The sequence below is a fragment of the Motacilla alba genome, chromosome 2 (genome assembly GCF_015832195.1).
Source record: "Motacilla alba alba isolate MOTALB_02 chromosome 2, Motacilla_alba_V1.0_pri, whole genome shotgun sequence".
Taxonomy (NCBI): domain Eukaryota; kingdom Metazoa; phylum Chordata; class Aves; order Passeriformes; family Motacillidae; genus Motacilla; species Motacilla alba.
This window is the reverse complement of record NC_052017.1, coordinates 24,998,609-25,070,697: the sequence shown is the minus strand read 5'-3', so window position 1 is coordinate 25,070,697 and position 72,089 is coordinate 24,998,609. Positions and strand designations below refer to the sequence as shown.

The following is a 72,089-nucleotide window of genomic DNA, read 5'->3' as shown; positions in this document are numbered from 1 at the left end:
TAGCGTGTATTTCCACTGGGAACCAGGTTCTGAGAAGGATACAGGTTGTTCTCTCCAATTTGTAAGTCAGAGGAGAGCAAATCTCAGCAGACCATTACTTAAAATTTCTCTTTCTTTTGACTCTCTATAGAAATCAGAATAGAAACAGTTTATTATCTTTTTGAGTTTCTCCCTGCAAGCACTGCCTCTTCTGCAAGTTCTGAGGAATTTTCCCTAGAGCAAAACTCCCTCAGCACACATCACATTCCTCAGTTCTGGAATGCCTTCTCCTGACCTGTTCTGTGGGTTGTATTTTGTGAGAACAAAGCCAAAGCAGTCAGGAGTCAGCCTGCTGGCATTTTAGAAAAATCAATGCCACCTGTCAACAGAGCTGTCTTGGACTGACAGCAGGAATATCAGCGAGAACAGATCACAGCTTCACCAAGTCTAAAGTGCTGCTTCTTCAGACTGCAGGGAAGAACTCTCCTGTTTTATCATACAGCACTTCTAATTACTCATACCTTCCTTTACAGCTCTATGGCACACCAATTTATTAGACAATTACATTTATTATGAGATCAGATGTGATGAACCTATATCATCCTTCAAAGAATTTGGGTTTTCTGCATTTTTGCTGCGTGAGTAATGTGAAACTGAAACAACAAGGTGATATTAAATAATAGATACATCATATTTAGGCTGCATGAATAATTTATTTTGATGTCTTGTAAGAGGCAGCCTCCTCCCTATCGCTATAATGCATGCCTAGATTGAAGAAACAGTTTGTTCAACCTCAAACTGATTTTTTTTCAATTTTAAAGTGGAATTTTCAAAATTAGTTTAGATATCTTAGGAAGAAAAAAAAAATCAACTGGCCTTATTTTCAATGATGAAATAAATATTCTGACTTTTATAGCACTTCTGCTCATATTTTAATGTACAATTTGATATGAATTCAGAAACACATTTAAAATTTTAATAGGTCTGAAATTGAAATTTTTACTGACTTGTGAAGAAAACATTTTTCCAAAACACTGCTCTCACTTCAACATTACTGTTTGCCCCTTTGTGAGCTGCAGCATACCTGATATAAAAGTCCTGGCCAAACCAGTGTTTTATCTTATGGTACAACTTAAATTTGTTCCAAACAGTGCCAAAGGCTGTGTGTCCCACCACAGAGTGCTCCCTGTAAGAGGTTTCTGCCAGGTGAAACCATTACCTTTTATAGTAAAAGGAAATGCATTGTTGACCTCATAATCTGCACCAATTTTTATTATTAACTATAGGGGAGTGTTATACAGTCCATGGCAAAATATACTACCAGCATAGAGATGGTGTCTTCCTATATGAAAGATGCATTTTTTTGTTAATCAAAAAGTTCTAAAACAGATAACAGCAAGGTTGTAGAGGGATAATGCCACTTACAAGAATCCCAGCTGAGACATTAGCCAAAGAAGATTTTTCTTTTCTAGTGATTGCTTCCTTAAGCATAAACAGCTTCCTTTTTTTTCTTTTTAACATAATTCAAAACACTTTGATTTTGCCTACCTTTTCCTACTTTTAGTTCTTTCTTTCGAGGTGACACAACATGAGAAATACCAGCTGAATTTGCAGTTTAACCTATCTGAATTTCCATTTTTGGTTAATAGAGTGCTCAATCAAAACAAACTTAAACAATCATCCTCTTCTGTCAGAAAGGATTGTTTGCAGCCTCTTTCCTATTTATTTTTATTTTCTTTGTAAACTGAAACATGGAGGATTATTTAGCCATATCTCCTTGATAATGCTCACGTAGGAGGGGCTGATGTAGTAGCCTGCTCAGAACACTTTGAGCCAGGCTTTCTGCTCTGCTTTCTGAAATATCCCTAGAAGATGCTTTGGAACAAGTATTTAGATCAATTCTATAGGAAGTACCCCAACACAGCTCTACCATTCCAGGTGTGCAGCAAATCACACAGAGAACACCAACTAAGGATGCCAATGTAACTTAAAGCCATTTGGACACATCATGATGAAACTTTTAGTTACCTGAGCACAACACTCTTTCTGCAAACTCTTCTGCCATCAGCTCTGCTGTGCAACTGCACTTTGTGGAAAAGCCATCCATGCTCCCTGGCTTGCAGCCTGAATCCCTCCCAGCACAGTGCTCCACTGGAACCTTGGTGCTCTGTCTCAGAAAGAATGCAAGGACTCAACTGAAGGACAATGAAATAGAAGGGTCAACTTGTGCATCTGCCCAAATCTTTTTGTTGAGGTTCTCTCCATAATACCTGAATGTCTTGTGGACAAAATCTGGATTTTATAATAGTGAAGATCCTAGAGTGGGAAAGATGGTGATATTCAAAGCTCTATTGATATATATATAGATATATAGAGATATATAGAGATATGTATGTATATGTGTTGAAAGCATTTGTGCAGTGCGTGGGTTTCTAAGTGCTTCTAAAAGCTGATACTCCTCTGTCAGTTTTTGTTTCACAAAAGCCCTTTAAAGTCATTTAATAAGTAATTAAAATATGTTTTAGAGGAGGAGTTTGCTTTTGATCAAGCTGACACAAGCAGCACTCCCCCATGGCAGGCATTTCACCCTCTCACTTTTATTACTATCTGTCTCTACTGCTGAGTAGAGCAGATGGAGTTCAAGATTCCAGTTCACAAAAACAATAAAGCTGTCTGAGTAAGAAAGAGGTAAAGAAGAAGGAATCAGGACTATGGGACTAAACCACACCTGCTGTAGTTGAACTAATATTGAGGAAAGCTGAACATATTCTTTGGTTCTTTCCTGTTGTGAATATTACAGCTCTCATTTTGCATCGGCTTGTCTTTCTTTAGTTTCTCATTGCAGAATGCTTGTGCAAGCAAAGCCTACAGGGTTTGGTACTTTGCTGGAAAAAAAAAAGACAAAATGATGAGAGATGAAAAATACCTGCGTAAATGTGCTAGTTCCCTGATAGGGGCAGTGTTATGGTTGAAATAATTTCTATTCATCTAGTGCCTTGGTCTTTGATCACGTATATAACTTTCATATGCATGGACTGAAATTGCCTTAGCAGGGAAAAAGAGATACTGTAATATGTCATATCTATGTTCTTCTTATTCTGTACAGATGCAGCTTTGCCAGCCCACCAAATGGAGTCCTTCAAAATGCCTGTCTTCTAGATAGATGGAACTGTTAGACTATCACGACTCTAAAATTGCTGGGTTATTAGATTCAAATAATGTTGCCAGTGCTCAGAGATCATATTCAAACAGAGGAAAACAGCATATGGATGCCAATGCCCTGCCTTTCTGAGGCTTTTACTGTAAGGAAGTCATCTCATTTGTTTACCTATGAAGATTTAATCAATATTAGATCTGAAAAACAAGATGAATATTAATAATAGGCAAGGAACAGAATAACATCCATGCAGCAGCTACTTTGGGAAGCTCGCTGCTGTGAGAAGACCTCATTTTGCCTTCCTAATCCTAATTACCAGAAGTGCTTTTGCTCACAGCCAGGCTTATAAGCCAAAGCCATAGTGATGTGATGTGGGCTAAAGCCGGGGTGCCCCACGACATCCCAGCCTCTCCTAGTCTGCCCTGGCTTGTAATGCCAAAACCCAAGTAGCTGTGTGGGCTTGCACAGCCTCAGAGATCTGTGTAATGCTGAAGATACTCCTAAGAGGATCCTTTAAAGAGAAATTACATTAATAATCCAAGTCCCATCCCCTGAGAGCCTGGCCAAGCACACTGGACAGGATGCACCACTGAGTAGCAAGACAAAAAAATTCTCCTTTGGGCTCATGAACTGGGGCAACCTCCCTGCGTCCCACAAGGAGGGAGAAGAGTGTCCTACCATGGCTTTTCTGTCCATGGGTCTGCAGGCTCCTGCCTCCATAGGTCTGCAGGTCCTGGCAAAGAGTCTGCTCCAGCATTGGATACCTGGATATCTGCTCCAACATGGGTCTCCATGGGCTGCAGGGGTGCAGTTGCCTCACTGTGGTCTTTACTGCAGGATGCAGGGAAATCTCAGCTCCAGCACCTGGAGCACCTCCTCGGCTTCCTTCTCCACTGACCTTGGTGTCAACAGGGCTGTTCCTCTCACATGCTATCACTCCGCTCTTCTCTGACCACAATTGCATCTGTGCAGTAACTTTTTTCTTTCTGAAATATGTCAACACTAGGCATTACTACCATCGCTGATGGGCTTGGCTTTGGTCAGCAGCAAGTCCATCCTGAAGCTTCCAGGGATTGGCTCTGTTGGACACGGGGGAAGCTTCTGGGAAGTTCTCACAGAAGCCAGCCCTGTAGCCCCCTCACTACAAGAGCCTTGCCACACAAACCCAATTCACTTAGATTCAGAGCTCCTAAAGTTCCAGAAGCATCATCTCAGTTGCAGCAGAATAGTGGCTATCTGCAGCTAGTGGCTGGAAGAGCTTTAGAAATGCAGCACCTTTTTTGAATTCATAATTTTCGGAAATGTGGGCTGGGGTGGGGGGCAATAAAACTAAAAGAGAGAAAATTCAATGAAACAAGTAAGCAGTTTGGTGATCCATAGTAGAAGGCATTGACATATTGGAGAAAGCCACAGAATCACAGAACATGCTGAGTTGGAAGAGCCCCATGCATTGAATCCAACTCCTGGCCCTGCACAGGACACAGCAGGAATCACACCATGTGCCTGAGAGTTATGGCCACCCAAAATCAGGGTCCTGGGACACACACACAAACACTGAGAGATTTGAGTCTGCTTTAAAAGGAAATTCTAAATAGAGATTTTGCTGCTTTCTTCAGCTGTTTAAAGGGAAATCATACAGAAGATGAATTCATGCTGCTCTCAGACCTACACAGTGAAAAAGGAAACAAGCTCAAACTGAAGAAAGGGAAAGGCCAACTTCATTCAAGACAAAAGGTTTCAACACAACAGTGGCCAAGAGCAGGAACAGGCGTGCAGAAGCTGTGGAATCTTAATCCTTGGAAGCACCCGAGGACATACTGAACATCCTCACTCTTGATCTTGCTAGAACCAGGGTCTTAGAGAGCATGGCATCCCATCCAACCTACATGATTCTGTGATTCTAAAAAAAATGATAAAAGGTTTGCTTTTTGCCTAATCTATCTCCATACCCAGCAAAATACCTATAAAATATAAAAACAACATTAGGTAAATCAATCTTCCCAGTTTCTCTACTGCTTATTCAACAACAATAGATCTGTTAAATGCTATTTTTCTCTGGAAGACCGTGAATCAGTGTCCTTGAAAATAACCTATCCATTTTGTCAACAAACCTTAGTCCATGTGGTTTATGCTAGATACACTCATTTTATTAAATTAAAGTTTGGACATGCTATCTATCCAGCAACAGAGAAAAACATTGCTAAAGACAATTGGTCCAGTCTGATCTCTCTCTGCTGTGTAAGGGCAGGAACTTCACTGAAGTCAAATGAATTTATGTTGGCATAATAGTGGTTCCTGGGGGAGTAGAATGGATCTTGGCTGCCCAAGGCCATTTGACAATAGAAGAGAGCAGTTCAGCAAAAGCTAATGGGTTTATAGTGCTTATTCTTATAGTCCCTGGGAAGGCAGAATACTTCTGCAATTAAAAATTTCATGCCTAGCTACATTGGGTCAACAGCACAAAATCACCTCTGGCAGAAGAAAGACCTGTTCACCAGGTACTGATGGGAATTGCTGTCATATATGGGCAAAGCATTCAGTGTGCTTGGTGTAGGGTTATGGCCGCAAACAAAGGCTCAGGAAACAATCTAGAATTCATCTTTATTTTTTTTTGTTTGTTTCTATGTCTCTAGTAGTGTGAATCAGCTCTACTACTACCTGAGCCGATGGAAATGGCAAAACACCACCTGCAACTACCACATTGATCTTTGAGGAGGCCAGACAGAATGAAAACTGGGGGGGCTTGTTCCCTTTTGTGGATGAAGTTTAATAAAGAATCTGCTTGCAGTCTACTGACGAATGGCTTTGCTTAATGTGAAGAGAAGGATTGCTTGTGTTTTGTTCTGGGGAACAGCAAGAGGAGGTAAGAACACCAGCCTGTGACATTCTTCTGGATTGGTTTGTGTTTTCTGCAAACATAAAGTCCGATCTTAGTCTGTGCACTAGTTATAGTCATTATAAATCTAATCAGCTCTAGAATAAATGAGAGGGCAGACAATTTAAGGAGATGAAAAGAAAATTCTGGTAAACAAGAGCTGAAGCAGTTCTCTTCCAAGGTGATACAGACAAAAAAGTTTAAAACGAGAGCACTGGTAGTATGCATACAACCTCAAGAAAGCAGCAGAAAATGTTTTTATTGTAGCAAATAAAAGAACTTTACCATTTATTAAGATTTCACCTCAAGTTTAAAGCCTTCTATCAGTTTATGTTCCAGCAATGCACTGCTTTAAAACTTCTGTAAGTCTTCATAAGGAAGACATGAATAATGACTTCAGAAAATACAGATGCAAATAGCCAATCTGAAGATATGTAAAAGCTTATTTGGAAGAGGGAAGAGAGCTACAGAAGATTGCCTCCATGAAAATTAGCCTTAGAAAAAATTTTGCATTTCTTAAACTAAATCAGCTGAAGTTTTGTGTGCCTTTAAGAAAATAATCTAAGCTGAGTATTTTTATATGCTTTTTCAAGCATATTGGGACTAATTTAAGTTACAGAAGGTCCTTTCTGGTTGAGCAACAGCTTTCAGTCTGAATATCACTTTTGGTACAATAGACTTTAATACAATTCGAGGTGGGTTTTTGTTATGTCCAAAAATAGCTCAAGTCATTACTGGGTGCTGCACATAGAATCATTTCAGTATATAGAAAATACACATAAATACACATAAATGTATTATTATGCTTATTAAATATGTTTTTTCTACTTCTGGTGGAAGTTCTGGAACTTTCTTTCTTTGTTTAAACTGAGTTTTCTGCTCTTGCCTCAGACCACACCTGATATTTTTTCTGAGTCTGTGCTCCTTCAACTTCCAGTCTTTGAGAAGAAATGAATCACCCCCATGTGTGAGAGAGAGGCAAATGGAGGGCAGCAGGCCCATGTAATTCTGCCTCATTTTTGCCCCATATCCCACAAGAGGCTGGTTTCAGGGCAAAAGCAAGGGTGGGAGGGGTTTTAGATCCCTTTCTGTATTCCAGATGTTAGTCTGTTGAGTGGGTACAGACAGGGGACATGACCTGTATTCCTTTGCCAATGGCACATCCCTCCCTCACAACAGCATCCCAAGGCAACTGGAGCTGGCAGGACGAGTGGCAGGGACACTGCCTTTGCTGCTGGTGGTCTGTTTGTTGCTATGCTCTTCAGATGAAATCACCTGCTGTCCCCTTAAATTTTGGCTTTATCTACATGTGACCAGTAGCTAAGTTATTGAAGTTCTAGCTAACCCTGCTCAAAACAATCCAGCTAAAAGTAAAAGATGAATGGCAGCATTTGCATAGAACACCTCAGATCTTTTTAACAATAAGATACGTTTTAGAAAAACAATAGCACCTTTGAAGTAATTCTTGAGTGCTATAACAATGCACAGGAAAGTGCAAGAGCAATTAAAGCAGGGATCGATTTGAGACTGAGTAATGCAATGTGTGCTGCTGACAGTGCCAGAGAGCCAGGGAGAACTCAGAAATTGTCACGTTTTCTGTCTCCATAAAAAAGGAACCAAGACAGCCTTTATTTCCAATAATACAAGGAAATTTATTGACATCAAGAGCTAATATGGGATTAGTGACCAACATGTGACCAATTATCCACCAAAGCCCCTCTCTATACCAATTGATGTAGCAAGTGGGAACCTGCCTTTGAGGTTATCCAGAGCCCTCCAGAGCCCTCCATTGTAACAGTCTGGTGTTAGCCATCAGAATCTTAGCTGGCCATTTCATCTAAAAGGTCACCAGGTTTTTACAGGCAGAAGGAGGGCAGAAATTGTAATGAAAACTATATGGTCATTCCTGACAACTGGTTTGCCCTTCTGAAAATTGACACAACTTTTCCCATGGGATTTGACTAACTGTACGTGGCAAGGATATTCCTTCTCTCACCCCAAAAATTATCTGCTGGGGTTCAGCAAAGCTGAGCAGCTTCAGTCAACAGCAGTTATGCCATATGAAGTGTGACATTGCAATTTAAAATTAGATATGGTGCATAGCCAAATGGGAGCCAATTGCAGCTGTATGGCATTGTCTACCTGGGTGTCACAGGGGGCACCTGAGGACACTGAGCAGCCGCAGCAGCCAAGGCAGCAGCTTTGCTTTCCTGCATCCTAACCTGTTGTCCCTGACTCCCAGCACCTGTCCTGACAGACAGCCTAGAGGAAGCTGATCTCCATTCTGGGGCACAGCAGGAAAAGGCACAGCCAGCTGCAGTGGGAAAGCCCTGCAGCTGCATCCATGGGATGCAGTGCTCTGTTGTGCACCCCCTGACTCCCAGCACAGCCCAGTCACTTGAGCTCATGGTTATCAGTGTCTGGGTTGGAGCTCAGGCTTGGAGATCAAAGTTTCCTCCATCAACTATCCTCAATTTTCTAAAAAGCAAAGATGGCCTCTGAGCTTGCACCAGTCCAGAAAAAGTTTCTGCTTCGTAGTATTTTTTTTTCTTCCCAAGTTTTCTTCCCAAGTCCTGGGATTTGAGAGGAGCTGGTGTTTTCTATTCTGATGTATTGTATTAGCCTGCTCTGTGAGTGCCATTATAATTAGAAACAAACCTATACAACTGATAAAATAAGACACTAATTGTTGTATTTATTCCCCTGAGAAGGCACACTCTGGCACTATTAATTGTACTTAGTCACAATCTGTTCATCATCTAACTGTTTTCCACAGAGCTGAAGAGAACCAAATATTTACCCACATGAATTTATAAATATCTGCTCATGAATCATAGCTGGTCTACAACAATTTATTTTTAAAGGCAAGAAAAAAAGTGCAGAAAATGAGGCATACGAGACTGAACAGACTTTGGGTGTCAGGGCTCTCTGGGGACCAGGAGCTATGGAGCCTCTCTGGAAGCCCAGGGCTCATCCACCACCCTGTCCAGGACTGGGACAGCTCCATCCCTGGGCATCACTGTGGGTGCTGCAGCCATGGGGGAAGGGGCTCGTGCCCCACCGTGTGGCCACTGCAGCAGCTGTGGGAGCCTCTCAGCCTGTGGGTCCAAGAAATTCTCTGAGGATGCAATCCTGGCCTCAGCTGGCATCTCTTCCCGACCTTGCTTTGGCTTGTCTGTACTCTCAGGGTGATATTTCTACTACATTTAAGTTTAAGGCAGATTAATCTTTTAACTGCTGTAGCGACAGCTTCTCTAAACCCAGCGTGAATTAAACACATGAGCTGGCACTGCACTCATCAACCAGTAGGACTAATTGACTTTCCCAGCATGTCATAGAAGAAATGTACCAAAAATACTTCTCTGATAATATACCAGGTATTTTCAAACTCTAAAGGCAGAGTCTTCAAGTCCCCCAGAGAATTACCTTTGCTGCGGAGGTGGGAGGTGGGCTGTTGGCTCACATTAACTCTTGTTTTTTTCCAGATACTTGCCCCTTTACAATGTACATTTGTTGTGATCACAGAAATGGTGAAGTATTTGATCATCTTGTAGGGAGAAAAATGACAAGCTTTTCTTTAAGTGGCAAGGGACATTTTCCTTTTGACACATAAGTAAAATATGTAAAAACAATATGTGCTTGGTCAAGCACTGTTTTTCAAAGGATTGTAAGAGTCAATTTCATATGAAGAATTACAGGGAGTTTTATAACTTTCATGTTGAAAATAATGCAAACTCTCTTTCTACCTGAACAGCAGTCAAATTTAAAGACAGAAAATTGGTACAATAGGTAACTGTAGTACAAACTGAGTCTTATCAAAGCACACACAGGACCTGTGGTTCCACTGCACATTTCATAGGAGAATATCAATGACCTCTGTGATCTTAAAGTTGGTAATTTGAGCTCTCCCTTTTCCCCTTGGAAGTTATGCAGCTGTGAAAGCGCTAGAATATATAGCATGGATAGATATGTAAATAGTCCTCTGCAGGAAACAGAAGAATATTTTTCCCTTTTGTTCTGGGATTTGATAGCCAAAATTACAGATCCAAACATGCCTAGGAATATTCTTTCTATAAGTCAAAGTGAAATTTATCTTGTTAAATTACTTAAAATACAAAATGCTAGAAAGTTGAATTTGCATATTTGAGAAGTTCAGTGGATGAAGTACCTTGCTTGGGAAGCTTGAAAATATGAAAGATTGTAGTTTTAAGGCTGATGAAACTCTGATATTCATTGAATTACCATCTTTGAAGGCACTTTGTGGAAGTTTAGTTAGCTTCATGCTTTTTTTTTGTGAAAAAGAAACACAGAACTTACAGAACTTTTGTAATAAACATCAGATTCTTCAGCAGAATGCTTATAAACTGTTCTATAACAGAACAGAAAACACTTAGAGTGCAAAATTCAGGAACAAATTAAAAGAGATGGAGAAAACTGTGCCAAACCCTGGTTCCACCATAGTCCAAAGCAAACCTGACTCATCCATTTCAGCCCAGTCCTGCTCATCAGAACACTACATCAGAAATGTCAAACCTGACTGAGTAATGCACACTGTAAAGAGTTTTGTGTACCTTTTAAAACAGTGGGTGGATCTGTCCTTTAGCTCTTTTAAATTTCCTTTTTCCCTCATTGTTAAACCCTACATAATAGTCTTTGATGCTGGGAAAGGATGAAGTTATTTCCACAAAGCTACAAACACCCCCAGTTCACAACCTGCACGATTCTCCTCTGCAAACCAGCAGCATTTAGCCTGTGTTCTGCTTCGGCACTTGTCTTTTTCACAAAACTGCCCCTCTACTCTGCTCTTCTGAGAGCCCACCTGGAGTACTGCATCCAGATCTGGGGCTGCCCGAATGAGAAAGACATGGACCTGTTGGAAGGAGTCCAGGGGAGGCCACCAAGTTGATCATGGGGCTGGAGCACCTCTCCTGTGAAGGAGACTCAGAGAGCTGGAGCTGTTCAGCCTGGAGAAGAGAAGGCTTTAGGGAGTCTTCCAGTCCTTAAAGAGGTCTTGTAAGAAAGCTGGAGAGGGACTTTTACAAGGGCATGTAGTGATGGGACAAGAGGGAATGGCTTCAAACTGAAAGAGAGATGGTTTACACTAGATATAAAGAAGGAATTCCTCGGTGGCAGATGAGGTCCCTCAATATCAGACTTTGCTATGAGCAAGTTCCACTGTGTACATTTATCTTTCAGCTTTATTTCATGGTATTGATTTTGGAGTAACTGTACCCATTTTCTCCAGACTCAGGTATACCACAGTATCTCTCACCTCACTGCCTCTGCATCAGCCTGAATGCTCAGTAGACTTCCCCCTTTCACCCACCTATATCCCCAGCTACAAAATGCAGTGTGGCAAGCCTGCTTCCTTGGTATGTCAGGTCAAGGAGAAAAAGAGAAGCACACCAGCAGTGTCACAAGGACTCTGACGACACCATGTGTGAGTCACTCTGATCCTGCTTCCTGCCAGAGCACCAGGAGAGAGACCTGTGCCTGGAACCTGAGTTGCACAGCCCTCTTGGGACTGCTACGATCACTAGCTGTGACAATAAAGACAGTGTGAAGTTCTCCCCTTGCAGGGGAAGTGCTTGGGCATTCCCACACATACTCGAGCCATGTTAATCCATGGAACTCTGTGTTTTGTGGGACCCCCACCATGAGCTGGCTGAGCCACAGAAGCAGTGACGTGGTGAGCTTGGAGATGGGGCTTCTTCTGTCTCTCCAAGGCTCCCTCCAAGCTCTGGGTGCTCACGCTGGCACTGCCAGGAGCTTCTTCTCCAGCATGCCTTCAGTCCCAGGACATGGCTGTCCCTCAGCACTTCTCTGTGCAAGCTAATCTTCAAGGCTGAGTTTACACAGGGTAATTTAATGATGAAGGAATAGAGGAGAGGATGACAGGACAGGTATTTCAGCTTTTTTTCCAAATTCTTTGTGGGATTTACAGTTGGTTTAGAGAGAACATATACTGATGGATATTGAAGAACTGTAGTAACCACAAATATGACACCTACATAACCAACAGATTTCCAGCATTTCTGAGGCATAAGTTGAAATTCTTAGTGCTATGATAGCCAGCATCCTTCAGAGCTGCTGTTGAACCAAGCTTGAGTCAACACAATGGTTTCAGCCATGAAAAACTGGAACATTTATAAGAAACTGATTAACAAAACACAACACATACATTCATCTGTCTGAGCAATTAATGTGAAATCTGGGGAGGCAATCAATAATTCCACATTTTTCTACATCTTAGTATCCTATCGACACCAGGTTCCCCATGGAGCAAGTCAGTCCACCCAAGCTGACAGATACGGGTACATGGTGGCCTAGAGCAGCAGGGAGAACACTTCCCAAAAGAAATGAAATTGCAATGAATCACTATGATGAATAGCCTGGGGCAACAGCTCATCCTGTGAAGGACCATTTAAAAATGTTTTTCTTTTCTGTCAATGAAATATTGTCCCATCAGAAAGCACTGATGAATGAGTTGTGCTGGACCCATCTCCGCAGAAGATGAATCTGCTTATTCCCAGGGAATGCAGTGTGAGGTTTAGTGAGCCCATCCATGAACCAGGACACTTCTGCAGCACCTTGGTGCAGACAAGGATGCAAACGAGCATCCTTAAGCCAGCATCTCCCTGTGCAGTGTGCTCTGAGGGCCATCAGGTGCAACAAAAACTTGCTCATATGTGAAAAAACAAGGGGAGCTTGGGGCTGTAAAACAAAGCAAAGGGCTATAAAACTGTTTCAAAGTGAGCCAATCATTACAAAATCAGGATCATGTTTTTCAAGAGCATAACAAGGTTTCACAAAGGAAATTAGGTCAAATCTGTGTTCCTCATCCTAAACAGAGGTTACCAGGGGGCTATTCAGAACATATGTGCCATTGTCATATATTTAATGAGTAAAGCAAATTTGCAAAATTAGATTGAAATAGGGAAAACACCATGCTTTTAAAGACTGGTGAATGTTTCATAAAGATCATGTGCCATTAAACTCACAGCAAGAAAAACTGGATGAAATATAACCCACTCATGCCTGCACCTATGGAGAACCTCCTCTAGCTAATTTTAGCCAGACTGGATCCTATCAATCTATAATAGTTTGAGACAATCATTCTCATCTCTCTGAGAAACTCAGGTTTCAAAAAAAATTATAGGAAATTGCTAAGAAGTGGGAAAGGATGGGGTCTGTGTCTGTCTCTTCTCCAACAATATTGGAGAAGTCCTTGCCACTAACACCTGCACCCCATTTAACTCTGTGGCACCCCATTTGACTCTGTGACACCCCATTTAACTCTGTGATTAACAGTCAGACACTATTGACTTTGGTATATATTTGGGTATTTGTGACAATTTCACAGCGCAAGGTTCTCTTCTGCTCCTTTTGTAAATTAACAAAATGTTAGCACTTCATTAATGTTAACAGAATTCCCAGCAGACTTCTAATATTCATTCATTTCTCATGACAGCCCACATTTGGGTGTTTCTGGGTGTCTTGGCCAGGATCCCTGAGCTAAGAAGTAAATAGTATTTTCCATGTCTGGAAAGACTGACATTTGGAAATCTTAGCATCCTTCTCACCGGAGCTTCGGCAGAGGAGAAAGAGGTAAGACGCTTGCCCACTCTTGAAGCACCTATCCCAGCACCTTCTGTCCTTCACATCCTAACAGCACAGTAGCATCCACAGTGGCATCCCTAAAATTCACTGGATGGGGCAGAAAATATCCAGCCTGGTTTTTCTAGTGTTGCAGCAGAATTTTTAGATCCATTTGAAAATTATTTTCTTTCTTTTCGGAGACCAGAAAGACTCAGGTTTACAGTGATAGTTAATTGCACCTCCATGATAATCTCATAAAAACTTATTTTTTTAGTTTGTTGCTGGCAAAGGGATTGGGATGTAAATTTGAACTCTGAAAGGGTTAAGATTACTAGGGTTTATAAAATGTATATGCAGGTGAGCTGCTTTTGCAACGCTACCTACAAGAAGCTGGTATCAAACACTACAAATATTTTCAAATTTTGCTGCTAAAAAGAGCCTTCCTCATATGTTTTACCAAGAGGTGACAACAAAGTTTCTTCCCTAACAAGACAGGCTTGGGAGCCCAAGCATCCTGCACTGAAGGAGTTCATCTGCACAGGTGAGCAAGGTTCAGTGATCCAGCCCAGCTTCTGGGGAAGCTGTGCCAAAAACAAGGAGCTGTGAAAATGAGTGTTGGCAAGGGCAGAGGCATTTGCAACATCCGTGTGATTAATGCAAGCCATGCTTGCAAAAACACACAGCAAACCTTGACCTGCATTTATAACATTAAGAAGGGGAATTATTTTGCCTCTGTGATTAGGCTGTGTCAGAAGGAAACTTTTTCCATATTGGTAGTTACTAATATTTACTGAAATAAGGCATTTATTTTAAATATATATATATATATATATATATATTATATTACTTTAAGGCATTATTTAACTAAACTTCGTTTCACTGTGACTAAGGCCTTCTCTCTTGCTTGTTTCACCCCATTGCCTTCATCATGCTGGTAAGGGAGCTTTTGTCCCCATCTGTTGAGGGGCTTGGGGTTCGGGTTTTTTTACTAGTTATGGAATTTTAAATGACTTTTTGATTAAACTGAATACTGAGCCTTTCTAGTTTCTGAATTTTTTCACTTTGCTGTAGAAACAGGAGGTAACAGTTATATGCAAGGAATTTTTCACGGTGTCTGTGTTTCTCCTGCCTATTTGGGAGGACCACAGAGCTCTCCAGGATATACCAGGATATAAGAATTCTCTTTCACTCAGACAAAAAAAAAATCACATAAGATCTGGTTCCATGCAGACATGACGAAGATTTTTCTGGAAATGGAAAAGGTAAAAAAAAAAAAAAAAAAAAAAAAAAAAAAAAAAAAAAAAAAAAAGAAAGAAAAATACACATTCGATAGTCTTTAGACAGCCCAGTTAAGATTAACATTTGCAGCATCAGCAGGAGTTTGAATCTGGGTCTGCTGCATTTCCATGTTCAGCCCACTCCCTCCCTCTGTCTGACTCACCACAATTACAGCAAAAGATTCAATCTCAAGGGATGTCCTCCCGTAGGGATCTTCATCTTCAGCCAATCTACATTGTGATGGGAAAATGTTTCATACATCATACTTTCAGTTAACTGTAGTATTTCCAGGAAACAATTTTTTTTAATGCAAAACTACTCTGGATAGTGGAGACTTTGCACCCAAAGATTCTCTTTAATTTCTTTTTTTGAATTTCAGCACTGATCCATTAACTTATCAGGGATAATGGAGAGCATGTTGCTTCTTGTGTAACTGTGCTAATGTATTGCATTTATCAATCAGATTTGGTAATTTTCTGTTTACAGGAAGCCAACATTTACCAGTCATTAGTCTTTATCCTTTTCATCCTTTGCAGCAAGGAGTGATCTGCATTTTCTCCAGTGGAGCCACTGAGATTTGTAAGCCATACAGCCTTGAATCTGATATTATTCACAAAGGGAGCACTCTCTCAAATTAACTTATTGCAGAGAAATGTAAATCAATTATGTTTACAGCTCTCACCAAACAGAATTAAAATGTTCCACCAGTCTGTTTCGAATTCCTAATCATTTTTGTGATTAACCCAGTGTCTGGGATTTGCAAGAGAGTAGGAGATGAATTGGTTTCTCTTCATTATCTGACACAGTTCAATTATTCCTGAGGTGTCCTGAAAAAACAAGCAGCCAAGCAAATTCCCCTTAAATAGTTCGCCATCAAGAAATGGTTAACACCCACTGCCATTCCTCAGGACCACTGTGCAAGTCAGAAGGTCACACTCTTGAGATGGCAAATGAAGCAAATTCAATCCCAGGCCAAGAACGAGCACACAACCAGCCTGGCAAGGCCAGCCTGCTCATGGACTGTGAGTGAAGGCAGGAGAAATGGGTGCATGATAGACAGAAATGCAACTTTGGAAAACAATGAGCAACATCCAAAAATGTGAAGCTCAAAGCACCACTCATCTCTCCACCATAACATTTTAACACTGGTCTCTGCAGTAGCCATCTCCCATTGATTCCATTTCATTTGGACCAGTACAATAAGGTTTTGATGATCCCTGGGATCTGTCTGCTTTTGCAATCCCATTAAAAGCTAATCCCTCGGTGTATGTCTCCTGGCTCTGAAGAGCCTTTTGGGGCAGGAGAGGCCTGCCTTACACCACCCTAAAGATCCTGCTCCGTGCTGGCAGCCATCAGGGCTTGCATCCAGGCTCCCCGCCCCTCTCCTGGGGAGAGCAGGGATGTCCTTGGGGACACCTTGCTGCTCTCCACAACTACTTCAGAGGAGGTTGTAGTGAGACAGAGGTCAATCTGTTTTCTCAAGTAAGCAACAGGATGAGAGGAGGTGGCCTCAGGTTCTGCCAAGGGAGGTTTTTTTAGATGAGAAATTATGAAAAATTTCTTCATGGAAAGTGTTAAGCACTGGAACAGCCTCACTAGGGAAGTGGTGGAGTCACCATCCCCATGGGTACTTCAAGGATGTACAGATGTGGTACTTACAGACGTGGTCTTTAAGGTCTTTTCCAACCTAAACTATCCTATGATTCTATCATTCCATTTCGGAAGGACATATGTCTTTCAGATATGCCAAAAAAAAGAAAATAAATACCAAGGCTGGAGCATTTTATCTTTTAGTACAGTAAGACACCACCATTTTTAACATAATCACTTTTGTCTTCCCAGCACACATGTGAAGCAGAAGCTGCCCCATCAGACAGATGGGAGGCTCTGGCAGTCTGATCTCGTGACATTTCCCTATGTAATATTCCAAAGAAGTGCATTAATTCAGGAGAATCCAGTGTGTTCACACTGCCCAAGAGCCCAAACTTTTCTGAGATGCAATGGCTGGGTCAGCTCTGCACGAGACGCCAGCCTGAGCTGTCAGGCAGATTGTGCTCACTCCACCTCATGAGGAATTTGGCCAGCTGGGAGGGAAAGGAGCAGCCTCCACCCAGAGAAGAGATGAGCCTCCACAGCTGCAGGAGCCCAGCTCCTCCTGCTCTCCAGATGTGCAGGCTCCCATGGGACTGCAAGCCTGGACCAAGGCACAGCTGCATGCAGCAGGAGCACTGCTCTTACAGAGAGCTTGCTGTGCTCAGCAGCTTCAGCCATCCCTGAATTTCAACCGCCCAGATCCTTCACATCCTTATGTAAATCTCTGCTCAGTCTAGACTGACTGACGCAAAAGCCTGCACTGATTTCTACAAATCCAGCATTTAGTGGCTTGACACACTGATGAAATATCACATTTTTTATTCCAACCTTATAATCAGAAAGTCAGAATTACAGTAAATGGAATCTTTTCTATCCTCTGTTTTAAAAGGTCTAATTATTTTATTATTCAGTGTATGTACATGCAGATAAGTAATAATTATTCAGAGTATTATCCTGCATAATAGACCCCGTTAATGCTCAGAGATAATAGCACAGAGACAGCTCATTATACCAATTTGTACAAAAATAACATAATTATTTTCTTCTTCTGAACAAACTTGTTCTGGCGTGATAAGAGCAAGTTTCAATCACTTCTTTATTTGATGCAAGATTAAACACTATGCAGCCAGTAAAGTGATTATTATTTTCATGATGAATCATCATGTGCGACAAGGAATTATCCATCCAAAGAATTTGAAGACAAATTCGTATAAGGCTACATTAAAATAAGGATGCTCCTGAAATTGTTGCACATCTGTTTCTAAACAGCCTTCTTACTGGAAATATCACTTAGGAGTTCATCCTGCTAACAGCTGAGAAAACTCAGATGAGTATGGAGAGGCAGAAATGGTGATGTTTCCCAGACTGCAAGTTTGACATGCAGAAAACCAGTTCAGCCATCGAGTGTTTGGTTTCACCAAGGCTGAACTTACACTCCAAAGCAGGTCAACAGCAACACAGAAAGTGGCTTTCCTGCAAAAATACAGCTTTGCTCCCTGATAACCCAGTGGCCTGGAGTATCTGTGGTCTCTGCTGGATCTACCAGCCTGCTGTCCTCAAAGTGGGTGTGGAAGTCCTGTGGCAAAGTATGTGTTTTATCTTTCCAGCCCTTTTTTCCTTCATCGCCGCTGATCCAAGCCCTCTTCATTCAGTACTTCTTTATCTAATCCCTTACTCCACTTTTTATTTCCTGAAATAAAAAAACACAGGGAAAAAAAAAAAGCAGAAAATATAAAACAAATTAAACTAATGCTTGCCACTCTTGGCTCCTGTCTCTCTTACTCCAGTATCTCTGCCAAAGTCAGCTGTGCCCCAGAGCTGTGTCCTGGGAGCTGGGCATGGCAGGGCAGAGCAGCAGGAAGGAGGTTGACCTGCCACCACCTCCTTTTCTTGTGGGATGGGGCTGCCAGGGCCAGGAACTTACTTTCAAGAAGGAAAATAAGGGAGGACAAAGGAAGAGCTAGAATTAAATCTCCATGGAAAAGGAAGACTTTATTTCAGGGTTTTCTGTCTTGCATACCTTGGAGTCTGTCCTGCAGTGCAGAAAGAAAATCACCACTATATTGAACACAATTGCATAACTCACTTCTGCTTTTGATGAAAACTCATTCTTGGTGGGTTTCATTCTGCACCAGCATTTATGCATGTGCTCAGGGAATGGGAAGGTTCCCCTTAACCACATGAAATACTGTTCTTGCCTCCAGACAGACATTATGGATCAGTGCAATTTCTATCTCCCAGCAGAGGACCTGAGACTGGGAATTTGTCGGCAGCTTCGGGTTTTTTCTACGGCAGCTGTGTGAGGGTGAGCAATGAGCAACGCTGCTCCTTAATCACAACCTGTGCTGCTCTGACTGGAAATCAGGCTGGTTCTCAGGCCGAGATGCTGACAAATCTCCTCCTCTAACACAAGCAGCAGGAGCCTGGCTCCACAGACACAGGTGAACCTTGCCACCTTCTCCCCTGTATCTGGGGCTTACTGGAGGAGTGCTGCTTGTCCTTGTTCTGGATTCCAGTTACTCAGTGACGCTGCCAGTTGTAAATCTTATTCCTCCAGTGCTGATGGATTTATTTTCTGTGGATTAGAAAGGGCATCTTTATCATCTGAATTGCATGAGCCAGCAATAAAATTCACTAGAATATAGTGGTTCTATAAATATTTCATAGAGATATGCCAAGTACTATAAATTGTTTCATACCCTGCTCCCAAGCACCCTGGAAGCACAGTGCATACCAAAGGCCTGGGAAAGCCTGTGGTCCAAAGTCTAGGAGGAACTGCCTGTCCCACCTGTTGGGAAGAAAATACACTAAATATCTTGCTCAGACAAGGTGTTCACCAGCATGTCGAGTCTCCATGACAGCTCTGAATTTTCACAGCATGCAATCTGGGCAGAATGTCAGAAAGAGTAGAAAAAGCCCTTCATATTTATGGCAGAGACTGAGTTTGGCAACCAGCAACATTCCTGGGACTTGGGAAGCTTCTTCTCCATGCTGAATGAAGCTGACCAGGGATGGCACAGGGCAGGGCAGTGGTAGATGCAGCACCAGGCTCAGAGAGCAGCTGGACCAAGAGCTGCTTCACACACACTCAACAGCCTCTTACATCTGCTCGTCCCCACCCCTCACCACGCCCTCCAAAAGTGACCTCTGTGGCTGCCCCCTCTCCCCCTGCTGACCAGATGTGTTTTTTATGCAGCAGATGTTGCTGCATACTTGGTACTTGGCACAGGAAGTGAGAATAATTTCTAAAAAAAAAAAGGAAATAATACAACAAGCAGCCTATTTTGGGGCTTATTGCAAATGTTTATGTAAAAGTTAATTTTTTAATTTAAAGACCATGGAATTTTAAGGCCATGCTCTTTAAAATGTTGGTGTTCCAGGTGCTATGAAGTGACCTGAGGCTAAAAAAAAGCATATAAGCAGCCTGTCCACACCAAAGCATCTGAGTAATTTCTAGAAAAGCTTACTTGCAGTCCACAACAGACAGTACAAAGGCTCCCTCCTAATCCCCTCTGTGGTATGTAGAAAATAATTCAGAAAATCCACACAGATCCCTTGGAGTGATGACAGAAGGCCCTGCACATTTGCACAGAGAAGACCTCTATTGCAGAGGCCAGTGCAATGGGTCCTGAGCTCCCCAAAGCTTCTGATGTTTCAGTAAAAATGCATCCATTTCAATAATCTCAGCCAGGTTTGCAAACCTCGAGCAGATTTTCTTACCTGCAAAGGGGAAGAGATTAAAAAAAAAAAAATAGATGAAAAAAAAAGAGAGGTAAAAAAAAGCTTGGGCTTTTTCCCAAGCCAGGCTTTCCATTTTCTCAGCTGAAAAGCAAACAGTTCTGGTCAAGAAATGCCTCCTCAGGACTGGAAAAAACCCAGTAAGAAAAAGCACAGCTGGGACCAGATTTGGTTTGATTCAATTTTTCTTCCATTTTGTTTCCCCCCAAGGGAAGGTAAAGGTTTGCTGTGGGCACACCACCTCAGTCCAGAGATGCTTTGCTAGTGTGTTACAGAGGGAAGAAGCGTGGACTTTGCAGTCCAAAACTCAGCCTGCTGAGAGCAATGGGCAGCATTATGTCAGGATTTGCCTCAGAGGTTTGCTGAGCTGTGTCAGAAGAGCCCATCCTCACCATGCAGAGGATGGAGGTGGCAGCCCTGTGTACCCTGGAGCTGGTCACAGTGCCTGGGGAGGAGGCAGGAGTGGGAACCATGGGGAATGGTCCCCCCTTTCCATAGGAGGACATTCCCTGGCTCCCACCACCATAAATACTCCTTTGCACACCAGAGGATGTGACACCCAGTGTTTACCTGATTTAGAGGGTAGCCAAATGAAAGACAGAGTGTGGTTTAACTTAATCATGGCTGTATATCGTGCCTCACATTTCTGAAGCAACCATGCTACAGCAACAAGCTGTTAAGGATCGCATCTATTGGAAAACAGCAATTTAATCCCACAGGTAGTAGCATTGATATTTCATGTTTATTGCTTTTCCCCAGCTACCTTTGTGCAGGGAACAAACTTGTGCTCTTATGATTATTCCATCACTAATTACAGTGATCAGTTACTTAAAATAGAAGGGGTTTTGTGATAAAGATGAGACCCAGAAGTGATTATAAATCATACATAAGGTTTATGTGATATGAAGAGCTTCACAGGTATCTCATTCCACATATTTTGTTCAGGAGTAATTAATAACATTATTCATTTTCTAAGCCTTTTTCATTGTTTTGTGGAGTATAGCCCAGGCGTTTTCAAATTTCTCAAGTCTTAGTTACTTATAGGAACTCTTTATACTGGTGTTAAGAGCCCTTGCCATCAGTTTTTGTATTTATTTCTGAACTTGAAAAGAAATAGCTCCAAATTTTAACTCATCAAGTAGTTCTTATGGTAATAAAGAAATGACTTAAACTGAGCAAAATAAAGAACAGAATCACAGAACCATTAAGGTTGGAAAAGACCTCCAATATCATCAAGTCCAACCAGGCAAGAACTGTCTTCAAGCTAGAATCAGTTTCTTAACTTAGCATTTGAAGACATTCTTGAATTAAAGCAATCCCCCAGATCCCCTTTCCAGTTCTCTTGATGTTTTCTCAGGAGCTAAATTACTCTCCCTTTGAGGCTGATTTTTAGATCAACTTTTAAATTTATCCAGCTTTTGAGATTAGCAGAATCATATTTTGGCCTGTAAACTTGCTGAAAATTGGTTTCAAAATAACTATACACATTGTAGGATGTCAATAACATTGGAATAGCTTTTACAGAGTTGCCTCTAGCTCCAAGTACCCCTGATGCCTTAAGTTTTAGCTTTCATATTTTCCAGATTCTGTACTGCATTAGTATATAACTCGGAACTTCATATGAAGTGTTAACAAGTTCTCTTCATAGTTTAGTTAGACAAAACCATCCTTTTCCAGCCCAAGAACCAAGGACACTGTTGCAGCTTTAGGCCTAAAAAGTACAAACAACAACAAATTAAGGAGAGCAATCTAGGAGGATGGGACTTCATAACTTGAAGCTGTGATTGGACAATTAACCCAAATATGTAAATGGACCAAAACGTACAAAAGTGTGAAAATGTGTAATCCATCTTGGGTGTAGCCTTGGCCAGGCTCTTGTACTGCTCAAGGTGTATCCTTTGAAGGCCTTTTTAATAAATACCTACTTCATTCCTTTAACACTGTAGCCTCTGTTATAGGTAGCCTCTCAAGGCATCACCCCCTTGGCATTCAGGTCAATATTCCTTGCTTGTTTTGACCTACTATATAGATTTTGGTGAGCTTTTGGTTTGATATCTCCTAAAATTCCTGCAACAGTTCAACATAAGGGATCAAACTAGTAAATTCCTGCAACACGTCCCGTGCCATCTCATTTCTGGGAGTTTTCTTAACACTGAAAGCCATTATCCAGTCTTTCAATAACTGTCAGTCAGCACAGACATCTGTCCACCCTCTGCCTGGCTGCTCTTAATTAGAGGCAATACAGATGTTTAGGAACAGCCAGGAGAAACACTTCTTGCTCTGGGAGCCAGCTGCAGCTTTGCATAGCTGAACAGTGAAAAAGAAGAGAAAATTCCACCTGATTTACTTGTCCTGCAGCATTTCCACTTGTTGGGCTGCTGTTTCGGGACTGACACATGCATCACTGTGGAAAAGCACATGGATTCAGTTATGTCCCCAGTCATGACAACCAGAAGAGGCTGCTGATGGATCTGAGAGGTCAGGGATGGGCCCATATGGCCACCCTCTTTGCTCCTTCAGTACAGGATTTCAATGCTCAAAAGGGGTATTTCTCCACAATGCTCTGAAGCCTGTCTGATCACAGTGCTGGGGATGTATTTTGTCTCCACTCCAGGGCTTAAATCCTGCAACATCAAAATGCCTTTAGTCTGGCAGAGTCCCACTTTTTTGTATGGATATGTTGGGGGTCTTTTAAGGGCAATCTATTATGCTTAGGATGCATCATTTTTTGGAACTTCAGAGCTGCTTTCAAATACTGGAAATAATTTATTCACTGCAGCAACGTGATCCGACACACTTCATGCTTTGATCTGCAATAGAACATGGTACAGGCTTCATGTACTGTCATCATACCCTTACTAATGATGTGCTCAGAAGGAACAGGTACATGTCTGTTCCTTACTACGCTGCCATACAGTTGCTACAGCAGATTTTCCTTCAGGTGATGGACTAGCAAGAGAAAACCACAGCCATTTAGGAGGAGCTGAAGTCCCAGATTCCAAGTTCCTGTTGTTGAAAGATGCGTATTACGAATAAAATGTGGGTAGGTCTTACTGTTAAAAGTATTATGTTGCTCTCTTAGCATCTGACCATGACCAGGCTCCATGAACTGCAGGGCTGGAGCAGTGGCTCTGGGTAGGGAACACTGGATCCTCCAAAGAATCTGCAACCAGTGGTTGCTCTTATGTTCACTGTGGTCCTAGTTCCTTTTCTAACTTCCTCCTAGTTCATTTTCTGCAGAAAGAGACTGTCTTGACACACAAAGACTTTTTTCTCTTTATTCCTGTCATCTTTGTTTTTCTTTGCAATACTGCTGAGAGGTCATTCAAATTGTAATCTCATGTCCCAGAGGTTTTGTCTGTGATATTTTCATGTTCCTTTTCTCTTTTTTTTTTCTTTTTTTTTCTTTTTTTTGGCCTAAGATAAAGGAGAGAGAAAACAGAACAAGTCACTGCTGCATAAACTCCAGTCTCCATAGCAACAATGAAAAATGTTTCCCTTCCTCAGTTTTACAATTCCAATCCTATAGTCTCACCTGATGCTTGGGAGGGTGGCAAGAGGTTAAAATATTTTCTAACTTACTTTTTCATTGCAGTTTTGAAAGCAAGCTACTGGGGTGAGTAGCGTGGGCCAAATTAGACCCAAAAGCTTTCCTGAGATCTGGGATGTGAGGCAGGGGCTTGGGAAGAGCAGGTAGGAAGTACTGAATTTACCTCTGTAGGACTTGTGTGCAGTAAAGCACACTGCTCTAAAACAAACTGCCTACGACAAAGAAAGCAATGGAGAAGGGAAAATTAGTTAACACTAAGCAGTGCTGGTCTTCTTCTGACCATTCCACCACTGTGGGATCAGGAAGGCAACACTGTACTAAATCCCTAGAAAATATGGGGCTGCATTGCTGTATCTGCACCAAAATCAAAGTAATTGTCTCAGGTTACTGCAGTGAACCTGCCACAGCTACACAGAGTGCATGAGGCACGCAGACAATGCTGCACTCCTGAGCACAGGGGAGCTGACACACATCCATGACCACTCTCTCCTGCAATGGACAAACTGAATTTTCCAGGACAAACTAGGGAATTTTGAGCCTGAGGAAGACTGGACCCCACAGTCTGAGTCAGTGTCTGGCACCAAGACCTTGGCTGTGGCTTTGGAGTTCTTCTGATGGATCAGCACTCGGCAGTGGCTCTCCAGAGGAAAGTACCTTAAAGTAACAAGAGATGCTTGGAAGACTTTAATTTTAGTAAAGCCAGTTCTTCCTAAATCTTTTCTTCCCTGGCTGCCAGTCTCCTGGGCAGGGGCTGCCAGTGAGCAGCAGGCAGGGGCTGCAGATGTGCAGCTCTGTGTGTGCCACACTCCTGTCCACACCACAGCAACATGTCTGTCACACATCATTAGGCACCCGAGTTGTTTGTGGAGAAGGTGTTGATTTCCCCTCTCTCAGAGTCTGAGCTAAGTTCCCCCATGTGAAATCAGCAACCAACAGCATGACTGGTGCTGTGCTGGCCAGTCTCTCTGGTGACCAGTGAGAGGACCTAAGGGATTAGCATGAAACTGCGCCAAGGAGATTAAGGCTGGATATTACAAAAAGGTTCTTCACCCAGAGGGTGGTTGGGCACTGGAACAGGATCCCCAGGGAAACGGTCACAGCACCAAGCCTGACAGACTTCAAGAAGTGTTTGGACAACACTCTTGGGCACGTGGTGTGAGTTTTGGGGCTGTCCTGTATGGGGACAGGAGCTGGATTTGATGATCCTTATGAGTCACTTCCAACTGAGGTTATTCTGTGATTCTGTGACTTGAAGGACAAAAGCAGACTGAAATACAGATGCATCTAAAGAAACCTTACTGCACATTAAAATGCCCTTAATTTCTTCTCCAAGCTCATCTTTCAATTGACAGTGTTAATTTGGAATAGCTGAACTGGACAGGAATGGTGTAATTTAACTCAGAAATAAAAAACAGAGTATTTCAGCTTAATCATTCGTAAAGAAAAGCCACAAATGAGTTTTCCTTTTTACAGTACCTGAGAGTACATTCTGGGAGCACTCTACAATACCATCTTAAGCTGATACTTAGGACAGGTCCATTATCCCACTACCCAGTAGTATGTGCTCACATTATAAATTGAGGAGGATGGAGTTCTCAAATCAGTTTTAACTACAGAATTTGATTAACTAGAGATTTTTTTTTCAGCTCTGAAAAGTTCTTTTAATTTATAATCAAAGGTGACTTCACTGATAACAGCATGATATTTTTAATATGTACTCAAGTAGTCTGCTCTGGCAGACTTTCTGCGCTGCAGATTCTGTACATTATTCCACCACAGTAAAGCTAAGTGAAATCCTGCCTTTGATACAACTCCAACAGGGAATTTCCATCTTAGATTCCTCTGCATGTTTTATTGGTTTTGCTGTTAATCTCACAGGACAAACACTTATCAGTGTTTCAGGTTCTGTACTCATGTTTTCTCCAGTCAAAACCAGGAATAGGAACTTCTGGGGAACAAACTGGTAAATGTGTTCATTTGTTTAACACAAATTTCACTTCAAGCCTCAAAGAACGTAACTGGCATAAACCAGAAGGCTCATCAATGATAGAAGTTGTGTGGCAAGTGGTGGTGTTTCAACAAACTACTTATTAAGGGCTTTACAGTGGTAATAAGCACTTACAACAAGTTGATAAATACTCATCGACTAAAGGTAATTTCACTTAAAAAAGGATTCTTCCTTGTTTATAGTTCAAGTACTAGCTTTGAAATGGTCACAGAGATTAAACACTGAACTCCCCACACATATCAGTTGTGCAGGATCACGTGTCCCATAAATGAGCTTGTTGAAACACCTGATATTTCCTCGTAACACACTGCTACAAGTAGCAAAACCAGTTCCTTCTTATGCACTGAATTTATACACTCACTTATAGCTCTCAACTTCAATGAACAACGAACACTTCGTATATACGTACGTAAAGGTTGCATCTAAATAAAATTTGGTTCTGTGATCTACATGTACCCTACCTGGTAGACAGAGCACTGGAAAAGCTGGAAGGACTCAGCACCATCAAGGCTGCTCCCAGAGCAGAGCTGCGGCCACTGAAACGGCTAAAATGTTCCTACCAAACCCAGTGGTTTTGCAGCAGATGCATAACCTCCATGAACAAACATAGATTGTTTACAAGTACCAATGTTATCACTTCTAACACCTTTTAATTTGCATCAGTCTTTGCAGCCAAATTCCTGATGTGGCTCGACAGGGAAGACCCCTCTGTACACTACTGTCTTAGGTTACAAGGCAAGATGTAACCAAAAGTATGTATTCTATTACCATCTTCATAAGCTGCTAAAATAGGTGGGGCAGAATTCTTTATCTTTTCTATGACTCATCCCTGTTAAGTCCCTCTAGGGGGGCTATCTCTGCTAATGGGCCATCCAGTCTCGCTGCAAGACTCATAAAATGTATCATCCCCTTGTGAGATGCCCAGCCCAGGGGAAGGAACCAGACATTCCTACCTGGATATAGTCTGAGGCTTGGAACACCACTACCACTGGATTCCCAATGAACAAGAGCTCAATACCCATTCCTGGACCCCAAGAGAGAAAGACCAGATTGTTCTACAGGATTGTCACTGTTTTGACAAAACCACATCCAACAGGACTGTAGCCACCACTTAATCAGACTGTTACCACCACCCTGACACACAGGGTATCAGGTTGTATTCTGACTGTCAGTTTAAGCCAGTGTTTCTGTACTATTGCCTTTGTTATAATTTTCCTATTAAATTGTAGTTCTGCCTTGGAACGTTCCACTGGTTTGTTTTCAAACTAGTACAACCATTGCTCACTGTGAGGCAGGCACACCAAGCCTGGTCCAGCACCAGGACATGGAGCAGTAGGAGACCACCAGGCAGTCCTGTTTATCAAACAAGCCCAGTAATACCTGTGCTGCTGCATCTATACCCTCCTGCATCTACGCTATCTAACAGGAAGGATTTACCTTGAAACTCTTTCCAAGAGGTCTGAAAATCAATAGTTAGGCAGGATAGCACACAGAGACTTATTCTGCCCTAGAATGTGAGCTGTTTTTCACAGTGATTCAGCTTTCACACTACATCAAAGGTACATAGATCCTCTGTGGTCCCACTTGAGTAAATCACTCTGCTGGAAGATTCAGCCTTCCCTCTGCTATTTGTTTAGCTACAGAAAGTAGAAGATAAAATAGATCATGACAGGCAGGGAAAGCCATGCTTCCTTCATTAATTGCCCAATATTTTTACCTAGAAGCCAATGAAAATTTGGCCACTGATTCATCCGTGCGTTGTGTCTCACAAATACATATTCAAGAAGAAGAAATAGAATGTCCACTAATAATTCAAAAATACTAAAGAACAAATAGCTAAGGAATAAAACGTCTTCATAAATCCTACCTTCAAGATGTTACATTATTCATTTACTTTTAAGAAATAAATATGTGCTAATAGCTTCTGCCAGGCAGTCAGTTTAAAAAGGCATAAACCCTAATCATAGGCATAACACTGAAAGAAAGACGTTTTATTTGTTCAAGATATGTAACTTTGCATATCAAAACTAGTAGTTTTTAAGGAGACAGATTTCTGAAAATTCTTTACTTGTTGATAAGACTTCAATTTGTACCTTTTGCAGCTACTTAGAACTTCAGCTCCCTCCAACTCACTGTTTTCCTCAACTGTCATTAACCACGCTTGTATATCAAAGAATTTTATTAATGTGTGGCAGTGTCAGCATCATGAAGCTTCTGTGGGGCCCCACCACTCACATAAGCCCTGCTCAGACCAGAGCACACCTTACTATTAGCCCTGCCTGTCTTAAAGCCAGCAACCTTAAAAGATGCTTCATTCCTGTAATGGAATTTTGGCTTTTGTGAGAGTTGTTTAAAACAAGAACATAAATACTGTACCAAATACAAACTACTGCTGGGAATGAAAGAAAAAAAAAAGTTGGATTTACTAGACAATGAACTGTGGATGTAAAGATGTTTACCCTCACGTCCAACTCCCCTTAGGTCTCATTGCAAGCTGAAGTTTTTCATACCATAAAGCAACTTTTCATTATTAATTAATTTAGCCTCTAAAAATCTAGGTGCATACATGAGTAGACAGATGCAAAACAAGTATTTTAACTAGTTTTCATTGAACTAACAAGTTACATTGCTAAAAGCAACGGTGCTTTAAATCGCAGGATTTGAAATAAATTGGAAGCAACTTGGATATTGACTGGGAATCAGGCACAGGTCTACTACCAATCAAGGACTGGAAACAAACTCTGTTGTCAACACCCAAAAACCACTTTTGGTATGAAAACCAAATAGATTTAGTGATGGAATTACTGATTACATCTGATGGAAGAGCAACAGAATAAATCTTTATGCCCTAAACTCCAGAGTTGGATTAGATTTTTACAGCCTTTAAACTGTAAAAACAGTAAGACTTTAGGAATGTGTGAATGGCAGTATCAGAGACAATTTTCAAACTTCCTGTATGCACATGCCATTTTCTTCCCACTTTGATGCTGGGGCATCCTAGTTATGGAGCAACCCAGGAAGGAGCTGCCATTCTCTCCAACCATGCCCCTGCAGCACCAGAATCAGGCCCTGTGGACAGCCCTGCAGCCTGGAGGTCATCTCTGCCCTTCCATCCTGTTTGCACTGGGTGCCTGAGGCTACAGCACGTTCCTACTGCACACACAACAAAGGCAGCGGGTGCCAGAGGAACATGCAGCAAAGCAACCACAAATTTCTCACACAGCACTCCTGCAAGTGAACTTTTAATAGAAGTGAGCAACCTGCTGCCTGCAATCCCATCAAAGAACTGGGAAGAGAGGTACAGGAGAAAGAAAGAGGCTGCTGCCCAAATTGGTCCCCACTCCATTAGGAACCTGGAGCGCAGCTTTGGCAAACAGCATGTTGTTACAAATTGAGACAGATGGAAATGTGCTTCCCTGTCAAAGCTGTTACTCCCCAAGAGCAAAGAAATTTTGTTGTCTTAAATGTGCTGTGAGTAACAGACAGAGAAAGGTCCAGAAATAGAACAAAACTAATAATATAAAACTAGGTTTGGAAGATGAAATTAAAGCTGTCTTTTGCACAGAAAGGTGTGTGTTTTTCTCAACAGATAAAACCCCCTTTCTTTTTTAGTCCCAACAGTATATGTTAAAACAAGCACACGTTGTCTTACTGAAGACCTAACCTATTAGAAATAAATTACTGATGTTGGTCATACAGTATTATCAACAGGATCATTTTTGTCATTGAGTCATTTACAAATTCTGGTCTGTACAAAATATTGCATTATATGGGATCCCAAGTTTTTAAAGAACTTTTGAATTCAAACTACAGCACAACACATTCATGAAAGGTTTTTTAAAATTTTAGATACTAACAATAATCTGAATTTAGCTTTGAAAAAAACACAGAATTTTCTGCATAAGAGTGATTCAAGATTAATTTAATAATGAGCTACATCTTTTATTTAAAGTCCATTTCACAATAAAGCTCAACATGAAAACCAACTTGTGATTTCACCAGCAGTATGCTTTTCTAATACTGCTCATTTTTTTTCCATGAAAACAAACACATTCTAGTACCATTCCTTTGTCTACTGAATCCTCACCAGAAAATAAATGCTAATAGGATCTTTTCCATTAAGGAAGAGAATTATAAGCAAACAGAAAGATGTTTTGCCCTGTAGGTGCCAAGATTGCAAAACAACCTCAAAACTAACAACTCCATATTTTAAAAATGTCAATTTACTTTCCCCAAATTCTTTCAGTCTTCAACATCCATTAGGAGGAAAAAAACAAAAAGAAGAAAAAATAATGCAATTAACATGAAAGTGTGATTATTCCATTTTCCCATTTGTTCTTGCACAGAAAACCAAACACATCCACTTCAGACAAGTTATAGCATCAGCAGTGTCCATTATCTCACAGAAATCACATTCAAGTACAACTGGAAAAAGCAGTTTCAAAATGCTTCCATATGCATTAAAATAATTCTTTTAATCTTTTAGGTTTTGTATTCTGAGTCTTTAGAAATGGTGATTTTTTTATGAGGTTTGGTAGCCTCGTTCATCAGTTCCTTCAGCTGCCCAATCTGTTCATCACGGAAGTCATTAAGTTTTTCTTCTGTGAGCTGAATTCCATATACAGCCTTTTCTCTCAAGTTTTGTTTGTCCTCATTAATTTGTTGCTGGATCAGTGCTGCATAGTTCTAATGAGAAAGAAATATTAAGGTCACAAAACTGACAAAAGCAAGATTCAGGTCATCTGGTCATCTTTTTTTAATAGCATTATATTGTAATAACATACTCTTACACCATCTCCTACAACAGTCTGTTAATCAACAACAAAATGACTAAAATTAACGCTTTTTATAACACTTTTTATTTAAAAATTAACACTTTTTATTTTTATTCAAGCATTTCTAGTATCTGCAGTCATCTTATGTAGCTAGTTTAAAATGCATATATTTACAGATTAATGCCCTATCATATACTACTATTGAAAACAAAACAAAATTTAATTATAGATCTAATATACGTATTAAAATAATATTTTCTATATAGCAGGATATCAATAGGATACATTTTGTAAACTGATACATGCAGAAAAGCATTATTCCCAATTTTCAGCTAAAAGAAACCTTGGCACTACATACTGAATTGTTAATCCAATTACCAGCAAAGTAACTGAAGCCACTACTTCAACTGTATGTCTAACAGTTCCAGAGAAGTGGGCAAGAAAAAAGAAAGATATTCATGAGCCTGTGATAAATTTCAAAATTACACCATTTACTAACATAAATACATTAGATTGTTAATAGACCATGTCAAGCCTCACTGAAGTCAGCAGGATCTTACCAGCCTTGTTGCAAAGCTTAATTCATGGCTGTTTAAAGAAAACAGACAGCTAAAACAAACTGGGGTAAACAAAAGTAAATTATTATTTGTACAGACTCTGAATCAAACTGATTCTTCAAGGTTCTTCCCAACATCACCTCTCCTGCTTTTAAATTAAATAGGCATTCAGAAACAGTGACACCATGGTTAATTCCCGTGGTAAACCTACACCTCAGTGGTATTGCCTCATGGTAGAGCTGCTGTAGGGTTTAAAAGAAACTACAGGGTTTAATAGAAACTAAACTAATTTTTCCCAATGATTGAACAATCACATTGTCATGATAAGATAAGAAACTGTAATGGGTTAATTCTTCAACTTTGCAATTTACAGAATTTCTTATCAAGGCAGATGGACAAATGTGATCTCTGAAGCTACCCAGCAGACCAGTGATCTCTGAAGCTACCCAGCAGACCAACACACATCAACCATTCCACCTCTTTCTACTTTATTTATCTTCGCACTTCTGCACAGAACAATCCAGTCAGTAATGACTCTGGACTAGAAAAAAAAAACAATCAAAACCACACCACCAAAAACTAACAAACCCACATTAAAAAATACCAAAACAACAACAAAAACACCCACACAAACAAACAAACAAACCCCACACCACTTTCATTATACCAAAAAACAACATTCACAGTATATAATGTAGAAACAATACTGAAAGCAAGCAATGAAAAACAAACCTCAAGAACCTCTCCATGCAGTGTCCCACCAGTGCAGGTTCCACAGTGGGAGGAAAGTCCTCCCCACTGCTAATAACATCCACCAGGGAGCAGCCTGCAGCTACTGCTGCAGGCATGAGCTCTGGTACCTAGAAATAACTCAAGTCCATTTAAGAAACAGTTTCAATTTTACAAACTGTTGACTGTTTTCCAAAAATATCAAATTAATTAGTGGCAAATAGTCTACAATCTTTTTTTTTAATCTAACACCACAGCATCTCATCTCACAGCACACCAGCATTACAAAACCCAGATCTCAGAAGTGGTGGTCCTCAACAAAGCTGCAACGCCCACTCTCACAGGTGCCCTGACACATGGTCATGGACTGCACATCCCCTGTTCCTCACACCAGGTGTTCTGCTTCACAGCACTCCAGTGGGCTCCCATCTGGACATCATTGCTGGCTCTTTTCCGCCACTCATTTTGTAGCTGAACAAATGTTTTGTACATGCCAGAAAGCCTCAGTGGTTGCAGTTTCACATCGATCTGCAATGTGAACAGAAATTCAGTACTGGACAGTGGAAACATGCTGGGCTCTGGTTGACTCCTGACAGAAAATGGAGCTTTCTCACCTCATTTTACCAAAAGTCAGTGATGCATCAAATAAAATATCTTTCAGCCTTTAGAGAAGTGCTGAAAATAAGATTAACTATGTGGCATATCTCATTTTTTTCTGCTGGTGTTACCAGATGAGGAACAAAGCCTGGAATATTTAACTGTTTAATGCATTACTGTTCCCTCAGAAATTAATACTATTATTATGTGATCAGTGATTTGTGGAGAGGTACTGCATGATTTGATGGTACATAATAATTTAAGAATCAGCTTCTATCTAGAAAATGTGTCATTTTCCTAACAGCACATGAACTTAATGTGCTGAACTCCAAGGTTTTGTAACAGGTTTAGAAGAATAATGAAAAAAATAAAAAGGGGAGAAGCTAACATTTGCTCTTTCAATAATATAACTTTCATCATAAAATACAATGATCACAGTCCCTCTCAGGTAATGAGGAACAGTATGGTCATGTAAGGTCTAGCTTTCATTAGAACTTAATAAATATAGAATTTAACTGATTTCCAGTGTCATCTTCCTTACCAGCAGAACTGAAACCAACTCTTGCTTAGCTTCCTCAAACAAGGAAAATTACTTCACTTCTGCCTTTCATTTTACGTTATATTTAACTGCATCTTCCAAATATAACAAAACTCCTTTGTCGTCAATTATGACACAAATCCTTAGCAGATTTTTCAAGGGCATCTTATTTCAATTATGGATCACACTGTGCTCACAAAAAACAGAGACAGAAGACACAAAATGGAACACAAGTAATCCTGCACCCTCACAGAGCCAGGCTCAACATACACAAGGATGGCACAGGGACACAGGAGCTCTCTTCCCTGGTGGCTTTTTAGGTTGGTTGGTTGTTTCTTTGGAAGTAGCTCTTACTGCAATGATCCTCTGCCTGCACCAGCTGTAAACTTTCTGGGCTTTTACACAAAAAAAGCAAGCAAAACCCAAACAACTTGCTGAATGGTGAAAACCTTTCCCCCTTGTATATGACTGCCACCAGAAACAGAGGATCAGAATCAAGTTCAAGTTACAACCACCTCTCCTGACCATTTAGATCAGAAGATGGCTGATTATTCCATATTAAATCCCAGCCTGCTGCCCATCCATATCAGAGACACTCTCCTCACCTTAGAGGAGGCCCAAGGTAACAGTCCAAGGTGCAGACTGGCCATGTCACTGCACTGCCATCAGTGTGTGCAACCACAGGAACACCCCAAAACCCTCTATATCGCCAGTGTGGAGGCAGATCCCTCCCCTGAAAGGTCTGATGCACTCCTCACTCACAGGTCACAGTTCTGCCTCACATCACTGGTAGCTACAGCATGCATGCTGAACCCAAGCATCAGGCTCTCTTAAAATGCTATATGAGTAAATGCTCGAACCTCTAAATTATTTATACAAAAAACCAGAAGTAGAGTGTGTGCTATAATCAATAATCTTGGGGTTTTTTTTGTTTAAATTCACTAACTGAAGAAAATACAGAGTTCCCCTCTGCTCTCTGACTCATAGGCATTCACAGAATGCCCAAATTCATTAAAAGGGCAAGGGGATGGGTGACATTTGATGTTTAAAATACCATACACTACAGAAAGAGCATCAGCCTTCTTGTTTCCTAAGTTGAGAAAGGATTAAATAGAAAAATAAAAGCAAAAATCACACAACCAAAAGCCCTATTTCCCTGGCTGCCAGATATATGGACTCCTACCAAATCTACTCCACAATGCCACACATTTATCTCATATGCTAAAACAAAGTGCTGATAAACATTTATTATTTAATCATAAAATTAAATGAGTTAAGAGCCCATTTGTTCATTTTCACTGGAAAGAACAGCAATCATAATTTTTATTTTCTCTGGCGTCCTCCTAAATATGTCCAATGCTGCATTTCAGACAACTGCTCCAAAAATCTCAGTAAGATATGTCTGTTCACAGTAACTACCTGTACAATTCACTTTCTAGTCAGATTTTCTTTTTAGAAAAGGTCTAAAATTTTTATCTCCTTTAAGCAGTTGAAGTATAAAGCTGAAGTATTCATCCATTCCAAAAAGGTTACCTCCATTTGCAGCCAAATTAATGACAGCACTGATAAAAAACATTACTGTGGCCAGATCAGAAAATGCTACTCTGAGATGTGTTAAACAGGGCATGGTCAGGCACTAGAAAATGCTATCAATTTATTTTAAATTTATTTTATTCAGGGTGACGTTAAAAAAAATAAAAGAAAAAAAAAAAAAGAAAAAAAAAAAAGAAGCAAAAAAGCATGGCCTGACAAGCCACTGTCATCGCTCCCTGGAAGTTAATTTCAAATTGCAGCATTTCAAGTGTTTCTGCTGCTACTCAGAGCAAAATCAAGCACATGCTGTGAAGGGTGGCAGCATGAAGAAACAGCTGTGAATGAACAGCACAGTAAGGAGCACCCTGTTCTTATTATTGTGCAGAGATATGTTGAATTATTTCATATTCGTTCAGACAGAATTCTGCAAATTATTTACTATATTTTTTACTGCAAAACTGTTTTGATGTTAAACTGAGAATCAGAAAAAGATACAGTATTACAGAAGGGATTTTTAAATGGGCGCTACAATCCATGAAAATCCAGAGTATCTTCTTCATACATTTTACCTGAAGCTGTAGGTATAGTTAGAAATGCAGTAATAAACCCAGGAAAATGCTACCACATTTAAGCTCAGCTACAGTGAACATTTTCATGCATTCACATACACATTAACCCACAACAATCTGTATTTCACCAGGTAAGACCATTAAAAATAGCTCTAAACATTTTAAAAATTGCATAAAATACAGTTACTGCCAAATTAATTAATTGATGTGAATAAACACCTATGTGAAGTCCCACATCCTCTAACAGGACCAATGTATTATCAATTTCAAAATTTAAATTTCAAATCACTTTTGGTTTTGTAAAGGTCATACCATTAACACGTGAAAAAGAAATCAATATACTACAAAGAGTTCTGAGTAAACATTCCCCCTGCTTTTGAAAATACCGATTAAATGGTATTTGAATGATACCAAGTAATGACATATGGCAGCATTAGAAGAGTTTCTTATGTGAATAATTAAAACAGTAACTGCTGGGAAAAGGGCAACAGAATGAAGAATCAAGACCTTCACTCAGAGGTACCTAGCACAGCACAGGACCTCTAGGGAATAAAGATGTCCAGCTCCTACTGCAAGTCTTGACAGAAGGTGAAAAAGCAACTTTTTCTTGTGGCATTTGAATCACCTCAGCATCCACCATATGTGAAACAACACACCAAGCATATACAAGAAAGAAAGAGCAAGAAGCTACTGTAATTCATGAGAAGCTGTAAAACAAGTTACGTAAAGTGCAGCTTAGATAAGCTATTTTGTATTTCAGTCCATTATTGGATGGAAAGAGTTGCAGAGATCATTTCAAGCCAGGTCATGCACTTGCAATGGGACTGCCTACACCTAAATATCATGTGCCAAAGGGAAGCTAGAGTTGTAGCTTGTCTTCGTGCTGGGCACTGGAGAGAGAAACTTCTGTCTTAAACAGGCTGTGATGACTGGATGCACTGTCCTCTGGAGATGTGGTTCTCATCACTGAGAAAGCTACTACATGTCTCTGTGTCTCTGGCTGCAGATGACAATCTAATCAACTTCCTTGCTTATGCAAAAAGGAAAATGTTCATCAGTTATTTTGTTTTGTGCTTTTTTAATTACAAAAGGCAACAAAAATACCATTTCTCCTTGAATGACTCTGCAATCCCTCCCCTGAAGTTTGCTTTATCTTTTCCTAATGCTGCTGATATCAGACTAGGCAACATCCTGAAGTGAAACACATGAGAGGAAAAAACTGTACTTCCTCTTTATCTTTAGACCTAACTTTGAATTACGCAAAATTTCATTTCTGGGGATGATGAAAGACCATGTCTTACAATGCACAGAGGTAAAACAGATTTCTCCAGGACAACATCCCTGTATCATAAAGAACAGGAACAAGAAAACATCAACGTTTACAAAAAGTTAATGTGAAAGGAAAAGCCATGAGAACTTTAACAATATCAGGTTTTCCCAGGATATTCAAGAAGGATGCTAGTATGTGACTATCAGCCAATCGCATTCACACAATGATGCACACACTGTAACTATAGAGAACTGTTACCATAAGGGGTTTGGTTGGGGTTTTTTTTCGGTTGCTTGCTTGTTTGCAGTTTGGGAGCAAAGAATGAAAAAATGTTCAGCTAAAATGGAACCAGGGAATATAATTATGTAATACGTAGTAATCAGCATGAAGAATTATTATTTGATCAGGAAGGTATAAAATGGACTGTTTTTTCTGAAGACAGTTAACTAACATTGTTAAACTCAAAGAAATGACATTTATTTAGAGGAATATGAAAAAAAGCTCAAGGACTAAATCAGCTTTGTTTGGAGCTTAAATAACATGTTATTTTAATGTCCTTTTTAATGTAAGATTTATGAGATCATAATCTGAGGTGAAAGTGGGAAGTTTATGGCCTGGCCATCCAGGTAAACATACAGAAATGCTATTGCATCCAAAATGGAACACAGCACCATTTGTAGAAAAACAAGCTATGATTATTTATTTCTTTCTGGGTGCAGAATACTTATGCCACTATTGTACATTGAGGCCAAAATACAGGTCACTACAAGCTTCTTGCATCATCTGGAACAACCACAGTCTTTAAGTGTTTAAGATTCCCTCCACTTAGGTCAATAAGCTTCATCTCAGGCTTTACACAAAAAGCCTGATCTTATTCTAGGGAATAAGGTAGTTAAAAAATTTGGAACACACCTGAACATTTAAGCAAAAATATAATGGTCAATTAAGTTCTGGAAAAAGAGATCAATCTGAAATGTGGGTGCAGCACAAGAAATGAAGCAGGAGGAAGAGATGGGAGGTCAAACAAAAGAAGTGGTCACGCAATTGGGTTCCAATGGCTAAACAAGATCTGGCCATGGTTCTCTATCCTTGGACAGGTTGTATCATTCAAAGTGTGAGTTTCACTGAAAAAAACAGTTATTTTATGAGAAGCTTTAAAAAATACTCTTCTTTGATGGACATATCCGAATTTTAAAACTTTTTAAATTGGTATTGGAGACAAAAATATTTGGAAGATATTAAAACCTCCATTAGAAAATTTATTAAACTTAACAATTTAAGAACAAAACATGAACAATTATTCTGTCTGGACCTTCATCTGCAAAAATCAGGATGAAAATACACTGTTACTAATACCAAACTATCAGACTGCTGACAAACAAGGACAAATAAGCTACAGACCAGAAAAATTAAATTTCAAGAACATTATTTCATATTTGCATACAAATCCTAAGAAAAACCCGACAATCTGAAAGATGGTCATTTCTTGACTCAGTTTCTATTTTACTTTGACATTTTATGTCATGCATAGCCAGGCAGCTCTCTGGCTAATAAAAAAAGCAATGTTTTATCTGACAAATATTATGCTATAATCTCACAGAATACCCAAGGATTTATCACATGCTGTTAATTTAAAACAAGGCAAGGGAGAAGACTGGAAGTCACAGTATCAGTTTGGTTTTAGGAATTTAATTTCTAATGCATCAGTTACACTGTAATATTTATATTTAAACATTAATCTAGGAAATCTTGGCAGTGTGTTTCACTGCAGATAATTCCCAGACAAATATCAACATTAAGTACAGGCATTTTACGTAAAAAAACCACTAAAGACTGTTTTATCAACATAAGCACACAACTATAATTAAAGCTCACAATGCAAACATCACTTACAGACTTCTGGATCAATTTTTTAAATAGAGGACAAGCATCTTAAATCTGCAGTTATTTCCTTCAGAAGTATTATTTATAGATTTTTAAGGAAGATGATGATTTCACATCTAGATATTCACAAAAGGAAAATAAAGCCTGTTTCCAAGACAACCACGAGTTGCCAGACTGCTAGATACTAAGAACATGCAAAAGATTGTATATCCTAGACGATAATATTTCAAAGCCTTCCATGCATGTTCTTCTACTCAATTTATACCTAATGATGCATTTAAAGTGTACATATATATATATATATATAATTGGTATTCTTATTTTTCTATTGCATGCATTTCTACATGCTCATCAGAAACAAAACCTTAAACTAATACAGCAACAAAGAAAATCTCAAGTATAAACAAAAAATTAATCCACTAATAGGCATCTTGTATTGATTTCTATGACATCACAAATAACCCTTCTGCTGAGAGTGCACTGAATTTTTTACTTTAATGGATCTGTAGAAGAAATATGTGCTTGAATGAATTAAGTAAAAAGTCATGGGCAGTATTTTAAAAACATACAGGAAGGTCATCAGTGTAGAAGTCAGATTCACCCCTTGAGACAGAGACAGAAAATTTCCCAGTTTTAAATGAACATAGTCAGTGTTATCTGTTCCAATACATGTGATACTAATTTAGCAAAGCAAATTTGGTGTCAGAAAACACTGAATCAGAGGCTGATTTCTTTGGCCAGTACTACCATGGTCCCTCCAGTAAAAGGGGACAGAGACAAGCCCTACCTCAGCACTGTGGAGGCACTTAAAACAGACAAACAAGGCATCATGGAAGTTTATCTACCTGCTTCTTCAACAAGACACAAACATTCGGAGGTGTGCTCTTCCCAGAGCACTACTTAGGAGACTGGCCATCAATAAAAGAAAGCCTACACACAGGCAAACTCATGATTTAAAAATGAAAAAAATACTACCCGTGGGAAACACAGGTGAATTCTTATAAGGATGTTCCTTATCTAAGTATGACATTTAGTTTGGAACTCTGAAAGTCCTACTCTGTAAAAATAAATCAGTGTATTTAGCCACAATCATCTGGTTGCCATTCAGCCTTTAGCCATACCTTTATTGCCTTTAGCCATACCATCTGGTTGCTGCTTCTTACATTTAAACAGCAGCAATAGGACATCTCTATGAAAGGAAATGCAAATTGATGCAATTGACATCTTAAAACAACAAACAACACACTGGTTTATATTTGTAAATTCACTCTAAGGAAAGAAAGCTTGTTACTGCCATTAACATCTACTTCACAGTACTTAATAAAAGGCAAAAAAGGTTAACTTATTACTCTCTCTGCAAATTTTTGAAGTGCAAATTTTTAAAGTTCTTGTTGCTGCAGAAAAATATGTTAAATGGCATTCAAGTTTTAGACCAGACAAATGCTTGGTACATACATACACCTACCTTTTTGTCAAATGAAATTAATAACATACATTGTTTAGAAAGTCTTCCACACCCTCCAAGCAATAAAATAAATCACAACATTTCCTTCATCTTTAGTTTTATTGCTCTCAAAATTACAACCTAAAGTACCTTCACATATGTAGCCAGACAGTCCTCTGGTGTAACTGCAGACAAAGATGCTCAGAGAAACCAGAAGTTAGCATTCTAAACCTGGGTTTATTTTTTCAGGAGCTTCTTAGGGTAAAAAACTCTAAAGCCTACAACTTTATGTATCTTACCAAGGGTTTTTAACTTGCAGATTTATATATAATTTCTGAATTACTTCAGAACTAGCCACAGAAGTTAACTGAAGAAAACAAATGTGTCATCAGTACAGTCAAGGGCTGCTAAAAAGGAGCATGAATCTTTATTGGCTACATGAGAACCCTCTAATCTGAGATACCAAAAACCTTCTGTAATCATCTGCAAGTCACTATCCGTTTATCCAACAGCTCTGACATTCAAGAGGATTTTTATAGTGTCTGTCACAATACAGCAAGTGACGGCCACACCATCAAAGACTGGAGGGATTAAGCAGAAAATGAAAAAGGAAAATTCAGTCATCTGCTAAACAAGTTTCAAAATTCAATAAAGAACTGTAGAGACAGTTAATCTGAAAGTACTTCTGAAAAAAATCCATCCAATATTCTGTACTGTTCTTGGGGAGATCAAATACATAGCAAACTCAAGCCTCAACACGTTCTCCTGTAATCTCTATATAACAAATACTTCAAAAGAAACTCACCTACATCTTGTTCTATTTTTTTTCTTTTTTCTTGCTACTGCCAGAGGTTTTCCAGCTATTAAAGGGGGCTTACTTTCAATTAGCAATTGACAGGGAAAACAGAATAGGGGAAAAATAAAGGAATGGAAATCAAGTGTGTCAAATAGCTTAGAGCTGTATGTACTACAGTTTTAAGTGAACACTCAGTTAACAAAGCTCTAAGATTTCACAACAAAAATCCAGACTGCCTATATATTCCTAAAAATTCTCACCTACCTAGAAACTCTCCTTTTTCTCTGTGCAAAAACAGGCTGTCTGATCCCAAGCAAACAGGTATATGTTGAACTGGCAGAGAAGTCAATTTACCTCAATACTTTAAAAGCATGTGAAAATACCAGACCCATGAAAATATCAGGGCAACCTTTCAGAAACAGGGATGCACCACATTCAAATTGGTCAGGCGAGCTCAGTTCTGTGCTCTGGCACCCTTGCAGGTGCTTCTACAGCCACATGCCAAGGTCTTCACTAAGAGGTAAAGAAAGCATTAACATTTGGAGCAGAAGCAGCCTGCCTGTGGCAAAAAGCATAAATGGGAAGTGTCACATATTATTTGTATTTCTAAGTCCAAAATTCCCATTATAAACCACCTCTACTCTAAGTGGTACCATTTAATAATTTTGGTATGGTGCCCCACATCTGCTCAGCTGCCCTCTGCACACTAATACAATGACACTCCTATCACTAGCATCAATGCTTACACTGGATTAAGAACCAAGTTCACTTCCTACTGTATATGATCAGGAAGGGTTTTTAATTGACTGTGTAGTAAGTCTAGAAACTGGTTAATTAGTGCCACTTGTTAGTGCTATCCACTGAAGATGCAATAAATATTGTTAGTGCTATCCACTGAAGATGCAATAAATATGGTTCCTACCAGTCAGAGAACAGCAGAAAACTATTCAAGAGATTTCACTTGTGTTTCAGGGCTTTTCAACATTACAGAATTATCTCAGCTTATATTTGCATGGCTTTAAAATTACTTTGGACTTACGTAAAACAATGCAATACTATGTGAACAATAAAAATTTGAATTATTTTTGAGTTGTTTATATGTCTTAATGGATTTTGCGTGCTAGTCAATACAAATACGGAAAAGGAAGTCTTGTGTACATCTGCTCACAAGCAGAGCAGAACCTCATGGATCACACTGAATGGCAATTCACGGGGTGTCCGTAAGCAGGGATTTATTTCAGTCTTAAAGGGGTGGATGAGTATTAGAATGATTTGCTGTCCTGCAGAATGTTTCGTGTACCTTTGAAAAAAAATAATTTGTGAAAGCACCAGTTGAGAGGGGAGCCTAGACCAGTCCCGCTACATCTGTTTAGTAATGTAGGGGAAAGGCCTCCCCTCACCTGTATCATGAGATGCAGCAGGGGAGCAAGCACACATTTGCTGGAGGTCACAGCTCTGAGCACTGGCCATGCACAGGAAGGCATCGGCTTGCAGGGGATCCTCTGCCATCCCAGCATGTGCATCACTGCTATCATAGAAGACACAGGTAAACCAGAACAAACACTGCCTCCAAAAGCCACTTGTGGGCTGCTTGGGAAACATCCCTATAGGCTAGACATTGAAAGCTCCCCATGACCTCTGACCCACAGGCACTACAGCAAAGTCAGCCTGAAGTGCACCTGCTGCCATAGTGAAGGACAAGCCTTGACTTGTGACCGCTGCCCTAGAAAACTGGAACAAAATGTAACATCTCTGTGTCACAGCATAACGTTTTAACAGGAGTTTTTAATGCCTCAATAGGGGAAAACACTGGAACAAGACTGTACAGCACTGGGGAAAAGTGATGGGATCATTTGTATTCTACTATATTTATGAGAAAAATAAAGCAGATTTCCTCATCTTCACTGAACTCTTTGCTATATCCACTACAGCAGTGAATTTACAAATAACAACTTTGCAAAACATCTTCCTATACAGAACCCTCTTGGTAATGCTTTATTCCATCAGGCAGAGAGAATTTCCCCAGGAAAGTTCTGCAACAGCTGCTGTCAAAATTATCATACCTATTTGAAATGTTTTTCAGAATCTATCTTCCCTCAACAATGCTCCTACAAGCTACCTAATCACAAATGAAAACAAATAGTTCCATTACTCAGGAAAAAGGAAACCTTTGGCAGGTAACTTGGTAAGTACTCAGTGATAGGTGCATCACTGTACCAAAAGCTTAATCAACAAATGGGACCATGAGAATTTCATCTCAAACAACAGAATTGAACATCTGAAGGTGAAGAAAAATGGGACAAAGTCAAATAAAACAAATTCAAAGTGAATTTCAAATTCACAATTAAATCCACTGCACACTGCTGCATGCTTTCTGCTAGACTACTAAATAAATTCAAGTGAAACTGTTAGATATCAATCTAATGCCATGAAAGACTGGAACTAAGTCTTTTAAATACCATGGCATTAATTTTCAAAAAAAAAAAACGCACCAACTCATACACTTCATTTATTCTTATACTTGTTACCATGCATTAAAAGTGTGTATTTGTGCAAAAAAGTACACAAACAATCCATCAAAAACAATACAATAAAAATTAATAATGATGTAGGCAGCATTCACAGCAGTATAATACAGGTTTCCAAGCTCTTGCTAATTACCATGAAAGTTGTTTCATCACGGTTACGTTCCACACTGTATAGCACATTAATCCTCATTTCAACGACATATGCAATTTATATGGCTGCCCTGTGTCTCTGTATAAAAACAGATAAACTAAACTAAAGCATACAAAACATACTGTGGAAGCTTAAACACGCTGCTAACATCACACCTACACAGTTAACATTTCTATATAAACTTAACTAATTATTAGGCAAAACCCAACAGAGTACGATTTAAAATTTTTCAGGTTATATTACTCTTGGATTGAAACCAAGCAATTAAAAGTGCTACAAAGGATACCAATGTGTGTCAGTGATCATGTACCCTCAGAGTGCTGAGTCAGCACTTGTACTTCAGTACCATTCAGCTGTGAATACATCTCAGGTTACAACTGACTTCTAGAATTGTAGTTAGTTTTGCTTGAACATAAGAAATTTTGGGAACCTTCTCAGCTAACATTTGGAAATTATACTTTAAGTCAAATCTTTTCTGCACATCCTCTACCAGCAAAATCCAAAAGGGTTTGTGTAAAGGACTGGATGAGGTCACGACCAACCTGATCTAAAATGGCCCTTCCAGTAAAGGTCTTCCAGGCCACCTCTGCTTTATTACTCCATTCATTAAAAACCCAAGATTAGTCCAAGTTATATTTTAATGACTACTCCCAAGATAAAAATATTTAAATTACAAATCTCAGGTTATTGTTAAGATCTGACATTATGTTTTGAGGACTATCAGATTTCAGATTTTTTTCAAAAGTTTCAGTACTGACGATATCATAGGATATCAAACAGTTCTCTTCTTCCCCCAAGGCAATTGTTTCACAATAACTAAATCAACTACATAGTTCACTAAGACAGATGAGTTCACACACTTAAAAGATCAGTAATAATTATATTATATACTGACATTTTTCAATAATTAGCTGATATATTCAAACTCTTTTAGTATACAAGCTATTACTAGTACACACACAAGCTAGTTTCCATCCTATTCTTTAATAAACAACACAAAACTTTGTTAGCAGCTATTTTTCACATAAGAAACAGACTGTATTTATGATTTTCCTCACTATACCAAAGTCACTGAAGCTTTACTTGTACAATATGCAAGTGAAAAAAATAACAAAACCTCCTTTCTACTGGAAACAATACACAGTATGCAACAGCAGTCCAAAAAAATCTGATCAAAATTTACAAGCAGTACATCTTAACAGTTCACCGAATGAGGCTCAGTGACAACAAAGCATAATTAGAAATGCTCTAATACACAAATTGGCATTACTCAAAGGTTTATTTTCTGCCTGCTTGCCCTTGAGGTATTGTGTAAGATGATAGTAGCTCTAATTTTTCGAAGGAAGTCAGGAGTTCCTCTATACCCATCATCACCCAAAGGGGTTAACAAGGCTTCTTCATGCAGCTTTTCCTTCACCCATACAGTACCCTCTCAGAGGCACCACACCAAACAATCTTCCCAAACTCAGTCTCATCTCTGTGGCCCATGAGAGTGTGAACCTGGTCCATGACATTTCAGAAGCAGGCCAGTAAAAGGGAATGATGAAAAAGTGTGTGCTCACTCGTCCTACCAACACAAAGCACAACCATGAACAACAGCTGGACTATGTTCTCCAGAGGCTGCTGAAATAGCAGTGAACACTCTCTTTGAATTGAATCAGAAATTACATTTCCTTAAAATGTTAGTATTCAAATATTATTCAAATGGTAGTGAATATTACAGATCTAGGATGCAGAATAATGAGACCCATGTCTGGCAATCCTCCTGGTTAGAAAGACAGCAAAGGTGGGTTTTTTCACTTTCTTTTCCTTCCAGGAACATACTTTCCTCCAGAGCTGAACATTCACAAATGCTATTGTGCAGACACAGTGCCCAGCTCTGACATGCAATTTCATTATGGCCTAGAGAGTCTCCTCTTGTTTCACCAGACCAGCAGCAGAACAGCACCAGAGAGCTTGTTTCTTAGCTCAATCTTCACAGGGATTTCAGATATGACAACGCTTGATTTGGAGAAAGGTAGATAAATCCAACAGCTGTGGAGAATCTGCTAATGTGTGACAGAGAGAATTCAGAACAAAAGCAGCAATTGCACTTGACAGCAGAGGAGTCAGGGCTCTGTCTGCAGTAACAGCTTATAGCAGTGCCAGGGAATGCTTTGAGAAGGTACCAGAACTCAAGCACCCACCCTGGGAGCTTGGTGCCACAGTCCCTGGCACAGGTTTTGATCAAGGAGAACCATCTTTATGCAAAACAACTCCCAAGTTCAGCCAGTGAGCTGTTACAGATCAAGGAATGCTCCCAGCAGGCAGTCTGGATATGGCCACCCTGCTTTGGAGCATAGGAGCTTAACAGCACAGAAATGGGCTGTTCCACTGCCAGCTGCAAAGGAGCCTAAGCACATCAGTTCAGCAGTACAGACCAACCTTTAGGTTGATAATGCTGTGGCCAAACAGTCCCCAGAAAACTCTGCAAGAGGTGTTATCTCTATCCCCAAGCCAAAAGCTTGTTTCATACATTGCTTGCTTTTGTCTTGTCCTCTGTGCTGTGTAGTTTTCGTATTGGGATAACTTCTTCCAAAACCCCATCACTGGGAAGGCTCCAAAGGCTCTGCATGGCAGAGTACAACATTTGGAACATTGCCAAGCAGAATTAATACAAAGGTTTGCTTGCATGCAAACAGGAAATGCTTCAGTTCTCTAACTGCAAAATTCCAACTCTTTTCTCTTAACCAAACACTCTGATACATGAATGGCTTTACCTTCATACTTCAGTAGAAGAGCTGAAAGGAACTTCAACTTCACCCACAGCTACTGTCCACTGAGGAGACTGTCCAGTACACTTGCCATTTCAGAAGAACCCACTGAAATCACCCTGTGATTTCAAAATGCTTTGCTCAAGTTAAAGCTATTAAACACTCAATGAAGTAGATGGAGCCAAACCCCTGAAATATACCATGCTTGTACACTGCACAGCTGTATATTCATTATATATGAATACAGAAAAAAAATTCCCAAAGGTTGGAAATAGTTAACATCTGGAAAACTAAGTCTGTGAAACATTTAAGTCTGTTAACACTGGATAACTGACACTAATCAATGCTCCAGAAAACATCCTTAGGAGAAGCAAGTTTGTTGTAACATCAAATGAAGTCAGAAACGCTTTTTCCTGAAAGTGATGGGAATAAAACAAAATGCGGAACACACAATTTCCAAGGATGAGCTGATGAAACCCAAACTGCAGAACACAAACTAGAAGTTAAAGGAGACCTTTCCCAGGAAACGTGGGAATGCAATAAAACTGGCACTGATGGCTTTTTTCACAGTTTCTTCTCCAGGGCTCAAATGGCATCCCTGGAGCTTCACAGGTTTCCCACCAGCCACAAGACAGTAGTCACCATTATTTTTAAAGTTGAGGAGGTGCAATATGTGTGTGTGTAAACATATCTATTTTTATATATATATATATATATATATATATACACACACATATATGTATGACATATCTTCTCTCACCAGGAATATAAATCAAAACCCTTTAGAATGAAACAGCACACACAAATGGTTCTGTGTGAAAAGTCAAAAACTTGTCAGCTACATCAGGAGTATTTCCATTACTGGCAGATAGATGGAAGGGGTCGAGGCTGGAAAGGTGACACCCATCATCTCAGTCCAGGGTCTGACGGTCCAACCATATTTGCTAATCATTAAAATAGTCTTCTACTGCTGATGTCTACAGAGGCCAAGACAGGCCTTGCCCATATCCAAAACACCAGCTGCTAAAAACACCGGCTGTTGAAGTTCAGAGATAGCAGTATGTCATTATTCATGTCCCAGGACACATAATCACAGGACAATGTCTTTTCAAAATCTGGAAATTACAAACAGAATATTCCTACTAGGATTTCCTTGTCTATTTTCACTTCTTAGTTCTTCCTTCTTACACTTAAAACTGGGCCATCTGTTTTTCCATATGCTTAAAGGTTTTACAAGGACTTGGCCTATTGCAAGCCATTGAGACTTCAGCTTCCAAGTCCTTCTCGTTACATCTTTTCAGGAATTCCAACACAGACACCTTTACACCTTCTGTAATGAAGCTCCCTGAGTCCTAAGGGATTTCTGGGTCATCCTCTGTTCAACTAAAATACTTTGAAGAACAAAGGCATCTTACCTCACACACTACCACTTTTGCAGCCTTGGGGTTTAATGCATCAGCAGAAAACAAACCTTTAAACAGCTCCATTGTAAAATATAAATATTTAATTGTTTATAGCATATTTATAGCAATATAAATATTTAATTGTTTTATATCTAAAAAAAAGGTCTACCACAATTATTTGCTTCTATTTGGTGAAGTCTGGGAAACACTCTGCTGCTGAGGAGTGGCATCTGCTGGTAGACAAGGACTCCACAAAAATCAGATTCACCAGTAAAACAAATAATAAATTTTTTTTAAAAGACAAATCAGAGTTGACATTATTCACAAAGCAACTCTCACTTCCTTCTTGATAGGATGATGATGTTTGATGTTTTTCTCAACAGTGTAAATCCTTTCAGTTACACTGATGGTACTGAACTGTCCATGAACAAGAATAACATTGCCAGGGCTACCAATGAGATTTCTTTTCTCTTCTCAATCAGCAGCTGAACTGAAGAACAAAAGACATGTTTGCTATTTAATTAAAACCCTTCACATCATGGATCTCTTAAATAAATTCTTTAAAATGACTCACTGTAATAATGGATGCTAAATAGCTCACCAGGGTACTTCACTATGAACAATAAACTGAATTTAAAAGGCCCAGAAAACAATAGAATATCATGATTTCCTGAACACCTTAAAATTAGTTCTAAGCATAAAATCAAGTTTAAACTACTGCAAATAAAGTACATAGGCAGAACAAGTAATTGAACATGAACCAAAACATCCTTTATTTCAAAGCAGCCTGCTTGAACCATAGCCAAATGCCTACACCTTCCACAAGGTTTCATTATTGGAATTGTGGCAACCTGTAACTTTTTGGCTTAAAAAATCATGGTGGATGACTGACATATGCCATATTCATTTTGAAAGGGGCAGAAAAATGAGATACAGTTTAAATGTTTCATTGGTGTCCAGGAATAAAAGCAGAAATAAATTATATTTTATACTATATTTTCATTTTTAAAGAAAACTTCCTATCTGAACAGTACTATTCAATACCAACATACTTTGTAACAGCATCTAAAATGTGACATTACTAACATTATTTGGTGGAAAAAACATTTGCATTTGGGCTATTACAGTACACTTCCAAAAATATAATCACTTTAAAATTCAATAGATCCATTATGAAAAAAAAAAAGAAATTTTAAAAGAGTTTTGTATCTACATACTGAGGCTCCATCTGCTCTGGGCTTACTCTCCTGGGGACTACCACAGCTGATCTGAATTTTATAATCAAAGAATATGACCAGTCCAACTCCTGGCCCTGCCCAGCACCATCCACAAGAGTCACACCCTGTGCCCAAGAGTGTTGTTTACCAATGCAAATCCAAATTAGAAAGCACATAATGACAATATTATGACTGAACCAGGTGGAAAGCCCAGTAAAGTTTTCTAATTGAAAAGCCTTGTCAAAATTTGCAGTAGTAAGTGAACAATTCTCAATATATATTTCAATAAATAATGTAACAATAACTGAATCTGTAGGAATTCTAGTTTGTATTAGAAAATTCAGCAGCCTCTTTTTTCTAGCATAGGAACAAGGCTTCTCTAGCTAAGTATTTGCTGCCATCATGTGTACACTTTAAAAACTGCAGACTTAGGAACATCACTTTTCCTTCACGAGGTCAAAAATCAGCCACTAGAGTACACATAAAGGCATTACAGACTTCAGTCAGAAGGTGATGAACTCTGAAGGATTGCTAATGTGAATTCTTACCTCAATACAGACAGCCTATTATAATCCAAATTCCACAAGAAAGACCACGTGCTTTCACTATGCAATCATAAGAAGTAAGACACTGGCTATAAATAAATGGTATTTGATGGCCCACAAAAAACTAAACCACTTTCTCTGGCTTATTCCAATAAGACAGAGAAATAATAAGCAAATAATAGGTAAATATCAATACTTCCAACACCACCCAACACCTTCAGCCATGACACCTCCAAAGAAGCAACGGTGATGGGGACATAAACCCTTCCACCACATTTCTTCTGGTTCAGGAAGGTCAAAAAAAAAAGGAAAAAAAATGTTTCAGTGACCTAATATTCATTTCCTCTAAATTACTGAATAGAATAGTTCAGCAAGAAGGAAAAAATACCATAAAGTTGCATAAAACTAGTTGTATCAAGTTTACACCATTCAGTAATTCCCACAGAGAAAGGGAAGATGCATCTGCATTGTGTCTCTTGTTAGCTGGTCTTGAAATATGGGTGCAAATCAATTTAGAAGGTGTTTTACAGATTTACCTAGTTACTGCAGTGAGGAAAAAAGTGCATCATGCTCTCTTTCATCTTAGACTGCTCTCTCTCTCACTAATATCCCTGAAACAATAAAAAATAGGACATTAACAGGACTCAACCCCCCCACATTTCAATAAACCTAAAATCCAACACTCAGTAACTACGCTTCTAGTAGGACTTCTAACTTGTTCATTAGAAATACTTAATTATTATACATTACTTCTGGAAATGACCTTGAGAAGTTCAAATGAACCTAGAAGTTCAAACATTTTATCAGATACTATGATTAAATATATTTTCTAAATTATATCCTTCAAAAATATAGTTTGAAATTAGTACCTTTGAGACCCAGAAACAAAATATACTTCAGCAGAAATTTTCTGCTCGCTGGATTCCCAGGAGTGAGCTGCACAAAAAGCAGGATATCACCAAGAAGACACAAGGTTGTTAGTACAGTCAGCTTCAGCATCAAAACAGCCAAAGCTCTCAACATCACAAAAGAGAGCTAAAGCAACATGAATGGTGATAAAGATGCCACTAAATACAAGATTATGAGGTCAAAATCTGAGGTTCAGCTTCTTGCATAAAACAATATTCAATTAAATTACTTTAGTATCAGTGAACTGTGTAAAAAAACCCTTTCATTCTTCAATGGTACACATCAGTATGTCTTAAGTACAGCTCTATATATAAAAAATCTGGGGCTTTAAAATCCTCCAATATGCATAACACTATTTGTTCAACCTCACATTACACTGAAAGAAGAAAAAAAACCAAAACAGTTTCTAAACAATTACTCTGATGTGTTCCAGATGCCATTTTAACTTGCAGAAAATATCAATTTTCTGTCTACACAGGACAGAAAGGCACATCTATACAGTATATGCAATTACAGCACTCATAATATTATTGCAGTAATTACAAAATATGGTACTTGACAGCACTTGTAGAAAGTTGGCAGTGTTTACAGTGTTGATAGTGGAAATGTACTGACAAGGCGTAAAAAAACCTACCATGCTTACAAAACACTACATGCTGACAATATTCACACAAGTACCAAACAAACGCTAGAAGGAAGGAATCAATAAAATACAAAGCAGAAATCTTCATCACTTTGCAACTGCGATTCATATTCAGTTTGTTTGTTTGACCCACGTGATGTCTAAGACACTACATTGTCTTAAAGTGCAGCAAAGTTCATTTGTTGAACTTTGAAATGAAAATATTCATTTTCTTGTGTTGCAGAGCAGAATGATTTAAAGGACATGAACAATAGTCTTGAATAGCTGAAGATTGTACAGCAAGAGCTGTGAGGAAAAGCTGTGAGAAAGAACAGCAGAAACTGAGAAAGATACATAAAGAAGGAACTGCAGAAACTGTGTCTCCCTTGCAAAGAACAGGACAGCCTGATGTGACAGGTGACTGCGCAAAAGGAAAAATGTATATTATGGACTGCTATGTACTAAATCACACGTAGACTGAACAATTGCAAATTTTAATGCAGAAGCTAAAACAATTTAAGTATCTGTGCCTTTTGTCAATAAACGTCCTTGCAGCACCACACTGCTTGGTCCATCTTTCAGTCACTGTTAACTTTCATCTTAAAATGTAACCTGGTAGGTTTTCTAAATTCTACTGCAAAATACTTTAAATACTAAAAATAGGGCTAAAACACTGGGGCAAAAGAATCAGAACACTCATCTGTTCCTGTTTCCTTTTTTTTCTGTTTGGTTTACATATAAGAGAAAGCATGAAATTGAACAAAACTCATACTTGCATAGATACAACTTGCAGAAAACTTTTCATTAAACCCATTTGCTTTCAGTAAGCTGTGTAAAGTTAAACTTTTTGAAATGGCTGTCATGGAACAATAAAAAAGAGGAATCAGCCTAATTCACAGCAAATAAGATAAATGTACAAAGACTATCTGGATATCTGAATGCACAAAATAACAGAATGCTTGTCATTGCAGTTCTAACTCTAAAAGATCTGGAGGTCCTGAGAATTATGTGCTATTACATATATAATTTATACATAATAAAGGCTTTTGATCCCCTAAGTTTCACACATATACACAATTACAATGGTATGTTAGGAACATGGCTATGCACATGCTGTCTCATATGGCTTGGACAAAATTTTATACCACCACTAGATGGAAACCTGAATTACCTTTTAAACTGACAATTCTGTAAATGCTCCATTACTGGTTCTGCTTCTACTGTGTCTGGCTGTTTTCTTATTTAGAGATCTATTCTCACACTGGCTGTCATTAACCTGTACTCGTTAGGAAGGTGCAGGTCTCTGCTCATGGAGCAGACATTCACAAACTTCTACAGTATCTTCAACCCTGAGAAATATGCCCTGCCAGTGCTACTCAATGTAAGGAATAAACTGCTAACACTCATTAGGGACACATCCCTCTTCTACAGCAATTTAAACTTCTCAATCTAAGTTACAACTAATAAAATTGCTATACTCTGCCAAGACATTTCAGTTCAGGGATTCAATTCATGCCACATTTCAAATATCCAAGACATGCTACGAAACTATCTAAAATTTATAAACCTATTTGCACATCATGTATTTATACTTGCAATGTACCTGAGGTGACTGGCAGAAGCAAGTGACTGACATTACTGCTGGGTGTCACCCCTATGACTTGGATATGATTTCCCGCTGGGTCAAAACAGTTGTAAATAAAAACTTCAATAAGCAGATAAGCAGTTATCAAAATAGCTGACTAGCTACATGCAATCACAGATATGATAGCATACTGATAACGGGCATAGTAACATGACAGAAGCAATGAGAATACTGATGCCAAAATTTATAAAATTTTGAATTTTATAAATACAAAAATACAGTAAAGGTCTAAAAGCAGTATGTACACAGGAAAAAACAAACAAAAACCAAAAAACCAAACAAACAAAAAAAAAAAACAAAAACAAAAAACCACAACAACCCACCAAGAAATTACTAGCCTCAGCAGTAGCCACGTGAACCTGAAGGAGAATGACACTGCTGCTTTCCAGGTGAGAAGTAACAAATTCCCCTTCCTGCAACAGACGTGCGTCATGCACAAGACAGTGGGTATCCACCAGGCTACTCCAAGTCTCACCACTTCAGAAAGCTCCCAGACTGCCTGGATTCTCTATGGAAGAGAAGCAGACACCAGCTTCTGCTTCTAAACCCAAATCTGAAAGAGCAGTAAAAGGATGGAACTGATGGCATAATATGAAAAAGATGTTATTTGCAAGAAACTTCACAACAGGGGTTCACAACAAAAGGTCAACCTTTGCAATTGCACATAAATACTTAATCAGGACACTCACCAAATCATGGGTGCATCCAAGCAAAATTTCATCAAAGGCAGATTTCAAATCCTACAACCAAGCAGGCCACCAGGAACGCCAGGTCAGAGCAGCAGCCTGATTTCCTGCAGCCATTCATGCCCTAATCCCAAATGCTCTTCAGTTTATCAGCCACAACTCCCTGGCTCTCAGGAAAGTGCAAAATTCCTTCCTACCTTTTGAGAAATATGGAAGAAAATAGAGGAAATTGACTCAAATTTAGTTCTTACAGAACACCCTAAGTGGGGGATAAAAACATAGGACTCAGTAGGAATTTACTCTTAATAAGAAGGTTTTCATGCAGATGGCCATAAAAATCACTAAAAGCAAATTCCGATGTATCCAGTAATGTTAAAATGAAATACTACCCTAAAATCCTATTTCATAACTTTAATAGAAGTAATAAAATGGCAAAAAAACTAAAGACATATTTTACTTCCAAAAAATGTATTTTTTTTGTCAGGCAAAGAAAATATCTCTTATATAATGTTTCAGTACTTCACTGAAACTGAGAGCAGAATTCAGAATGACAGCAGCTGTTTTATACTTATACTACCTCCATTATTTGCTAAAAGACAACACAAAGGGCAACCCACACATCCCATTCCCATTTCAGTCTGACTCCAGTACTGGCCACAATTTCCTCTTCCACCCTCTTTGACTATTTGCTCTTCAAATTCTCCATTCAACATTTCAACATATTTTTGAGTGCTAGTAGTTTAAAAATAAATCAAGAAGGGGAGGGAAGATTATACTTGCCCGGAAAATTAAGAAGCAAAAAGTTCTGTAAGTGTATCTGCTCATGAGCAGAAAAAGACATATCAGAACAACTGTATTCTCTGAGATATGACAGCATTCCACAATCATCCCAGCCAAGTAAATACTGCAAGTGACGCAGGCAACTGAAAATAAATTTGATGAATGACAATTATTTGTATTGCATCAAATACACTGATTCAAAAATTCAGTCGTTCCTGAGAGGCTACATGACAGTTCATTTGAAAGCTTGTAAAAAGATTTTCAGGGTCAAGAGTGGCCAAAGAATTTCAAAGGCAATTTATTCAATATATTAAATTGAGAAAATGTTGTTTAATTCTGCAGAATGATTCTGCTTGTCTTAGAGACAGTCCAGGCCCTCTTATCAACAGGGTCAGGCTTTTTAAAAAAGCCAAGTATAAAACAGTAATTTTCAAAATCAATGCTTAAATGTGAAACGAATTGTTACTGAAATTATTTAGCTGAATATTGCACCCATTGCAATCTGAAATGAAGGAATCAATACTATCTTAATATTATTTATCTCATGTAAACATTCTCATCAGCTACCATGATTTAGAAGACTGCTGAACTAGTTGATTTATCATACCTATCAACATTAATTCAATACCATTCCAAGGTAATAATCAGTATCAATCTAATTATATCAGCAGCCTCCTGTAAATGAGTACCAATTATTTTAATTAAAGTATTAAATATTTAGAAAATAGATAGGAACATATATTAATAATTTATGGGCTTAATTTGAATCTACCTGAACAAGCATAATTCCTGAACAACAAAGCTTACTTTCTTTGTATCCCCCTTTAATATTTTCCAGTAGGTTTCCAGACACAAACTAGCAATCCAATACCAATGATAGGAAAAATCACAATATTTATATTCTTCTACTTTTACATAAGTACATATGGACTTGCAGCCTACTATTGGTCGAACCCACTTAAAAACTCTTCCAAGAATGTTCAGTGGATAGTTTCCCTATTTTATAAATGCAAATAGGTCAGCTTAGGCTTCCTACAAAACTTCATTAGCCATCTACATGGTCAGCTCTAACATTAAATCCCTCCATTCCTGTGCATTCTAAAGAAGATGAGGTCCCTTCTCATCTCCTTTACAGGAAAACAACACGAACCACTCACATGATACAGCAATACCATCTCAGAGCTTTTTACCTCTTGTTTCCCGTCCTTTATTTTTAAAGCTGATCTCAGAAATCTCCCTACAGGTTTTCCACCATATTTCATAAGAAATAAAGGAAATTTGTTCCATTTGTGAGACACAACCACAGAATCATTCAGACTGCAAAAGACCTCTAAGGTCATGGAGTCCAACCTTTGATCAAACACAACTTGTCGACTAAAACACGGCACTAAGTGCCACATCCAGTCATCTCCTGAACACTTCCAGGGACAGCGACACCACTACCTCCCTGGGCAGTCTGTTCTTAAAAACCATTTTTGCTAAGAAATTCCTTCTGATGTCCAACCTGAGGCTATGTTCTCTCACCATGTCACTAGCTGCCTGGGACAAGAGGCTGACTCCCACCTGGCTACAACCTCAAATTTATATGCCCAGCTCCCTTAAATCAACATAATTTAAATAGCAAGAAGGGCAAGGGCATCATTTGAGGCAACCATAATGCGATTGAAATGCCAGGCCTGTTTTCTAAATGTTCAGCTAATATGAATCAAATTGGAGGGCAAGAAAGCACACCACAGGCTATGAACTAGTATATTCAGGAACACCCAGAAGGTCTGACTACCCAAAGAGAGCCTGAAGAGTTTTAGCAATAGTCAGGTCGTTTCGTGTTAAAATACGACATCCTTGGAAATTTTCACTCAAAAAGCATTTCGGATGACTTATTAAGATGACACTTCATATTGAAATCCTCTTCAAAGTCAAGAAACATCACTGCAATCATCACATCCATCATTACCCTCTGATGAATATACATCAAGATATATTACTTTAACATAATATTAGGAATACTAATTTTCTGTAACATGAGACATCATGCCACACTGTACCAGATGCCCTGCCCTGCATTCAACAGAAGGCATGAGAAAGAACATTTCCAGATGGAAGCTGAATACTGACAACACCAAAGGTATAAGCACGGTATATGCTTAGCCTAATGAACAAGCAAATAGGGAAGAAAAATGCTGGAAATACAACACACCAAAATAGAAACTTAACAGGAAATTTAAACAACCGCTTTGTATTAACTTTGTAATGATTTGTTTCAGTGGATTTTTTTGTCTCGTTTGATAGTTTTTTGTTTCATTTAATAAAATTAGAGGCAAGAAGTACAGTTATGGTACATGTACATGAAGCAGCAGCATTATCTCAGCTTCCCTCGTGGCTAACTGGGTGACTCTTAGGCAATGCTAGTGTGTCCTGCAAGACCTGTCCTGGAGCTTCCAGCCTATTTCTGGTCAAAAGAGTGTCCTGCTGCCCAGGAAAGGTGCAAAGAATAAAACACAAGAGAATCAAGTGGTGCAGAATAGAACTGCTCACCACCTGCTGACTGATGCCCTGCCCACGCCTGAGCAGTGATCAACCCCTCACGGCCAAGTTCCCCCAGTTTATATATTGAACATACTATAGCTTGTATGGTATGGAATATCCACCTGGCCACTTGGGGTCAGCTGTCCTGGCCATTCTCCCTCCCACCTACTTGTGCATCTCCTTACTGGCAGAGCATGGGCATCTGAAAAATACTTGATTTCCAGTAAGCACACTTAAAAACTGCTAAAACAGTGCACTACCAACGTTATTCTCATACTAAATCAAAAACACAGCACTGAACAAGCTACTACAAAGAAAATTAACTCTATCTTAGCCAAAAAAGGACAGAGGACTGACTCCAACATGAATTAATTAGCATGTAATTAGAGCCCAGAGTTACCTACTCCCAGTTTGTCCACAGTCCACTTTCCTCAATTACCTCATTCAAGTCTTCATGGGGCTGGGAACCACAGCATAACACAAGATGCAAAGCAAATCTCACAGGCCAAAAATGTGAAAGTCTGATTTAAATTTCATACTCAAAATAAATTATTATTTGGGTGAGAAAAAGACCCCAGAACAAAACAAAAATTAAAGATGAGAAGAGACACGTTAACTACGTGCTAATATCTCCCAGTATCTTGTTAGAAGACAGACATATTTGCAAAGTTCTTTATATTCACACACTCAAAACAGTTATTAAATTAGTTTCCTTTCCTTGAACATATCATAGCTAATAGCACTAAATGTCAGGTTTCAAAATTCAGCTTGTTACTTGTAGTCTAATTTTGTCACCATTTTACCTATGATCTACTTTTAAATTATCTCAGAACTGAGAAACATTTTCACTATTTGTATACTTCACTTTAAAAATGCCTAAAGGTATTTCAGTGTAAACATTTCCTTCCTTTTCTAAAACTATTTTAAGGAAGATTTTAGCACTGAAAATAGTAACCTGTAACTTGTCTCTTTAGCTCATGTTAAAATTGAAAGCAGTGATGCAGAAACATTTCAGCAATTGAAAATTACAATAGCATCAGGCATTTGAGAGGCTGATACAAATTTCTCTGATTTGAGGATCTATCAGTTGGCAAGAGGCAATTAAAATACACTTGTTCCTTTCCTCTGTAGGGAATACCAGGCAGTCTTCTCCCTGCTTATTCCTGATGCCCCAGTTACTTTAACTTGCAAGATTTCAGCTACTGCAGGTGGAAGGGATGGGGCAGTTCTCCCCCACTACCCTTCTTCTGGTAAACTGGGAGGCAAGGGATGCTACCTTTGCTAACCACCTTCCTCTGCAAAGCAGAAAAGAATTTCCTTCCATAGAAAGGGAAATAGTTTTGACATTCAAAAGTACTACCAAGCCAGTAGTTCAAGGAGCATGAAAATTAATAGGAAGCTCATCTATACATCTGTCTCCTGCAGCTGTGTTCATGCTTTAAATGAAGCTCCTCTTCTGTCAAGTGTCTATACATTTTCCATGTGGACTTCTTGGGGATCTATTAATATGCTGATATCTACTGGGGTCCAGGCATGTGGGGAAAGCGCCTTATGGGTCTCCTTCCTCTGCTGCTTGTGAAACTTGTTACAACCTCATCACCTGGGAGTGATCTGCTTTTCTCTCCTTGGTGAAACCAGGCAGGAAGTTCAGGGGAAGGGGTGTTAAGCAGAGAAGCAAGAAGACTCGTTCACAGAAGACTTGTTTCCCTAGGAAACACTGAAAAAATGTTACTCTGAAATGAAATGCAAGTTCACAGGGAAGCTATTTACACCTATACTTAGCTAATTATAATTATGTAGTTATAAATATTTATATAGACTTATAGAATGCATTATTACAGATCATACAGATAACTGTGCGTATACTTTTATTTATATATTTATACATAGCTAATTATATAACTGAGGTCACTCTGTTACATATACCTGTGTGCGCTCACACACACTCGAGGCAAGGCACTGAGAACCGTAAAAGATAACCTGCCTAGAGACATGGAGTTACAAGGCATTCTGCAGCTCTGTAAGGAGCTCGCCCTTCAAGGGAGCATGCCCGAGGAGAGAGAATCAGCTGGGCTGGAAAAGACCTCAGAGATCACCGAGTCCAGCATCTGAACAGCTGCGACCGCCCGGCGCCCCGACCTTGCCGGGGCCTGCCCTGCGGCCCGCCGGGCCCCGCCGCTCCCGGCCCCGTCCCTGCCCCGCGGGGCGGCGGGCACTTGCCTCCCATTCCCGCAGGAAGCGCTGGGCCTCGGCGGGCCCGGCCGCCCTGTGCCTCCGGAACTCCTCCTTGACGTAGCGGTCGCCCAGGTCGCGCAGGGCGGGCGGCAGAGCGCGGTGCAGCTGCAGGATGCGGCGGTACAGGCGCCGCGCTCCGCCCGCCATGGCCGCGCCGTGGGGGCGGCCCGAGGGGCCGGGCCGGGCCGGGCCGCGCCTCCTCCCGGCCGAACCCGCGCCCGGCGCGCCGTGTGGGGCGGCACTGCCCCCGAACTTGGAGCCTGCGGCTGCCCGGTGGCGTTTCGAACGATCCCGAGCAATGGGGTTGCAAATCGTACCTGAAAGAATGCATAGAGGATGTTGTTTCACAGAGACGGGTGCGGGTGGCAGAGGTCACGATGTATAGCTAGATAAAGAAAACAGTTCATTTTTGGCTCCAGGTTCACCACCAGAAGAATGAAATATGCATTTTACACCAGATTAGAATGTGGCACAAATGAAATGGGCCACTAAGCCCAAGCTTCATAAGCTTAAATTTGCTGTACTTGCATTTTCACTATGAGACGAGAGGAGTCATAGCAAGAAGCCTTCCTGCCCCCGCCGGACTTTGTGCCACCACGTTGTCACTACCGAGAACGCTCCTGCGTTCCCACTTACAGCTCAAACTCCAGCTCCCTAGCTCTCCATAAGGCTTTTTCAGCAGCTTAACATCACATCCAACTCACCCATGTGGAAAAACCTTCAAATGTCAGCAGTCATGGATATAATGGAAAAAGCAGAGTCAGGCAGTGGCAGCAGTGGCAGAAGTCCTGCCTCTCTGCGGGTAAGTGTTAAGCTCCTTCCAGCCAGTGAAATTACTCATGATTCAAAACAAAAAGGAAACATTTCCATAGGGCCACGGAGCATGAAGCTTTACTAAATACTAGGAAATGACAAAAATGTACTGCCTCATCGAAAGCCCAAGTGATTATATGAGGGCAACAGAGTAAATAGCAAAGTACAGGCTATTTTACTGACTACTATTTCTTTATGCTTATTTATTGTCCTAAGCACTTCATTGATGGAAAACTGAAGTACCCAGTGACACAAAGTTACTGAAATAAAAGCAAATGCTTATGGGTTCAACTATTCTCAACTACAGTCTCCTGCCCTTTTCCTGCCGGTGGTGCTGTCAGAGTAAGCAGTCGGGCCCTGGCAGAGGTGGCCTGATCCTCAAATTGATTGGTCTTGCTATATTTTCAAACTGTACTTTCTGCAGACATTTCTTTGAGGGAGGATTTCTGGACCTAAAGCGTTTTGTTTACCATGTGTCTTTCAATATATTCACAGTTTAAAAGGATTGAGGTTAGAAAACTGATTTGCTGTATCACTTATTTGCAGTGATGCAATTCCTCTGAATCATCTCAGGATGCATTCATTTATTTAAATATTTTATTATATCTTGACCACCATACTCATGTAGCACACTGAGAGCTTTCTCCTTGTCACATCCACCCTTTGTGGTTTTTAGGAGCCCTCTTCTTCCATGGCCTGCTTGAGCCCTCTGCTGGGCACTCACTTTGCCTCTCAGATACTCACCAGGCTCAAATAGCAACTCAGGCAGATCCATGACCTTCAACATTTCTTACATCTCGTCTTTCTGTCCACAGAGACCAAAAGCCTTTTTTGCCCATCCTGTGGGGCAGGCGGTTCCTGCCCAGGAGGATTCCTGCAGCATCTCTGCCCCTCCAGGCTGCTTCAGTTGCAGCTCTTGAGCCTCATCCTTGTGCCTTCGCTAGGTGCTGTGAGAGGAGTGAGAATTTACCAGCAGAATTCCCCCTGTAAGTTCATCAAGCTGCTGATAACAGTCTAAGTTGTCAGTCTTTGTCTAATAACAATTTTTATATGTCTAAGTCCTCGGAGGTCTCTGCACTATCAGGCAATGTGGTGAGGCAGCAGAGGCAATTGAGTGCCATATTCTTTGTGTACAGGCATAGACAGGCTCACCATCAGAATTCATTAAGATATGATATGACATTAGAGGTATTATTTCCATATAATGACTTCTCAGTCATCAGTACACAAAATGTCTGTGCCACACTTTGAGTCCAGATACAATTTTCGTTAACACACTAGCACAACTCCTTGGCTTGCCTCTTGTTGGTGCCTGCCTCTGCTTCCAGGCAGCACTGCTTCTGTGCAGGGCACTGGGGCATCTGTCCTGCTGCTCCTGCTGCAGCCTGCAATCCTGCGAGCCCTTCTTAGCTTGCATCAAAGAAAGAGGCACCTCAGGAGAGTGTTCATCCCTCTCCTTTTTGGGCAGGTGGAGGCGATTAACCACTACTTCCTTTCAAGTGTCAATAGAAGGCTGTACTGTGGTACATGTGATTAAGACAACCCATAATGGATTATTCTGTATATGACTGGGCTTTAGAGCACTGGGTCAGTGTTTGTTTTGCTAGAATTTGTGTGGATCCTACAAAGATACCAGAGTGTCTTTGTGCCATGCTCCATCATAGTGCCTTTGGATCTGGGGAGGCAGTGTCAGCCCTGCAATAGGTCAGCACAAAGGCCAGTGGAGTGGCTCAGCCAATATATTAAATCTCTATTTGCATGAGTAGTGACTGTATGAGTAGCATCTCACAGCCTTTCCCCAAGGATATACAAGAAATCTGTGGTAAAGCATGGATGCAGAGTGGTTTCTTAGCCATCCTTCTGAGCTTTTGACCCTGCGAATCTGTCAAACAGGTCATGTTGTTTGCTACAGTCCTGATTCCAAATATAGAAAGAGTGGAGGAACACTTCCATGTTTATTTTTTCCTTTTATCAGTAACATGTTGACTAAAGAAGATGAAGCTGAAGTATTTATTGAGCTGGTATAATTGCTGTAATTTTTTAAATTATTAAGAGCATCCTGAGAGAAGTTCTTTTTGTGAATCAAAATAAATGATTAAATATAGAATGCAATGAAGTGGTATTTCTTTCCATAACTGTTGGTACTTCTGATGAAGCTAAATTGTATTGTCATATTTAAAATATACCCTGCAGAATAATATGCAATCTTTTCTGCAATTTGTGGATTAATGTTAAAGTACTGTCTAATTTCCTGCTATTATAAAAAAAAAAAGTGTAGCCCTGTTCCATGTTTCCTTTTTTTGCATTGTGCAGATCACAATAAAATTGCATCTCTCACTTCAGAATTATTATGTTTTTAATAAACTCTCTAAGTATTTGAATATATTCAAGATGGTTTCTTTTTGCATGCTATTCCAGACCAAGGCAGATTCAAAAACCAAGCCAAAGATCTGTTATGACAGCACAAGTTGTCTACTAAACATTCTGTGGCACCTTCCAATGTGCCTCATAAACCAAAAAGACACTGAATTACCCCTGTTCTGTAGGAAACATAAACAGAAAATTAATACTTTCATAAATGACTTAGAAAAAACCATGGGTGCTTAAAAATTCTGAGGATGCTTCTCTCTCTGTCAAAGTGGAGTAGAGTTTTCTCCTTGATTTAACAGAAGCAAAATCAGTCCTAGCACGGGACTGTCTGCTTCAAAACCCACCCAAAAGTTGGACATGCAACCTACTGTACGTGGATGCTGCTAACACTGGACCAGCTCTTTCCCCAGGGCTCGGGGAAGTCCAGCTGATGAAGTCAGTCATGTTTGCTGTTGGCTGCAGAGGCAGCTGCCTGTCCATGTCTGGCCCAGCCTGTGCTTGGTATGCTCCAGCCTGGTCAGCAGAGCATGGTAGTGAGAGCAGGACAGATGATTTTCTTCCAAAAGCTCCATTCCAGTGAGGAAAAAAGATGCTATAATAAATGTAATTTGGTGCAGCTCACCCAGGATGGCTTCAGGTACTCATGCATGCATCTGATAGCAGGATGAAAACAAATACAACACGTTTCTGATGAAATAAATGCAGCACATGACAGTTTTGGAAGGGAGAGGCAGTCAGCTGGTTTTGGACTACAGTCAATTACATGCTTGGTGTGCTGGTAGCTTTTGGACATTAAAAGGAAGTTCTGCTTTTGTTCAGCTTATGCTTGAGCTGCTCATTCACTGCAGGATTTCTTGTACTTTCATGTGAAGCACATGATCCATATCATCCAAAACAAATTTTTGACAGCTCCTGAGGAAGCTCTGCTTGCCTCCTGCAGACATGAAAGATGCCAAGTGTGCTAAAATATTCAAAGTATTTAGCTACCAAACTCTGTCAAGTTTCTGCTTGAATATGTGAGAGCAGGGCTTTGCAGCAAGCCAAGTGTAGGCAACATCAGCCTGGAGGAGTGCCAGGCTTGCACATGGACCCTCCTGCTCACCATCTCCCCACCTTCATCATCTCTTCCTAGTCCAGCACTGGATTTCAAAGCACACAGGCAGCAGCATGTCTCAGGGAAGTGTTGTGAAAGAAAAAGAGAAGATTGCGATTAACCTTGTGAGGGTTTTCTTTAATCTCATTTCAGAAACATCTAGTATTCAGTGGAAATTTTATAAAAGAGTTCTACTCAGTGAACTGATTCAAAATTAAAATTTTGGGTAGAATTATTAAAGAGCATTAAAACTCAATGTAATGGCAGGCAAGATGGTTTTGGGGAAAAATCCTACACCGTCTTTTATAGATAGTGCCAAGTCAGACTGTGAACTGGAAATCTTTTTCATCCTTAAACCATTATTGTTTTCAACATCCAAAGAAAGCACCCAAAAGATTGCCTATATTACAAAACATTTCTTCTACTTTTGAAATTATTTTTTTAATTTGAAAATGTCAGCTATTTGGAATTGCTGTGTGTCTTCTCTTGTGAACAATCTCTTTGGTAAATACAGTACTAGTTCACTTCGTTAATCTGCCATGTGCTGTTCCGTTTAACTGCATTCAAATTCTGTAAGAGATGCAATATTCTGCTCTTAATTCACGTAGTAAATGAATTAAGAGCAGAATGTTGATGCTGAAATAAATACAATTTGAAAGCACACATTTTGGTATTTCAAATATAATATGAAGTGTGCACCATTCATAGATAAAGCTTTGTTTTCCTGTTCTGCTTAGTAAGTCATTGTAAAACTTGAGGCCATGCAAAGATGCTTCCACAAATCCATTAAAATTCCTTCCAGAATAACACAAAAAGAGCACAGATATTTTTATGTTGATGCTTTTAACAGACAGGAGAAACAGAACAAGTGAGTAGATGATCAAATTTTAAAAATTAATATTCTGAAAAGCTGCACAAAAGACCACATATATGTGCCTGCAAAAGCATAGCCCAGCCTCAAGGCATCAGGAGGGGACAAAAGCGAGACCCTTCTGAACAGTGTCATCCATGGGTCCTGGGAGCTCCAGGTGGTATTCTGTCAGGCCCTGAAGCCTAAACTCAGGGAATAAAGCTAGCTAGGCTACACCACTTCCAAACTTTTAGCCCAGCTTCACATTAACCCAAGAGGAATTTAAAGTGCAATGTAAACATGTTTAAATGAAGTTAGAAGAAAGCGTGTTGTCCCGTCTCCTGTTTTCATTAAATATGTTTTATATGAAAAGCATAGCTTACAAATGCAAGCTGTGAGGTTTCTCTGGCAGCATTGCAGCTCTAAGTAAACAGACCATAGTATTATTTCATTTGCTTTCTTCCCTAATTAAGTTTTTTTAAGTTTCCTCTGCTCTCTGTGTGGCTGCTTCAGTTTTGGCATTGCTACTGAGCCAAAGGGGACTGGGAAGAAGACTGTGCTTTCTCTTTCTCCTTCCCTCCCTCCACCAAGTAACCACAGATCAATTGGGAATCCCGTCTTGCTTTTTTAAGATCTATAGATAGCAGACTACATGTCACAAATAAAGCATGAGCTCTCACTGGTCTGGGAGCCCGTACCTTCCCACTGGGAGAGAAACAAAGCCATTGACTGCACTGACCATGGGAGGTGCAGCTTCAAGTGTCCAGGCAGTGCTGCACACTTCAGAGCAGAAAGCAGGGCAAACCGACAAAATTCGAAGCCAAAAACAAATTTTGACAGCCTTTGAGAGTGTTTGGATTTCTCCTTTTACCATGCTCAGCGGTAATATGTTTGCAGGTTCAAGGCTTTGCTATAACATTGTTATTGTTTCACAAATCCAGATCATTGTCTGCAGCTTAAAATGAAGCATGCATAATCCAACATCATTCATTATTTTGGCATAAACAATATGCTATCAGCTAAGCATATGTTCCATCTCAGGTCTCTAGTGCTTTAAAGGCCTTCTGAATGCATCCAGTCTGTCCAGGACAATTTAACGTGCAGGCCAAGTTCTGGAATACTTAACTGGCCTCACGTTAAAACACTTGGCATCACCTTTGATGTGCAGCCTTGGATAGGCATCTCTTGTCTCTCTCCAGTTTCTGATGTTGTAATCAATCAGGAAAACAAATCCAACATGAAACTGTGTAGCTCTGAAACTGTTTGTGCTCTTTTGTTGTGTTCCCTGCCCTGAAACTCAGCACCACACTGCAAACTGGGGGTGTGTCTGGATGGCTACTCATCCAAGGTCTATTATTCACTGGATCTGGTAATATTTGTAATTACATTTCTTGATAGTCAGGATTTTCCTATGTGGTTTCTTGATATAACATCTTGTGTTATGGTTAGGATTCAGGATAGAACTATAGGATACCACATGAAAAAAAAAAAAATTTAAAGTATTTAAATAAATACTCAAGGTTCCTTAAACCCTTTTTATCCAACATCACTATCACTGTTAATCAGTTCCTCCCTCCACCCCCTCCCCAAACCACCTGAAGGCAGGATCAGTAGTGATCAAAAGACATGTAGCATTTCTTAGTATTGAAATTATCACCTCTGTGAGATATGGTTTTAATAGTGAGTTTATTGCTATTGCTTTGTGAATAATGGCTTTTCACTTCTCCTAAACCAAAACAAGTTATTTGCAGGGTGCCACAGGAATAATTTTTAGACTGAAAACAAGTTAGTGATCACAAACTGCTTGTTGCTTTGTGGAAGTGGCATTTGGTTTTTGACTTCTTTGAGATTTACTTTTAAACTGAGATGTCGAAAGATAACTTGTTCTTGTATGCTATGGAGCAATAGCAGCTCCAGGTGCTGTAGAAAGCATGGACCAAAATGTAGGGAAAAAAATTTCAACTGTTTCAGTCTAATGTGTTAGACAGTAGGATGGTCACAATCTCTTGAAAGGAAAAATGTTGGAGAGTTTTCACTGATGTGATATAGCAATTACAAAGTGTCCTAGCATTGTTTATTCTCCAATTTTATTTTCCCACCATATAAAAGTAATTAATATTTTATATTCATCAGTAGAGTATAAAGATAATGTACATTTAAAAATCCTTGACAATGAATCTTGAAAGCAAACTGTTTAATGGTGCAGCAATGTACTCCTGGAGTTTATGGTGAAAAGAACATTCTCTAGGACAGAAGATTTTTCTGTGAGCTCTAAAATTCATATGATTGCTGTGTCATCTTGAAAACTTGGAGAATGCCATCCAGGTCTAGGGTACAGTGTCTATTTAAAGTATCAGGCTGTGATATCAAAAGATGTGCTTGATGACATCAGCACTTCAGAAATTCTTCAAAAGGACAAGAATTGTACCCCTTCTATTGTTCAGCTTCATATATCAAAACTGTACTCTTCTCGGCTTCCAGAGGGCTTTGCTGGGACTCATTTACTGTCTTCCTGCACTCTGCTTTCAAAGTTATGCCCTGGGAGAAAAACTTCTCATTAAAGACCTGGATTTCAAAGTGCTCTAAAATCCACAGGCATCTCCAACATGTTTTGAAAATTGTTACACCTCACCAGAGCCAGAGGCATCATTATCCATGCAGGTCTGAAGTCAATTGGTCTAACAGGTCTTCAGATAATACCTCTTCTTTTCAACCTTCCCAGGAGAGCTGCATTTTATATGCTTGGAAATTCACTGGGATATGATGATGGTCTTGAAAACTTAGTCGTGATAATAACTGGAACATTTCACAGTGTAAATTTGGAGTAATTCCTCTCTCCCTGTGGAACTGCTAAGCAGTTTCATTTTGATTTTTTAAATCTTTTTTTTTTTTTTGTAAACGATTCTGAGAAATCTGAGGGCATGAAACCCATGAAAGGGCATGAAACCCATATTGCAGACTGATCCTAAGCGTAATTCTTCAGCTAACTAAACTGACTATTGAAACTTGGTAAACAGCAAGTTGAGAAATGTTACCACTAGTGATGGTTTAGAAAAAGTAAAACAAAATCAAAAATTACTTTTCTGATGCTAGAACATGAATAATTTCTCTCGCTGTCAGTAAATACTGTCAATTCCTTCTCAAGTATTGTCTCTTTGGTACATGTGCTGCTGTACAAGCAAAGGAATAGATAAGCCACACACGTAGAACTCGCTATATGTGCATATACCTGGTTTTATATAAATGTATATACATATTCTTACCCCCATATGTGTATGTCCATGAATACGAATACACACACACAAGTGCGTACAAAACTTTGTTCCTGTAACTTGCTGAAATAACAAAACAAAACCATTTTTCCTGTCTTACTTTGTAATCAGATTTTTAAGGCTTTTAATATGTGCCTTTTTTTTTCCTTTCTGGTAACTCTTCCCAATACTTTCCACAATATAAACTGTGCCCTGTGCATGTGTACTTGACACTCACTGATTCTTTGCACACTTGTCTATCAAAATGTGCCTCCAGGTACATTGAGATTGTCTGAGAGTACCATATCTCCATTCAACATATGGGAAACTTGAGAAACTGAGTCATCATGCCAACCTAGCCTTCAGTAAGACAGTGTCAGAGATGCTACAACAACTTAAGGCTTTCCTGTGTCTCAATTCAGTGCTTCAGCCAATAGTTGATATTGTCTCTGAGGTTTGGACAACTTTGTATTGTTCCACACTATATCAACGTGTCAGTTTTTATTTAAAACTTTTTGGATAATACATCATTACCATCATCATTATCAGATATATTACCCATAAAAATCAATCTAAAGTCTATGAGGATTTTAGTAAATGCTTTCTATACATCCTATAGAGGCTCTCTAAACAACAGGAACGTGCAGCTACTGAGATCTGAAGCCTTAACCCTAAAATGAACTGAAAGGTGTTCCCACAGCAAAGGTAGAAATGCCCTAGCAGCAAAAGACTTGAAAGATACTGATTGTCTCTAGCTGACATTCAGTAACAGAAATATATCTTAAGGCAAGATTAAAACATTCATTAAAGAGTGAAAATAAAACATCATTACAAAAAAATGAGGTTTCCCTCTTACTCTTCAGTAGTTACAAAACATTCTTCTGGTTCTTTAATTGCTGCTTGCAAAGGCTCTGTACTGAGTCATTTAGCTTCTGAAAGTAACAACACTGTCCTAGCCTTCTTATTGGCATCTACTCCTATGCCACCCACATTGAGCTCCAAATCGGGATGCAAGGATTGCTGAGCTGTGAAGACTGTATTTGTGTAATTCTGCCAGCAACCACCCATATAACCTCAGAAGAATCAAAGAGAACTAAAGATATGCTGAAACATTCAAAAGTCATATGAACACCAACTATGAGGAGATGCTTACAAGCTTAAGGATATTTTATATACATCCTGTTCCGTTTTCTGGTTGGTCTTTTCAGGGTGGAGAAGGATGGGAAGTGGTCAAAGACAACTCTTTGTATTTGGTCATTTAGCAAAGTGGAAGTTTTTTATTCTATCCATCTCATCTTCAGATGGTGATAAGCCAAATCTCAGCATTGAGCCACACTGCAGGACCAGAGAAAGGCCACAGGATGGATGTTGCCACAGAATGAATAAAAAGTATTTTAAAGGAGATGAGTACTAAAAACTGCTAAGAATTATTAACATGGTTTTGTTGTTCAGCCATTCCGCAGTTGGCTTCTTCACTGTCTAGTAATCATCCCTTCCTCACTGGGTGTCTCCTTGCTGAAGAAAATTAAGAGATTTACCCAGGACGAACAAGGGATCAAGGCAAGATGAGAGTGCCTTCAACATCAGCATCCTCACCCACACCTCTTGCTTCCCCCCTCACCTAGGATGTTCCTGTATCCAGTTTTGCATATCCTAGAGGAGTTTTGTCTTTAGGTTTGACAGATGAGACTCTAAGGCTGGAAACGAAACAGTGTTCTTCACATCTAGAGTTTGGATTAAGTGTCCCAAGGATGGTATAGGCTCTGTACTCCCAAAAAGCAGGATCTTCCAGGATGTCTCAAAGTGAGCTCACAAAATGAATAATGTAGTTCACTCCTGAAGTGTATTCTGCAGATGGAGACTGCAGTTCTGTGTATGCAAAGTTCCCTGGTTCATCTCTTCATATGTATATGGAGAAGGTACATATTTATGCATCCACATATGCAAACAGATCTCTGAATTGAAGACAGGAATGAAGAAAATTATGTAAAAGGCTCCTCCTAACTTTGTTTAACTGGAAGTAGCAGTGATCTGGCACACCTGAGGACAAATGTTCTTCCAACTGTGTTTTTAACCAGAGTGCTTAACCCTCCCACCTTTACTTTCTGAGATTTCATCAATATTTTTCAAGTATTTAGCTGCCCCTCTGTATTTTCTCACTCTTCCAAATTAAACAAAATTAGTTGATTCATTTCAAGTTTAAGTAATGAATTTCTCATAATTTTTACTCCCTAGCTCCCATGCACAAGCATAAGGCTGCATTGTGTGGGATGATTGGCTAAGTGGAAGATGTTTGTTTGTAATAAGGATTCAAGAAAATCCCCTGTATCCACTAGAAATTATAAACATAGAAATGTCTCCATGAGTCTTTGGTTTGTTAAAAGAATTGTGTTTAAAGTTGCTATCTTTAGGTCCCTGTTTGACATCACAGTATCTCTTTAAACAAATAACCCAGGCAGTGCAATGCTTTTTTGAGGCGGAATGAAGGTTACCAGTGAACATCTTCTTGGCTGGTCAAGACAGTCAGCAGATTTTTGGGGTTTGGAAGAAAGAAAAAAAAAAAAAAAAACAAAAAAACCAAAGCTCACCCTTTGTTATCTAAACAAATATTTTTTAATATTTCTATGTAAGCACGTTCATAGGAAATGTAAGTGAAAGTCAAATGAGGGAAGACAATAACTAGGGGGACTCCACAGAGTCCTAGTAATTATTCTGGTAATAATTATTCCCTAGTAATTATTCTGGTAATAATTATTACCCAGAATTATTGTGGAATGCACCCATGGACACGTGGTGCACCCGCCTGCCAGCATGAAAGACAGAGGGTTTATATTAGCACTGAACAGGGACGTGAGTATCACACTGACAGTTTTCAGGCTGCATCCCTGAAAGTTACTGCAGAGTGAAAACTACTAACATACACAACCACTTGCAAAAGTCATGGTGACATAGGACAGCAGCCCAGAAATCTGCATCTGATTTATTTTTTACTCTCTGTTAGGTGTCACTGTGTTTAACATGACAATTCACATCCCATAAGAGCTCTGTTTATAAAAGTTACACATATCAGAAAAATATGGAAGACATTTCCCTATTCTTGCTTATGTTTGGTTTTGTTTTTTTTTGTCTCAATGGAATGTAGCCTTTAAGAACCAAAATCCAGGATGACATGCAAACAAGCAGCTTCACAGATATACACATTCCTGTTTTGTCCTGCATCCTGAATGCTGCCAGTCAGGAATGAAATGCCAATTCTGACGCTCTGAAATTATTTGAGGAGGGAAATCCAGCCCACAGTTGTCCCATTGCTATACAATGGACAGAAGGAATCATCTGCTGTATATGGTCTGGTAAGAACTTCCTGCAATATTTTGATGGTCAGACCACTTTTATCACAGATTTCTCTTTTATTGCTATGAGGAGGACCCTTTTAGACCTTTATAATCACAGACTGAACCATTTTTTGCTTGCTTGTGCTATGCCATCTCCCTTCTCCCCTTTTCTTCCTTGCCACAGCACTGTGAAAGGTCCATTGTTGAGCAGTAGGGTTGTGACATTAGGGTCAAATCCTTTTGCTCACATTCCCTCATCTCCTCTGTAAGGGATGAAATCTAAGTGAGGGAGTGACATGCAAAATTGTACAGAGCTTTGGAGCGCTCAACGTTATACAAGATGCTGTTCCAGTTCAAGCACATTCTTGACTCCTGCTAAACCCAACATGAAATGGTACTAAAGTCTCCATGGATTGCAGTGACCACATTTAATGCATTGCTCATATTTGCTGTCCTTACTTCCATGCACAATATTCATTAATTTTAGACAGCCTCAATTTTCTTGTCACCACCTAGAAGCCTGTACAACCATGGACAGGATCTAGTCTATGCTGTATTCCTTAGTTCTGGGTTGATTTGTTTCCATGAATGGAAGCCAAAGCCTTCTTTTCCACACAGTTCCTCTTCTGGATACTACACTGATATATTGGCTGTATAACATTTCCAACCCAGTGCCACTTACTGAGTAAATTGCACGACTTATCCATTTTAGAAAGCAAGCATGATGATTTTCGGAAGTGCTGGTTCTGCTGAACTGCATCATCTTGTGGAGGCAACATAACTAAAAATTATAGGAGCAGAGTTAATGGAAGACAAGGATTTCAAAATTATACACATTTTGAACATAAGAAGTGTGAGCTGGTAGAAAATTCATTCTCATTGCTATTGTTAGCATTCACTGTTTCAAAAAGAGACAAGTTTTGATTGCCTCCTTTATTTATTTTTAACAGCACTATTTGCAAGAGAAATACCATACCACTGGAGCACAATGCCTTTGGAGTTGATTAGGTATAGTCTTCTGCACAAGACTTACAGACATTGCATCATGTTAAGAGAAAAAATGCACTGATATCAGTGCTGTGCCGAACTGTGTCATTCTAGGGTATCAGAAAGTCCTGCTTACATTTTTTTTAAGAGGAGAGGAGGCACTTGTGCATTCTGGATCTTGTTTGTGAATTTTAGCTGGCTACACCCAGTGTAAGTTGCTTTAACTTTTTAAACTCTGACAGCCACTACTGAGGACAACAGAGAAAATTTGCACCATCAGAGGATTTGTGTTGTTTGTTTGTTTGTTTTTCAACTAATAATAAACAAGTGGTACCTAAATTAAATACCTTATATTTTCTGGTTTCAATCTCTATTGTATTTCTTGAGATATCTGTGGGTGTTGTTCTGATTTGTCATCCTGCCTCTCAGAAAAATATCATCCCCTTTCCTTGCAGAGTCGACTCTGGGCTGTTTTGCTCCAGCAGACACTCTGACAGCCATCTTCATCGGCCAGTAGATGTCATTGTGTTTCCACCGCAGAAGCACATCAAACATATTCATCTGGCTGCAAATGCCTGTCTGGTCCTGCAAACAATACTGTTGAGTATTTAGGATTTTCTCTACCCTGCAGCAAAATATTTGTTAAAAATTCTTAGCCAGAGAAGAGTGAAAATTAAGTTCCAAGCATTTGATAGCTGTGACTAACTAGCCAGAATACCCTTGGCTTCAGCTAATGTAGTGCCAATGGTGTTATACAAACACAGCTTACTCAATAGGACACAAATCATTGTTAATAAACTATTACAAAAGATGCCAACAGAAGAAGATAGAAATAATGTCTCATGAATTAGCCAGCTTCTTTAGGCAACCAGCTCATTCTGCTGTGAGGTCATCTGTCCTTCAATACTAAGACAGGACTGAGAA

At 39.6% G+C, this 72,089-nt stretch overlaps 1 protein-coding gene and 1 long non-coding RNA gene across 2 annotated transcripts; both read right to left on the bottom strand.

Annotated features, from left to right (window-relative positions):
* Positions 1-17,285: 17,285 nt before the first annotated feature.
* LOC119697389 lies at positions 17,286-20,194 on the bottom strand. The gene is made up of 2 exons (XR_005255836.1): positions 19,181-20,194; positions 17,286-18,171 (listed from the first exon to the last, which is right to left on the bottom strand). It is a non-coding gene; the product is annotated as an uncharacterized LOC119697389 (long non-coding RNA).
* Positions 20,195-23,615: 3,421 nt separating this feature from the next.
* On the bottom strand, positions 23,616-58,646 carry SDHAF3 (succinate dehydrogenase complex assembly factor 3). The gene is made up of 2 exons (XM_038128122.1): positions 58,455-58,646; positions 23,616-30,463 (listed from the first exon to the last, which is right to left on the bottom strand). Exons 1-2 carry the CDS (start codon positions 58,614-58,616, stop codon positions 30,260-30,262), a joined length of 366 nt encoding a protein of 121 aa, XP_037984050.1. The 5' UTR covers positions 58,617-58,646; the 3' UTR covers positions 23,616-30,259.
* Positions 58,647-72,089: the final 13,443 nt, after the last annotated feature.

Coding starts and splice junctions, on each gene's coding strand:
- SDHAF3 (XM_038128122.1), bottom strand. CDS start 58,616: ATGGCGGGCGGAGCGCGGCGCCTGTACCGCCGCATCCTGCAGCTGCAC. Junction 30,464..58,454: donor GCTTCCTGCGGGAATGGGAG/GCAAGTGCCCGC, acceptor CTTTCTCATTAG/AACTATGCAGCACTGATCCA.